The 60948-nt window shown below is 40.5% G+C and overlaps 3 protein-coding genes and 1 long non-coding RNA gene across 7 annotated transcripts; 1 reads left to right on the forward strand and 3 right to left on the reverse strand.

Moving 5' to 3' along the window:
• Window positions 1–29912: 29912 nt before the first annotated feature.
• On the forward strand, window positions 29913–31647 carry LOC306906307. 2 transcript variants are annotated; one of them, XR_013787822.1, is made up of 3 exons: window positions 29913–30385; window positions 30463–30527; window positions 30607–31647. It is a non-coding gene; the product is annotated as an uncharacterized lncRNA (long non-coding RNA). The 2 variants fall into 2 exon arrangements; XR_013787821.1 differs by having other exon boundaries at window positions 29913–30527.
• Window positions 31648–34658: 3011 nt separating this feature from the next.
• Window positions 34659–37267, reverse strand: LOC306906651 (cytochrome P450 2B4-like; the record flags this gene model as incomplete). The annotated part of the gene is made up of 9 exons (XM_079478250.1): window positions 34659–34849; window positions 34948–35089; window positions 35218–35405; window positions 35562–35703; window positions 35818–35991; window positions 36132–36272; window positions 36406–36578; window positions 36696–36855; window positions 37073–37267. 9 exons carry the CDS (start codon window positions 37265–37267, stop codon window positions 34659–34661), a joined length of 1506 nt encoding a protein of 501 aa, XP_079334376.1.
• Window positions 37268–38441: 1174 nt separating this feature from the next.
• LOC306906305 (cytochrome P450 2B15-like) lies at window positions 38442–43624 on the reverse strand. Its single transcript, XM_079477590.1, has 9 exons — window positions 43371–43624; window positions 42930–43089; window positions 40829–40978; window positions 40476–40636; window positions 40048–40221; window positions 39837–39978; window positions 39503–39690; window positions 39198–39339; window positions 38442–39113 (listed from the first exon to the last, which is right to left on the reverse strand). Exons 1-9 carry the CDS (start codon window positions 43560–43562, stop codon window positions 38923–38925), a joined length of 1500 nt encoding a protein of 499 aa, XP_079333716.1. The 5' UTR covers window positions 43563–43624; the 3' UTR covers window positions 38442–38922.
• Window positions 43625–49241: 5617 nt separating this feature from the next.
• On the reverse strand, window positions 49242–59840 carry LOC306906304 (cytochrome P450 2B4-like). 3 transcript variants are annotated; one of them, XM_079477588.1, is made up of 10 exons: window positions 59467–59798; window positions 59074–59333; window positions 57138–57297; window positions 53328–53480; window positions 52119–52279; window positions 51416–51589; window positions 51153–51285; window positions 50816–51003; window positions 50144–50285; window positions 49242–49680 (listed from the first exon to the last, which is right to left on the reverse strand). In XM_079477588.1, the coding sequence occupies exons 2-10, from the start codon at window positions 59266–59268 to the stop codon at window positions 49490–49492; spliced, it is 1497 nt and encodes a 498-aa protein (XP_079333714.1). In that variant the 5' UTR covers window positions 59269–59333; window positions 59467–59798; the 3' UTR covers window positions 49242–49489. The 3 variants fall into 3 exon arrangements, with proteins under 3 accessions (XP_079333714.1, XP_079333713.1, XP_079333715.1); XM_079477587.1 differs by having other exon boundaries at window positions 49274–49680; window positions 59074–59281; window positions 59467–59840; XM_079477589.1 differs by having other exon boundaries at window positions 49275–49680; window positions 59074–59176; window positions 59467–59804.
• Between the last annotated feature and the right edge of the window lie 1108 nt (window positions 59841–60948).

Genomic DNA, 60948 nt, shown 5'->3' on the forward strand with positions numbered 1-60948 from the left:
CTACTCTGGTGGTGAATGATGTTCCAGAACTGATCGTTGTTAATAAACTAGACGGTGAGTAAATAATGACATATTTTTCATTTTGGGGGAACTGTTCCTTTAACATTGCAGAATAATAATACAATCCCCCTTAGAGTGCTGAATCTCAACACATCCGGTCCTGATGAGAGAGAGCGGGCCAGTCCCGCTAACTCCGCCCCCGGCCGCGGCTCACATCAGACTCTACCAGTCCTTTCATGAACAGCGAATTCATCAGTTATCCGAGAAGTTTTTCACGCCTGAGGGGTTTCGGGGAATTAAAGTGCAGTACATAAACCAGAGGACAAAGATTTACAGGAAAGTGAGAGTAGTCACGACTGCAGTGAATAAGAGGACCGTAATGGGTCGAGGCATCGCTGTCTGATGTGATTTGTAGCGCTATCACAGAGGAGTTTGTAGGTGAAAATCTCTTTCGCGCACGCTCGCCCTCGCAGGAAATTAAAAATCAAAACTCTGACTCACGCAAAACATCAGAGCGCCTCGTGTAGAAAGCTTCACCTTATTTTCCACACACATGCACGCACGCACACAGCATTTGTTAAAGGAACAGTTCATGTAAAGTAAAAATTAGTTTGACGTATATTCACAAGCCGAACAGGTGTCTGCATCGTACAACATTCAATGTTATTTTCTGTCTCTGTACTCCCATGATGCATTTGCGCTCAGCATTCGTCTCCCGTCCTGGGTGCCATTTCAGAAAGGAGGTTTGGTGAAAACTCTGAGTATATTGACCCTGAAATGAGAGGAACTCTGGGTTTTCTGTTTCAGAATGCGAGGGATGTCAAACCCGAGAAAGTGGGTCAAGCCCGTTTCTAAAAGAGAGGTAACTAATACTCAGAATCACCATAGTAACTTACTCTGCGAACCGAATCTGGTCGGGAGCAGGTTTTCCTTCGTAAAACCCAGAGTTTCTTTCCATCTCCTTCTCCTTTTCAAAGCGCAAGTGGTGTATCTCATGCATTCATTCATCAATACAGTCCTTCATGGTCCACATTTTGATCACACAGAGACCATCTCAGTTACTAAAACGTCATTTGTGCTTTTATAGAGGATCCTGTTTGTGAAGTTTCATAGGGATGTCCCTGTGCCTTTTAATTAAACCTGTTTCATTTGTCTTTACAGTTATTTAGATATATCGAAATATATCTCATCCGTCCATATATCAATAACATCAGCCATCGTGGCCGTGAATTACATCAGAGCACATTCTTTTCCTTACATTTTCTCATAAATGGTAGTTTTCTATGGAGGATAAGAAATGACTTTATAAAGTGCTTGAAATAGAAAATTAATAAACACAGACATAAATGCTGAAATGAAGCGATAAAGGTAATAAACACTTAATTCAGACGTGTAGCCAAGGGTGTAACTTTGGTTTGAGAAGTGGGGGGGACACAAAATGAGGGAAATTTTTTCGTATTTGAATCCCATTTCCTTCATTTACATACATTTAGGCACTATGATGATACAAAATCAATGAAAGTGCAGATGGGGGGAAGCGACTGATTCTCTCCATAAGGAATTCACTATCACAAGCTAGAAAAAAACTATGTTTTGCATCGTTTTTGATTCTTTACATTGATTGAAGAACCACACAGTGTTTTTACTGTTTAGCAAAAGTTGAAGTTGCATAGACAACAACTACGCAAACCAAATTTCCATTAAACTTTAATTGTAAACACTAGCTACTGTTAAAAGAACAAGCTTATTCTGGGAATAACAATAGTCTCACGTTAAGCTTGTTCATTTTACAGACAACACATAACGTGGCTCTAGGCGGCGACAAACTGAGAACATTTCCATGTTTATGTTTGATATATGTATTGATATATTAACAAAATGTATTTAATTTGGTTGTTGTTATGGTACGTTAAGCGTCTCCTTATAATGGATTTTGGGAAAGAAACGCTTAGTGCGATCTTTTTTACATAATCTGCTTAATGAGGGCTCGTTCTTTCTAGAACGAGTGTGCACGCGACGCCTGCATCGAAACAGGCAGACTGCTTGGACCTACTTCTCTGTGGCGATGCCGTCGTGTGGTTAAAAATCATATCAAACATATTTGAAAGTGGGGGCGACACAAACAGGATTTTGAAAAGTGGGAGGGACATGTCCCCCTTGTCCCCAGTGGAAATTACCCCACAGCGTGTAGCCTGGTGATCACCCTAACAAGTGTACTATACACCATGACGTCTCACACTCATCACTATATGTACTGTATGTATGTACTGTAGTGTGCCTCACTCTCAAGCGCTTTCTACCGCCATGTTGCTTTTTAGTGGCCATTGCCATGGGCTATGTCTAGAAAAGCCACCTTATGGCTTCCATTTGTGGGGGACATCCATTTTTAGTGTGGTCCGAATTCATAGTAGACATTATTGAGTGCACTCATTCAATCCTATGATGCATCATAATAACTAGTAAACAACTGATGTACACTCACGGCTAGCTGCTAGACATCCCTTGTGAGGGGGAGGCGCTGCATGGATCCCCGCATCTCGGCAGAAGATGACGCTCGAAAGTGCTTCCAGCGCAGTGTGTGAAATTACTCACTCATTTTCACCCGCTCCTTAAAGTGGACTATATTACAGAACTAATGTAGGGAAATATGGGAGCTCCATTGATCATACCTTATCATAGTCGTGGTGGAGGCGCTTAACTCAAGGTAAGACTAACCAGAGTTTATAGAGCTAACTCAAAGCTGTTCTGACACCAAAATCTCAAAGTTTCGCATCTCGGTGTAGATCAAGTCAGAGTTCACATTTTAGCACGGTGTTGGTTGATCCTCCTTATTGAAGCGGGCCCTTGCTGTCCACCTGCAGAGATTCTGTCCTCGCATCAATCCCAAACACTAATAAACATTTCATCTAGAGCTCTCTTGAATATTGCAGTCCGCTCATGTAACAGCAGTGCTGTCATGGTCACTTACAACTGATGTGTGATTCCAGCCACCGGAATCTCAAGATGAAAACGAAAACATTGAACCAGACTTAACACGTATACTGCATTTACTTTTACATTGTCATTTCGCAGACGCTTTTATCCAAAGCGACTTACAAAGAGTTCTGGGAGCAATAAGCGATATGTCATAAAAGAGCAATAGTACGATAGCTGCTACTGCATGTGTGACCACTGCAGCACGGACAAGCAGTGAAAACAATTCACGCAAACACAAAAGAGAAATGTGAGAAAATGGCGCTGTCTGTTATTTGCACAAAGAATCAACATATTTTATTAAATATTGTTTGACTGTTAAACTAATAAACATTTGAACTGATATTTCCAAAATTGCCAGTCAGAATTGCGTAATTATAACAGTTGGTTTTTGTGTTGCATGTGAAAAATATAGATATTTATAGTTTTTAATCATGTAACATTTAATTTGCAACATTCGGGGAAGTGGATTTGGGCGAGGGTGCGTACAGACTTCCTTCCTTTTTTGTCCTCGGCTGATCACAAGCCTGTCTCTGTGACCAAATTGTTTTACGGAGAAAAGGTTACAACCACAAATGATGATTTGAGAAACGTCCAAGTCGAGCCACATGCCAAATTGAAATCTTGCGTAACACAACATTGACTTTATCCATCAAATGAATTTAAGTGATTTTAGTTGATTTCCTCATTCTTGTTTCATTTTCTGTGCATATAGAAACACAATTAAAGTAAAAATTCTTAGAGACACAGCAAGCGTTCAGACAAGATCTTGATCGATAGCGTGACAAACGCGAAGAGTAGAACGACACGGGCTGAGAAATTATCATTTAAAAATGAATATGAACAGCCTTTGATTTAGTCATTCCCCATCCACCCACGTCAAGAAACATGAATCACACAAGGTCAAAGAATATTGAAGTTGTGCCGCGGTAAATTGGAAGAGATGAGGACAGAAAAGAGTTTGTGCACACGGATTTGTTCAGTCCTGACAAAAAAGTAATTAATATGTTAATATAAATACATTAATAACTACAAATAATTTTAGTTTTATCCTTTTTTTCTTTACACATTTTAAAGCTGCAACCTGCAAGTTTCAGTTCTATATTGCCATAACGCCTCTTTGACTGCAGGTTGTACACACGTTAAAGTCAAAGGATGTCAAACTGACATTTCACGTGAAGTCATACCCAAAAGCTCAACTTATATATCATAAGCTTATTTTTGTAAATCAAAGTAAGGTAAAGAGACAGATTTTATTCCTTTTCTTCAAGGAATAAAGTAATGGATTGCCAGCTTTAAGTGATGTCCAGTGTTGCTTTAGATATCGAAGCACATATGCACGCATTTAATGACCGTTAGATGTAGTGAGATTTCAGGGTGAGAAACTCTCTCAAGTGGGCCGTGGTGTCAGTCCTTACTGTTGAGGCCTGGCGTGTCATCGGCGTGAAAGCAGATGCGCTCGCTGGGTTTTCACATACAGTTTGGACAGGTCATTTCACGGCCTTCCTCAGCCGGCCCGTATCTCAGCTGCAGTGATGATAAAAAGCAACTAGGGGAACAAAAAGGGGTTCTTTAGCATCGGTTGCGGCATGACTCAGGTCCCCTGATGAAACACATTTGTTTTTCTCTATCCGTTTGTCTGGAGATTGAGAGGTACTAGGTGATACTCCTATGTCACAGTGACACTAGTCATTCTGGGAAATTTAATTATCACTGTCGACAGTTAGACGGTCAACATGAATTGTGTTATTCTTGTGTATATCTACACACATCTAATGCGACACTGCGTGTGACAGAACATTTATTTGCCCAAAATATTTATTTAATCTGCACACGCTTATAAGAATCCTTCATTATATCAGTATAAAGGACATTTGTGAGCCAGTGTGCAAACCCGACCAATCACTTTTGTCATTTTTGTTGTTATCCTAAATAACATTATGTATACACATAACCTTGACATGTTCAATATCGACTAAATGACCTTGTGAAAGATCAAAAAACATTTTCAGGAAAATAGTTTTTTTTGCGCAAAACAACGAAACGTATTGTCAAAAGATCTTTAGTTGGACCAAAATCTGAATTCAGTTTGATAAGCATTCGCTTTGTAACCTGTAATGAGCAACACGTATAAGACATTGTAAATGTGAAAATAAAAGTCAAAATAAGAGTCTCTCTCGCGAGAACCGAAATCTGCACTTGGACAAACAAACTGTAAAACTTTCAAATGAAAATCGCATCCAGAATAAAAGTTTATGTTTACATAATATATGTCTGTATACTATGCATGTTCATTTTGTATTTATAAACACAAACACATAAATGTTAATGTATTACAAATCAATAAAAATGTGTATAAATGTTTCTTAATTTGTATATTTGATATTTTTCTTTTAGATATGAGTGTGAGTGTATGTTTTTATAAATACGGAATTAATATACACGGTACACAGACATATGTATACACAAACCTTAACTCTAGATGTGATTAATCGCGATTAATCGTTTGACAGCACTAGTAAAGACACCTTGATCCATCCAAGTGATGCCAACAATCATTCAAAATCTGTGAATCACAGCAGATCTGACAAACCATGAAGATATCAAATCCCCAATTCTCCGCTCACACACCGAGACGCTGGTCAGGCGTGAAGCCGACCCTCAGAGGAGCCGGTCTGCGTGACCGCCGTCCCCACTGGACTCTGGAACGCTGTTATTAATTAATTGTCAGGCGAGGTAATGCGCTTTGAAATGAGAAATCCTCGCTGAGCGGTGTGAAGAGAGTGAAATATGTGCCGGATGAAGTGAAGTGACTGTCAGCAATACTGAAGGGACGACGGTGGAGGACGATCAAAGCCGTACGCCCTCACGCAAGTGTTTTCCTTAACCTGAGGCCAATTTGTTCCAGGTACAGCGGCAATTTGTCTGTGTCTTGAGGTATAGACGGTCTGCGGGCGAGCACGTCTGTGACGTGTTGCACAGGTGACAGGGAAATGATACTAAGAAACAATAAAAAGAAGTTAAATGAAAACAGGTGTGATCTGTTTGTACAGGAAAATCTTAACAAATAAACCATTTTATTGTTCCAATACATTTAAGATGTTTACGTATATGACTTCTTACGATTGAGTGTAAATTGAGAAACAACAATGTCCAAGTTTTTGTCCATTTTTCAATATCAGCAAAACCTGCAACTAACACTAAACCAACCAATACGTACGTCTGTGCACTTTTTGCAGCGCCACAAAATACGTACCATCAATACTTGACAGACAAATGACAAAAACATTTTTTATGTACACTAACCATTTCTCTCAACAGGTAGTGGTCTGGCTTTTCTTGAAACTAGTAACTTTGTATTAACAACTATTGTACTATTGGTCTTGTTGCTCCCTAAACTCTTTTTAAGTTGCTTTGGATAAAAGCGTCTGCTAAATGACTAAATGTAAATGTAAACGTACACATTTCTACAGATTTGAGACACGAAAGTCCAGTGGGGGACGCTAAGGTGAAGATCTGTATTGGTCCGCTAGAGAATGTATGTCAGTGTCACGATTTGCCTCTGAAACGGTTTTTTAAAGCGGCCATAACTCAGTTTCTGTATATCTCATGTTAATCTTGAGTACATACAGAATAGTATCGCACCCTTGAAATATCCGCAGAGTCTTTAGTTTGGTCACAGATACAGCTGTACAACTTGTGCATCCGAAATAATTAACGTACACAAAACACGACGTCTGATTAAATTCAAAATCATTACACCCAAATATATTAACTTTGTATAAGCACCTATCGTACTATTGCTTTTTTTTCTCCCTGAATTCTTTGTAAGTCACTTTGGATAAAGCGTCTGCTAAATGACTAAATGTGAATGTTACTGTTTGTGAAACTGGATTGATGGTACATATCTTGTGGCGCTGCAAAATGGTGTACAGAGGTGCACTAAACACAATAAAACACTATTGGAACTGAAATGTGCCAACACAAACAGATTTGAACAGATTGTTTGATTGTAAAAGCTGTTGTAGATTCATATTAAATACGGCTTCAACATCTCAAAAGTACAAAGATGGAGGTGGGAAAACATAGGAAATGAAAAATATCATTTAAAATGTTTTCGTCTGCCAAGAATGTTTTGCATTGTTTCGCAAGAAAACTGTTTTAACCCAGAAATCTTTTGTGTACCCTTGAAAATATTTTGTGTATCACGGATAATACTTTACATTCTCTTGCAAACATTTTTGCATTACCCAGAGATATTTTGCATCATTTTGCAAACATATTTTGCAGCCCAGACGTACAGTAAATGCTTGGTAGGAGTAAACCCAGAATATTTTTGAAGGAACACAAAATATTTTTAGTTAAGAAACTAATTTCAAAAAACATATTATTTCTCTTGCTTCTTATATTTGTTAGACAAACATGTCCTTGAGGGGCTCAGTACAAAAGCACAGATTTCAAAACGTATTTCATCATAGTTTTAATAAATGATTTTAGATTGTGGAGCTTTGAGTTATGAAAGTTTGCCCACATGCATCAAACTCTCTTTTGTCACAAGAACCATTTTTTATGAAATCAGAACTTTAGATTTAGGTTGTAACTTCGCTCTATATTTCCATATAACTAAAAAAAGCCACGGTTCTGTGTCACGTGCCCATACATATCCATCTTATCCTGACTGAGTCCTTAACCCTCAGATTCCTCCTCATGCATCTCATAGCTAACAGCCTCGTGACACCTAACAACATAATTACAAATCAGGCCTTTCCAAGCCAACGACACACACTGATGGAGACGCCAGGACGCCGGCCAAACAGCTGACAGATTGTATAAACTCATGAATATTCAGCACATTAGGGCCAGACGCCTCATTCTGAAATCAGAACAAGTGATAAACAAGTACACGTGTGTAAAAGCATTTCTCTCTTGATAGTTCAGGAGAGCGTCTGAACAGATTGAGATGTGATTTGGTGCCGTTGGATTGGGTGTTGTGAAATGTGCGTTTGGGTTATAATGATTCTGGTTATCAGTCCGTCAGGCTCACGGTTACACAAACAGTGTTCTCTGTTCATTCACTGCTGCGTGATGATATTACACAAACACACGGGATGAGATTTGCAGTCAATGTGTTTAAATTACAGACGATGGCGATGAGTGCTTTCACACACCAACATTTGAGTTGAAACTAAACTTTTTAGAACAACCCACCTGCTAAATGTAAAGAAAACGTTGTCTGAAAACGAAACCTGATTATTTATATGAAAACGCAAATAGATATCACGATAATATTGTTACTGTGAATTGAATAACTATGCCAATGATAGAAAGGTTTAGGAACGGGGTTTCAGTGTTTTCCCAACCTGATCTCACGTGAATTTGTGACTATTTTACTATGTGGCTAATTCATACGTTATGAATCACACACAAGCGTACACCAATATGGAAGCCCCGCCCCTAACGTCACTGGCGCAAAAGCAAATTGTATTAAAATACGAATGAGATCGTTCGGATTCATACAATTAGCCAAAATTACCCACCTCGTGAAAATGGTTATGTTTTTGCCGTGAGATCGTGATAGTTCTTTTTACTGATCGTAAGTTCTTGTATCATTCACATTGTACGAATTTAAACAAACTTAAACTCGTAAAAAAGTTACGAAATAAATTTAGTTTACAATGTTGGACACTGACGTAACATACCATGTGTCAGAAAGTACTGTTGTGTTCATTAGTGAAGTTCATTTTCTTACTTTCACATCGTATTCATAACCGTTAGTTGTGTTTATTTACTATAATGTGAATTTATTAAATTTCATATTTATTTTATTTATAATAAAACACTACCTCACATGTAAGTATAGTGTATTAACATACATTTAAACATACTCAATAGGTCTACAGTAGGAGAGATAGAGAGTAGTTTGTGACACAGCAATGATTTTGCAATCCCGCCAGAGCCCAGATGCTTAATGGCAAACTTCACCCCAAATGACATTTCTGTCATTTTTTCACCCTGATGGCGTTACCAAACCCGTGAGCTGTACGTTTTTCTGTAGAACACAAAAGACTATATTTTGTAGTATCCAAAAAACAACAGTGCAAAACCTCCTACTTTCTTTACTGTATTTCAAATAAGACTGTAGACCCATAGGAAACACACCTCATATTCGTACATGCATATGAACTTTCATGGTGCAAAAGACCACAAGTGATAACGCAAGATAATGCTTTTGTTGTGCTCGGGTGGCTGTGTGGAAAACAGGATAGCGTGTGTGTGTTGAATACAGATGAGAGGTACTATCATTTGTGTGGTGTAGATTAAGCGCTCAGTGACTGTGGCATTTTAGCAGGTCAAGAGCGTTGACCTCAGTTGCCAAAGATGAGAGGAAGGGAAGAGAAAACACACACACGTCAGGAGACAAACAGAAATGACATCATGATAATTCAAAATGGTTGATGCCACCCAAACACACTTACTGTATCTCGAAGAAGCTAAAACTGACAGTCATGGGTTTCATTCATTGTTTGAACAAATGATCAAGGCATTGGGGAAAAGCACTTACCAAATGTTGATATAGACATCACAATTAAAGATCTATCAAATCTCAGCTCCTTTCTTTTTCTCTCAATCTGTGATCTTCATCTCACATGTGACAGTAGGAACAGGAGACATGTGCAGCTGATCTGATGCTTGAAACGTGACGTGTCGCGATACTCCCTCAGCGAGAGACATTTGAGCTGCATCTGGTGGTCTCACACCTCATTGGTTTGATAGAATACTAATAAAAGCCATATGACAACAGCATAGCAAGTATGCAATTAATATTCTGAAATATTCTGCCATGACCTGTTGGAGTCTGATCTGTCTTTGTAGGAGCGAAAATACGTTCATATTAACCTTTATTGCACACGGGCATGCAGACGTGCGCACTGTGCATAGTAGGCCATTTTTTATAATGTAATAAAAAATTTCAAATGGATGTTTTACACATTGTGCTATGATACTCCATATCTTTGCAAATGTAGTATGAGAACAATTCATGCATGTGTGTGCACTTCAAAACTTGAACACATCAAACTTCGATTTCAGTGTTTTAAAGTCCATTTTTATGAAACTAAACATGCCGCATGTATAGCCTATTGTGAGCAGTATGCTATTGAAAATATATCCATCCCACTGCAGTATGTTTTAGTATCAAACCCCAGTTAAATTCATAGATACTATAGTGTACCTAACTTACTACAGAAATCACGTTACTATAGATAATGCTACAGAATATTTAAATATTCTACAGTATACTACTGAAGTAAACGTGGGATTGCTTTATGTTTGCTTCATCAAACTTCTTTCACAAAAAAGACAAAGCATTTTATGGCACAACCCAGTCTCAAGGCAGCTCGTGGCATTGGGACGACATTTAGAATCTATTTGGTCGTGTTCATGGACACTCAGCACCATCGGATTGTGTTAATTTATATTTATACATATGAAAGATACCGCGTATTAAAATATGTTATGATAGCTTGCTGGGTGACACAAAAAAGGGGAAATTAGGATCTGTCACAAATTGTAATCCATTCATTGGTATCCATAATGTCATGCTGTGGCATTTTGATGTGAAGGTTGCAGCAATGTTTTGTTTGCCTCGAGTGTAATTTAAGTATCTTGGACCTTTCGCAGAGGCAGCATCCCATAATGCATTGCAAAGATGAGAAAGACGGCTAGACTATGAAACAGAGCTGTGTACATCATGTGTGACATTATTCGGTCTATGCAAATTTCTTGCCAAAGTCTTTGAGCTATAAAAAGATAAAAACGACTCGGAAAGCTCCAGATGGATTCCCTTATAAATATTGCATGAAAGAACACATCAGTTGTGTGGCAGTTGTTTCAAATGTCCAGTAACGTTCTTTTCAATCACATTGAGATGTGTGTCTGGAGAGCCGACCTACATATTAGTTCAATTGGTGTGGCTCTGTTTATTTGCATGTTTCATTTAGGGTACTGTCCTCAAAAATGTTTTAATACTCCACTCGTGTATTTGTCCAATCACGAAGAACAGTAGCATTTATTTACGCGTGGACCAAGCATTGCCGTCGGGTTAGCATACTCGGGTAAAACACAATGACCGCATAGAAAGTCCAAAACATGATACACCAGCCAGCCAACTTTTCATCAATCAAGTAAAAAATGTAAATTATGTAAAGAGAATCCTTGCCTCTGTTTTGAATGGCATTCATCGCCTGTCAGTGATGTTTGTGAGTTCTCTTCAGGTGGATCAAGTGGGAACGGACGTGTGGCGTCCCCAGCAAACCCTTGAGCTTTCCGGCCCTGAACTTCCATTATCCATCCTCGTCCCCTGAGATAAAGACCAGTACAGAAAAAAACATCAACTCTTCAGCCCATAAAAGCATTTTCCATTCTGAAGAGCAGCTGCCAAATAAAATATGTATCAAAGTTGATGTTGCGTTTTAATAATTTGGCATAATCGAGAGATAACAGTTTATTTGCATCGGTTTGCATTTACAGAAATGCATGAGAGCAAATGTAAGTAAGTTTGAAAGCCAATCAAAGGATAGTATTAACCAAACCGTCAGTCCCTTTGTCAGCTTTTTTATCACCGGCACATTCACACGCCGTCATGAGATGACACAGAGGAGAAGCAATCATTCACGGGTCACAGATCTCTGAAAATCCAACACCTTACTGTGGGATTTCAGGGACTCTATTCTATTCAACATCAAACTTAATTTTAATCACTGAATGGCTATTGCAGTCCGTGTGCTGATATATAGTGACAACTAACAACCATAAAAGTTATTGGATTTGAGCAAAAAAATGGAATTCGGCTTTTTGATTTGCAGTGCAAACAAAAAAAACAGTGATCTGATCTTTCTGTTCATTTTGCGCTGAGTATTTTAGAATTCGTTGTGTATCATCGGTGCCTTTCAACACCAACAGCATGGCTTAAAATAACTGGAACTTGTATTGCATTTCAGCGTAGCGTGTTTTCAGTGTGACACTTGTCTTTAATCCTCGGCTTCTCATCGTTCCACCCATTGTTTCTAGGTCAACTGCCTCTCTACTAGGACATCTGAGCATCTGAAATTATAAATCCAGACATGCGTTGGGGCACCTGTATTATTTATTGCCTTTTCAACTAAAAATATCTCAGCGATGTTCCAGAAACCACATGATACTTATTTATATTCCATATTTGGCCTTAGTTACATCAAGATGTTCATCTTTCTCTATAGCTTCATCTCTGATCTTACTTACATTTACGCATTTGGCAGACGCTTTTATCCAAAGCGACTTACATAGCATTATCCTTTACATTTGTTCCTTAGTATGTGCCACCTCGGTGTTGTTAGCGCCACACTCTTACCACTGAGCAAGTACACTAACCCTCTTCTCTCAACAGGTAACTTAGTATTAGTAACTTTGTATTACCACCTAATGTACTATCGTACTATTGCTCTTTTATGACATATCGCTTATTGCTCCCCGAACTCTTTGTAAATCGCTTTGGATTAATGCGTCTGCTAAATGACTAAATGTAAATGTACAAGTTGTTCTGAATAACATGACGAAATGATTTGCATTGAGCTGAAGAAAGGAAGTCAAACATCTGCCATGACATGCGAATGAGAGAAAAGTCATATTTTGGGTGAACTACTTCCTCAAGGAATTTTGCATGAGAAGAAACGACAGTGATGAATCTATACAGACGTGGAAAAAGCATGTACTTCCCGAAGGAAGGTGTAGGTCAGGTGACCTTCAGGAAGATGGAAGCGCTTCGTTGCCATCCGAGGTCCAAAAATGAACCCTGGTCCCGCTACATTTCCCACCCAAAGGCAAAGCCCCGAATGGATGAACGTCCCTATCTCTGAAGGTTAGACATGTTGAATATTTATGTCACAGTCCACCTGTTCTTCTTTTCCCAGAGCTGAAGTATTCCTTAAACCTTAAAAACACTCGAATTAGCTACTTAAAAAGACCTTGGGTAAGTATGCACGTACACTCACCGTAGGACGGGTATAATGATGGACACCCGGGAAGTTCTTGTGATGGATGACTGAAGCTCTCAGGGACTTCTACACAGTCACTGTGTCCTCACACCGTCACACTGACAGCAGATAGACAAATCTCAGCGTCAGACGACCCAATTGCTTAAACGGAGTGACGCGTCATTTGCGCAGCTCTAAAGGTTAATGACGAAAGAATCAGCCATCAAAATACGGATTCATCTCTAACCACGTTTTATTTTCTCACTTCTGTCCTCATTTACACAGATGTTTCTTCACACAGACATCTGGCAAAGATTATTTACTTGCGCACACTTTTGGACACTCGAGTCAGAAAATGAATGTTGTTCAACAAAATACGAATGATCCATTTCATGATGAGATTAAAAGGAGTGCAAAGGGACTTTTTCTTCCGTGTGTCAGATATTTCTCCAGAGAAAAAGAATCATAAATGTCACAAATGTCTCTGTCCTTAGAGTTTCAGAAGAGATGTCGACAATGAGCTCAGATTTGTCAAGTCTGCAATCAAAGGTCAATATTTTTGATCTCAATATGAACTCAAACATTATTTGATACATTATTACATTAATATAACATTATTCTATTAACAGTTACACTCTCATTTCTTTTTCTTCTAAATCTCATCAAGACCAGATGATTCCTCCCGGCTTTCCAAATTGGCAGACTGCATCGAAGATATAAAACATTGGATAACTAAATTCTAATAAAACTGAAATATTTCTTATCGGACTAAAGACATGTAAACCGAATATATTCGTATTATAAACTGCAAGTTGATGGGTGTACCGTTACTCCAACAAATACAGTAAAATATTTAGCCGTTATATAAGACAGCAACCTGTCATTTCGAAATCACATCTCAAATGACAAAAATGCCAGCCTTTTTCCACCTAAGAAATGTTTCCAAATTATGAAATATTCTATGTGTTGCTAATTTACTACTGTAATGCGCTTCTTATTGGTTGTCCTGCATCATCAATAAACAAACTACAGTTAGTTCAGAATGCAGCTGCCAGACTTCTTACCAGGTCCAGAAAATACCATCACATAACCCCAATGTTATCAACCCTTCACTGGCTACCCATTAAGTATCGTATTGACTTTAATGTTCTTTTAATCACTTATAAAGCCTTAAAGGGTTTAGCCCCTACCTACCTAACAGAGCTTCTAACACACTACAACCCATCACGCTCTCTAAGATTTCAAAACTCAGGACTTTTGATAACACCTAGAATAACTAAATCCATCAAAGGGGGTCGAGCTTTCTCATACATAGCACCTAAACTCTGGAATAGTCTTTTCAGACAAGCATTCACTTAATGCAAAATATGCTAAATAAACCACCAGGAGACTGCTGACATTAGTTATTATTTGCTAGAATAATTTAACTTGTTATATAAACACCATGTCCTTTTACCTTTTTTGTGTTTTTCGGTTTCTTATTTTCCCCTTTAAAGCCGCTTTGGAACAATGCACATTGTGAAAAAAAATTAAAAATCTGAGACTAAGTTGACACCTAAATGAAACATAACTATGAAAAGAGCAACATATGAGCAATAATGTTTTTCTCTGGGGTACATCCTTGCTGTCCTTTTTGGTTTCTCACAGCTCTCTCTCTCTCTCTCTCTCTCTCTCTCTCTCTCTCTCTCTCTCCATGAGCTGTGTTGTTTCAGAGGTTTTTTTGGCTGTGTAATTTGTGGACTTTATCTTGTTGGAGGGATTGAGCAGGCTTTAGGGAGCATGGCTACATCCATTATCAGTCTGCGGATAACCTGATTCCCAGCGCCGGCTGGCAAGCTTTGAATGAGAGAGAGAAACAGAGAGACAGGTGTTGTTCTGTCGGCTCCTGTGTGTTTAATTGTCGACCTGATTAATTAGAGACCTGAATGACTGATCGCAGTGACTCGTGTCTTTAACAAGAATGACAAACTCAAAGAGATTGAGGCTTTTGTGCTGAATACATCAAACTGATAAAGACATGAGTCAATAGTCTATTTTATTTGACTTATACAACGAACATTCATTTCAGATTCTGGAAGCTAATACACACACACGTCCAATGCAAGACACGTCAGCTCACCTCTGGGTTTTAAAGTGGAAGGACATGAAATGTTAGTCGAATAGTGCGAAGAGTCAAAGCGCTGACAGATCCTGTTACTTCAGTTCTTTGCCTTCAAGAAGAGAAAAATATCAGTATCATTTCTGTCTAATGTGCAGAATATTCAATATTTGACTCCTTTCGACAATAGTAAATCTGTCACAAAGGATCTGATTCTTTTGATTTATTTATTTATTATTTACTTAACGCCATTCAAGCATCTAAGGCTATATTCATGGCGAGAACTAGTCAATCTATACACAAGTCTGTTCTATATACAAGTCGATCCATACACAAGTTGGGGGACAATTTGGGATCTCAGATTTTTTGATAGAATTTAAAATTAAGAATGAAATAAATTATAATTTAATAAATAGCCATCCAAAAGGCTGACCTGCTTCCATTGCAGACAAAAATGAAATAAAAAAGTTGAAAGCTTTCCAGGCTGATCTCACAAAAAGACAAATTATATAATAATTTATTAAATATGCAACTTCTTTAATAAAGTTTTAAATGCACTTGAAAATGCACTTAGCTGTAGAAAGAAAAGCTCTTCAGTTCAGAATATGCTGAAATAGATCCATGATCCTTTAAACATCGCAAGACGTGGCACGTTTCTCAAACATCACCAATTCAACTCCATTCATCGTCATTAAAGAACATCATCAGGACAGCAAACGTGTCCACACACAACAGTAAAGGATGCTGTTGTAAACACACGAAAACACACAAACACAAACTGATTGATTTGCCCTTTGAGTGCATCAAATACAATATCATTTTATGTTCCTGCCACACAGAGATGCTACGATACAAACCTACACACAAATGTACAACACACAGTAAATGTTTCTCTGCTGCAACACTCACAACGTGTCATCAATCCGGAAGTGTCTCCAACATGGCCGACATCCAGATTGAGGACGCGTGGTCTTAACTGTGGGGGTTTGAAAGGTTACGTGACTAAAAAGATCAAATAAAAAGGAAAGTGGTGATTAATCACCTTTTCAAAGTATCACTTTTCAGTTTTTTTATATAATGTCTATCACACACGTAGCATAAGCATGTGACATTAATAGACTAGGAATTTTTTGACATATTCTTGTGTTTCGGTGTTTCTTTCAATAAAGATAAAATGAAATGTGATAGGAGGAGCAATGTCTGACTGGTGTCTTTTAATGCGGTTTGAATTTACAATCGTGCAGATCTGCCACGGCTAAACTTCACCCTCTTTCATCTTTCTGTTCACTTCCTCTGTAGGATCCTGTGATTCTCCTTTGAGGAGTCAGGTTGGGATCATTAGCCGTCTGACTTTCACACTTCAACCCGTTAAGCCATTTAGAAAGGCAGAGACACTGATATGTGCCTCGACTACCGATGTGTCCCAAAATGAGCCGTTTCCTCATCCATTAACAGCCACTTTCACGCCTTCATTTGCACAAATCAAACAAAATAGGAAACCTATTAGAGCTGTGTTATTTCTCCAGCACAGGCTGTGCTTTCGTTTGACCACCGGACGTCCAGAAACTCTTCTGCATTGAAGTCTTCTGTGGCCAATTAACCTAGTATCTGTCTCATCAAAAATTCAGCTCATTAATTGATTTTCTTTGATTGCATTGCAACATTCAACACAACCAGGAACATTTTCAAGTCCCTAAAAATTGCAATTGGCATTTACATGTTAGCCTTTGGGATTTTAAACTTTAGAAGATTTAAGCATTCAAAACACACAGTATCTCGCTCGCGCCAATACAGATCAACAATTTTACAACATCATTTTGCAATTAGGCTAGTCTGAAGCTTCTTGTCAGATTCCAGTTTGTGACGTAAACTAACCTTAACCCTATTGACTACTTTAATCAGGGGGAGGAGTATGGAGCTTTTTGTGTCTTTTTTATGCAATCAAAATTTCTGTGTTTGAGAGAAAAACTAATTATTTTGTAATAAAAAAATAAAAGATTGCAAAAATATACGGAGATTGATAACACATAATTTTGCATTGCGTTCAAAACTTAAATTTTTTGTGTATTTCAAAAACGTTTCATCACAAAACTACAAATATTGCTCTCTTTTCTGCTGTCTTTTTTGCGGGTTTAAAACTTTTGGTGGCTGGTTGAAAACTTTTGGTTTGCGAGATGAATTTTTTCTTTTGCTAGTGAAGCTGTATCTCAGTAGGCGGTCTCTACCCACCAAGATGAAAGGTCTTTTTCTTTTGGTCGTTCCTGATTGAAGTGACAATATGATCACCACTACGTTTTCCCCGCCAGTCTGACAGAACACTGAGTTTCCAGCAGAAATGGCGAACAACAGTTCGTTTACATATACTGGGTAAGATAACTAACTGTTGTTCGCCATTTCTGCTGGGAACTCGCTCACGTAGTGGCCGTGATCATATTATCAAATCAATTGGGAATGACCAATAGAAAAAGCCCTTTCACTCGCAAAAAATTCAACTCGCAAGCAAACGTTTTCAACCCGCAAAAAAGACAGCAGAAAAGAAAGCAAAATTATACGATTTGCATGCGACGCAATGCAAATATTTTTGTTATCAATCTCAGATTTTTTTGCGATCTTTTATTTTTTAATTACAAAATAATTAGTTTTACTCAAAGACAGAATTTTTGATTGAATAAAAAAGCCATAAAAAAACTCCATAGAGGAGCCACACGAAATGTCCCGCCCTAACGCTAGGTTTTAGTAATAATTGTCATCTCATCAAACAAAGGTGCACACTTAAAGGCACCTCAATTAAACTTTAACAATGAAATAAGAATTAGATGGAGCAGATAAATTTTCTCCATGCATATATACGGGGACTATTAATCATCAATACATCTTCAATTCAATACTAATTCAGCCTTCTGTGTTTACTGCAGCTAGAGATTAAATCAATTTGATGACTTTATTTCTCCTGGAAAACAATAAATACATCTTCAAGTGTGAGAAATAATAATGACTAATGAAGATTATATCCATTCTCTGTGTATGTTCGACACCTAGAGGTCAGTCGTGTCACAACAGCTGAAGCACATAGAGGACTACTTGACCTTCAGTTTTACTCACTGTGCACACGACTGCTTCATCTGACCTTGCTATAGTAGGCCAAGCCAAAGGGCTAAAATCCAAAAAGCATCAAGAAAAAATTACAAACAAGAACAATAAGAGCAGGTCATTACCTTTAAGGCACAGCATTTGTTCAGTAGTATGATGTTATCAGTGTTTGGTCAGACTGAACGAGTGTGTGTGAAATAAATCACTCTTATCTGTGTTTGTGCTGGAAGTGAGCTGGTGCAAAGGGCTCGGGCTGGAGTTATATCCATTGACGAGTTAAGATTACCCCTGAGAGTCTTGGAGAGAACAGAATGTGTGCTCTTATTTGTCAAGGTTTCTTCTGTAGATCCTGATGTCGTCTCTAGCTCATATCAGTTCAAGAGATGATCAGAAGTGTTTCTTTACAGTTGCTTCATTTACCTAAAAGAGAACACAGAGAACAGGGATTCAGTAAAAGTGGGTAAGTCTATGGTTTAGCAGTTTGTGTGTATCTGTATATGGATGATTGTGTATATTTGTGTTCAAATACTTTTTGGGGCCACAAGATTTATTAAGGACATATAATGTAATATTTTTTTATTATTTATACTTAGCATTCCAGCCGGCATTCCAGCTGGCGCCCAGCCTAGTCCCGCCGACACCTAGCCTTGCCCAGCCGGCTGCCCAGCCATGTCTTTCCCTTCCTGTCCTGCCAGTCCTCACCGCTCCAAGAAAGGCCCCATACCACGCCTAGCTCTTCCAGTCCCCACCCCTCCGCCCTGCTCTAGAAAGCAGGTTCCCCATCCCTCCTAGGTCCCTGTCTCCTGTCCCGCACAAGTCAAATATTCCTAAGTTTGCCCTGTCCATTAACAGCGGTCTTGTCATGTTAGTGTGCCCCCTTGGAGAACGCCTGGGGGGCGTTCTTTAAGAGGGGGGTCCTGCCATTATCCTACCTCTCCTTGTCTTGTTTTTCGAGTCTTGTGGCAGGATCATGTCAGACCCATGAGTTTTATGTGGAGAAAGGGTATGGCATTGTTGTGGTTTTGTCATGCCATGCTCGCTCTCCGGTGTCGCGTTCTTTAGCTCCGTCCCCTTGTTTCTCTGAAAGCACCCCATTAGTGTTTCCTCCCTCTCACCTGTCCTATTATCTTCCCACCAGTCTCCATAAGTGTTTAAGTCTTGTCAGCTGTCCGTCACTGTCCCTGTTCAATCCTCCCTAGTGTTTCCCTATATATTGTGTTAGTGTCCTTTGTTCCTTGGCGATTCATTGTATGTATTCTCCATTGTTGCGTGCCCGTTCGTGTCTCCTGAGAAATAATGTGTTCCTGTTGGACTTCCCCCTTCGTGTTTTGGACTTTTTATTTATAATTCTTTAACCTTGTTTACTTTGCCCCCTCGTGGGATGTTTTAATTTGAATTCCTGTTTAATTTATCGTGTTCCCCATCGTGGGTTTTGTTTTTTTTATTAAAAATGTTTACTCTGCCTTTCACTTGGGTTCTTCAACACATCGATCCTGACAGAAAAAAAAAGCTTTAAGAACAGAAGAACACACACAACCGCACATCTCAAATACAATATCGACACACACATCTTCATTATTCCACATTACTAATCTTTTTATGAAGCCAATGAATGAGAAAAGCTTCTTAGTGTCCTAAAGCCCAAATTGTTCTTTTTCAGACAGAGGCACTAATGAAATCAGAGAGTTGGCTTCTCTCGGCCGCCTCAGAGGAATTGCAGGGACTGGAATCACAGATAACACAGAACATCGAGGAGGAAGCGGTTGCACTTGACCCGTCACATTCGGGAATCATCCATCAGTCAGAACTTGCATATCTCCTTCTCAAACACAAGAAACTCCCAACACCTGCCTGTATTTTCAAATCCTTCAGAGATACCAACAACCCAGAGCAGGTAGACCCCTAGAGATCCACAGAACCTTGTTAAAGATATTACACAGCAATGATGTGATGTTGCAAATAATGGTATATGGATCCATGCACTATATTAGTATTATACAATTCTTTACAATAAAATTCTTTACTTTAATCATGTAGTTTCTAACTACAGTCCTTTTAATCAATATTAACACTATTCCACATCATCGTTATGAAGTGTTTTTACAATTTTCTTCCCGTACTACATTGCAGGTTCACTATAAAAAACTGCTGCAGTTTAGAGCATCTCACAACAAGAAACACCAGGGGGATCTGCAGGTCTGTCAAACAAATGCTTGTTTTAAATTATTACAATCGCTAGTTGTCAGGAAAAGATTGTTTTGATTTTAAATGTGACTCACTCAGGCAGAGATCTGGGACACGTCAGTCACCTGTACTGACCTGGAAACACTGAGAGAGAGAGAGAGAGAGAGAGAGAGAGAGAGAGAGAGAGAGAGAGAGAGAGAGAGAGAGAAGCAATATGACTGCAGACAAGGAATCGTGACTTCACAGGTTTCAGAAAATAGAAATGGCTATGCAAAAGTTTGACACAAAAAATACAGGGATAACACTAAATAAGTTATTTGTACTTTGTTTGAAAAGAAAATTAGGTTTCCGTTGTATTCAGAACACTGGCACTAACCACATGCTATCTTAACCGCGCACTAAACATTCAAACATTTTGATCCTGTGATTTTTTGCAGGTTACATAGAAAGAGATCAAACCAAACGTCTGCTACACAACTACGATCTTATCTTAAATCTGAATCTGAGTCCAATAAAGATGAATGCGATCACACCAAAATCTCAAGGAGACTGAAATGTTCTTCTCGTCTTAAAAAAAGACAAATCACATCCTTCTTAGGTAAAAGACAATATGTGAAATGACTATGAAGAACATATTAAAATGTTGTAATGTTCAAAGAAATAATCAAAATATTACTATTTTAATAGTTTTTAGGTTGATCTTCGATATGCAATACATGAAATGAATACAAGAGGCCAGCCAATTGCTTTCTCACAATTTCACCCAGGATGATTTATTACTGTAAATGACAATTCACAGTCCAACCTTCATACCCACTTTTTCACAATTTCTTACACTTGGTAGTTTTCTCATCTGAGCTACAAGATAAAACATATAATAAAAAACCTAAGGCACAAAACAAAACATATTTAACTTTTCATTAAACACAATTTTTCCTGAAAATCTACATCTAAAAGAAAGATCAGATCACCGAAACAAAGCTTAGTCAAAGGACGTCAAACAAGAGGCGGAGGGATATAAAATGTTTACCTACTATGTATACTATGTATACTAGATATAAACAGGAGCACCCCTTAATCGAGTCATACCGCTGTTAATACATCAGCGCGCCCAAGAGGATAAATGAGGGAAATACAGCTCATTCAATGAAGGCTGTTGTTCTTCAGCTGTGGCTCACAGACAGTCAGTCTTTGGCATCTCTGCTACTGCAGGTGACTTTCTAGGGGTGAGGGTATCTCAGTGCACCTATTATTCCATCCATGGCTGGACAATGTGAGTTCGGCGACCAGGAGCAATGAATCTGTGTAGTAGAGATGTCATGAAAAGGAAGAGCTCTCTCTTTGCCAGAGTCTCACCAGGACATGCAGAATGAATATAAACACACAAATCAGTATAACTTCTGCTTATGATCAAATCTGTCATAATCACAAGCACGTGACTCACCGACAGAGAAAGCGATAAACACCTCAGGTTTAAAGAAATGTCCGTTCTCATCTAAGAAATTCTCAGGTGGAAGTGTCCGGACTCTTCCAGTGCTCCTCGACACTGAAAATTCTTGTCAAGTTTGTCATGATAATAGTTCCCTAAAAACAGGTGGAATATGTGCAAAGGGCCTATGAGAAGCAAGATTAATCTCACAAATTCCAAATCACATTTAAGCTCAATGGGAGGCACTGTCCTGTTAACAAATGTTTCTCTTAGTCCACCATAACTACTGTATTTTATAATGAATATTTAAATTTTCACTTTTATATTACATACAGATGAACTTGGAAAGTGAAAGCAAACAGCGAATCATAATGCGCTCAGGTCGTGTGTGTGTAAACTATGTCAAAAAGTCAATGACAACCTGAACTGTTCGCGTTCGCTAAGGGCAGCGGTTTTGGCAATCCAATGGTGTCACAATTACGGTAAAGATCAAACGTGTTTATATCTGAACGCAGTTTTTGACGCAAAAATCCTGCAAAAAGCATTGCATAGTACCGGAAAGCGGCCCTTTTGTGCCACTGTTAAACATGTCAGCTTTCTTTTTAAAGGAACAACTTTTTATTTTTGTAAATGCAAAGTTTCTCAATTCAGTCAGCAATTATAGCATTCCAATCCCATTGCATGCATTCGTGCTTATTACATTTAGTGGGTCGAAATATTTGATTAGCTAATTTCCAATTATCATTCCTGGTATAAGGAAGGTCAGAATGCTTAACCTACACATGCACGCACGCACACACTTACTTATTATCTCATCGACATTCACATTCTGTTAGACGTGTGCGCACGCACACACACACACACACACACACACACACACACACACATATATACACACACACAAATGTTTTGGAATACCTGTGGCATGTACCATGAATATTGCTGAACAAACCTCTGGCATGCATAGGAACCCCTGTCTCCCACCAACAGGTTATCAAACAGCCCAGTCTTAGAACAAAGAAGCAAAGATCGTATTGAAGCGTTGGGCTTGTGATCAAAAGGTTGCCGGTTCTAATCTCAGTGCCAGCAGGTCATGACTGAAGGGCCCTTGAGCAAGGCACCTAACCCCTGATTGCTCTGCAGTAATGTGCCACTGTATAAAACTACTTGTAAGTCGCTTTGGATAAAAGCATCTGCCAAATGAATAAATGTAAGTTTGAAATTGAGTTTTGGTCACATATTTAAAACATTTAAAGTGTTTTGCTTAACACTTTACATTAAGGATGCCTTTATAAAGCATTTATAAATGTGTCCATTAATGATTAATAAGGCATTTATAAATGCATTATGAAGCAGTTATAGCTGCATGCATGAATAAAAAAGGGATGATCACAGCCACGGAGGCATATGTGAATATTTGATCTGTATGGTTGCATATTGTCACATTCACTAGCTGCATTCTCATCACTTGGACTGCCATATCACACTACATTTGCCCTACATACTCCACACACTACATACACACCCATAACCATTGATCGGACTCATTATATGTCATGTCAGATTTAATGCATGTGTAATGGGATTAGGTGATTGACAGCAGGGTTAGCCTATCAGCGAGTAGTACCTTCCATTTAAAGGCTGATTGGCTGTTACCTGGTATGCGTCACGTCCGATTTCCCCGTTGTTTTGATCGCGTTGACTCTGATTGTAGGTAAGCGTGCTATGTTTTTATGTGATAATTCTTGGAATTGTTGTTGTGCGTAGTTTTTAATTGTTTTTATTAATCAGTGATTCTTTGGTGCCGTGTTGCCCGGCATACTGCTTAGTTGGTTTGATGACTGTTCACCTCTCAGGTGTGATTCCCTGTATCCTATTGTGTTCGCGGTGGGCATGACTGACCAATCCGTGTCCGTTAAGTGTGCTATCTAGCTTGACAACCTGATGGATTCTCCCTCTCGTTCTATGCCGTGATTTTACGCTGCGATTAAAGTGCTGCAGTTTATACGGCCAGTGTATACGCGACCATCATCGCAAACAAAGGGGACTGCTCGCTTGGTTATAATCGGGGCGTTATATATACATATAATCCCGCTTCATACATCTCTGCCTTGTGTGGAAGGACTATTAAGCTCCTCCTGCTTGCAGCGGAGCTAGCTCCCTTCTGTTGTTTCTGTTATTTAACCTTTTTCTTTTGTTTTGTTACTTTTATTTTCATGAATTACGGTTTGTTTAGTTTTATTTATTTGCTTTTCTCTCTGCTCCTTATTGTAAGGGCAGTAAATTGCTCCTAGCTTGGGATATCTGTGATCAACTATCTGCTTGTGAAATCCTATTGGTGTGTGAGCATCTACTGAGTTAAAGTCTCGTAGTAGACCAACAATTGATCTTCCTAAACTGGATTGGTTTTTCTTTATGTTTGTTATTTCCATTTATTAATTTGGACTCTATTAATGTCAACACTGCCATCTTTATTGTTATAGTTTCTTATTATTTTGCAGGAGCTGAGGTCCCACGGGTGGATTGCTCTTTCTGGTGGTGGTCCTATCGTGTGCAGTGTACACTCGAGTGAGTGATAGTGTGATTAAACTGCACGGGTGTGAGTGTCGTGTGGAAGTGTGTCCCGTAGAATCGAACTCCCCAGTGCTTCCTGCCGTTGGGAGCTTCAGCCCTGCTGGTATTTAGATTTGTTTTACAGCTGCTCTATATCAAGTTGGTTTGTATGTGTTTCTGTTTGTTTTATTTGAAGTGGGGTTTCAATGTCCCATCTAACATTTTAAAGGATTTTCCTAGTAATAAACATTTGTATTTTTGTATTACTCGCGTCTCTTGTCTACTTCCATGAGGGAACTGAACCTGTGTGCTTTGCTCATAGTTTGAGTATTTTTCCCTGGGATTAATTCCTAGGGTGGCGTAGTCGGACTCTTTATTCGTGAATAGAACTTACTCTGTGTCTCAAATTTCACCACCTCGTCACATTCTGGCGTAGTCGGCAGGGTTCCCTCTGGTGTAGTACAGAGACGTGGGTATTTTGTGTTTGTTGTTTTTCTTTCTTTCTTTGTTCTCTGGTAGGAACCAGACAGTAACAGTTGCTCTGTGGTGGATCGGCACAAGTTAACTTTAATCTCTATTTGTGGTAAGTGCTTGTGCAGTTACAGAAATGGAGGATGAATTGAACGAGTTAAGGGATTTAGTAGCTCAATTAAAAGCTGATAACGAAAGGCTGCGGCAAGAGCCAGTGTCTGTTGCACAGCCGGGTCCATCTAGTGTTACTATTCCTGTCGGTGCAGATCCCCCACGTATTGGTGCTGGTGTTTCAACATCGGAGCGGTTTGTTTTCGTTACTCGCGATCGTAGGTGCCCAAAATTTAGTGGCCGGTCGGGTATTGGCATCAATGAGTGGGTGGAGGAGGCCCAGGCCTGTATGCGGCTTCGCCATCTGTCTACAGCTGATCAGGCATTTTTCTTGTTTGATCATCTGGAGGGTGAGGCGAGGGAAGAAATTCGTTATCGGTCGAGGAACGAGAGGGAGGATCCGGATCAAATTATTAAAGTATTATGTGAATTATATGGTTGCAATAAGTCTTATGTAGCACTTCAGGAGTCATTCTTTTCCAGAAGACAACTGGACGGGGAGACCTTGGTGGAGTTCTCCTTGGCCCTGATGAGTCTTCTGGATAAAGTTAAAAGTCAGTCACCCCATGGTATGCCTAACGCCGAAATTTTGCTAAGAGATCAGTTCGTTGAATATGTTAATGATTGCGCTCTTCGACGTGAACTTAAGCAATTGGTGCGTCGCCAGCCCACTGCCACTTTGTTCGACATTCGCAGTGAAGCTCTTCGTTGGGAAAGAGAAGGCATGCCGGGTGGGGTGCGTAGTCGAAGTCAGTCTGTTCCATCCGCTTATGGCATTCAATATGGGGTGCAGGGACATCAGCATGGAAATAGTGGTTCAGCAACATCAGAAATGAGTGAACTACGGGAAATGCTTAGAAAGCAGCAACAACAACTGAATCAGTTAACCCAAGGTATGGCTCAGCTGCAGAATCCCCAGCCACGTTCGCGACCATTTAGGGCTAATTTAATTTGCAGAAGGTGTCAGCAACCTGGCCATTTTGCCAGTGATTGCGATGGGGTGCGGATATCCGTTCCACCATCAGCCCGTGTGACTTCTGCTTTAATGAGAGGTGGACAGCCATTATCCGTGCAGCCGCCGGAAAACTAGTTCCCACCGAGTTGCAGGGCCAAAATTTGGTTGGGAAAAGGGTAGGCTCCAAAAATGTATCTGGTTCTGATTTTATGTCACGTTTTATGTCGTCTTGCCCACAGCTTGTTGTATTGATGGGCGGGGTTAAGGTACCCTGCCTGGTGGACACCGGTTCCATGGTGTCCACCATTACTGAAAGTTGGTTTGTGACTAATTTTGGGTTGTGGGGTCAGGAACAGCTTAGAGCATGCCATTGGTTACAGCTTCGAGCAGCCAATGGCCTTTCAATTCCCTATGTCGGCTATTTGGAATTAGACGTGGAGCTCTGTGGGCGAGTAGTTTTAAGTTGTGGTGTGCTGGTGGTCAGAGATCCCCCTGGTGGTATATGTGCAGATGTTCCTGGGGTTTTGGGCATGAACATCCTGGGACGCTGCTACCAGGAGCTCTTTGGCCAGCATGGCACAGCTCTCTTCGACCTACCAGTCGTGTCACAGGCCCCTCACTCTGTTTTTCAGGCTTTACAACATTGCCATCAGGTTGACGGCCAGTCTGTTTCAGATTGTGGGGGACGAGTCAAAGTGCGGGGACGTAGGGCGTGTCGCATCTCAGGGGGCACAATGACATTTGTTGCTGCAACCTGCTCGATGACATATTCGAGCGTTACAGTACTGTTTGAACCACCAGTTTCTGGTCTACCAGCGGGCTTGCTGGCATCTCCTTCTCTTTTAAGGGTAGACCGTGGTACAGTCTATGTGCCCATAGTTAACGTGGGCACGGTCGATGTAGTGCTGTACGCTAGCACTGTTATTGGCACAGTGAATAAAGTTGATGTGATAAGTTTGCCACCAGAGGTCACAGAAGTTAAGACCGTTAAGGCCAAGGTCAATACACAGGTTGTGCAGGCCCCCCCTACCATACAGGAGAAGATAGCGATGCTTGATTTATCTGTGTTATCTGAAGAAGAACAGGTTAAGGTCAGGGCATTACTGGAGAAGTATTTGCCTGTGTTCTCTATGAACGATGGGGATTTGGGATGTACTAATCGGATATCCCATGAAATCCCCTTGTTGGATGACATCCCTGTTAGGCAGCGGTTCCGGCGAATCCCTCCATCAGAGTATGAGGTGGTAAAGGCACATATCAATCAATTGTTGGAAACTCAGGTAATTCGAGAGAGCTGCAGTCCCTATGCTTCGCCTATTGTCCTTGTTAAAAAGAAGGATGGTAGTCTGCGCATGTGTGTGGACTACCGTCGCTTAAATTCAAAGACTAGGAAGGATGCGTTCCCTCTACCACGTATTGAGGAGACTTTGGACTCGCTGGCTGGGGCCCGTTGGTTTTCTACCATGGACCTGGCCAGCGGGTACAATCAGGTACCTGTAGCTGAGGTCGATAAATCTAAAACTGCTTTTTGCACACCTTTCGGCCTATTTGAGTGGAATAGGATGCCATTTGGGTTGTGCAATGCCCCAAGCACCTTCCAACGATTGATGGAGCGGTTATTTGGTGAGCAGCAGTGCCAGTCCCTCCTTTTATACCTCGATGATATTATTGTCTTTTCCTCCTCGGTGGATCAACATCTTGCTCGGATGGAGGTTGTCCTGAGCCGCTTGCAGACAGAAGGTTTGAAGGTCAAACTATCAAAGTGTGCTTTTTTCCAAAAGAGAGTGCATTATTTGGGGCATGTCATTTCTTCAGAGGGAGTGTCTACTGACCCCGGTAAGGTGGAGGTAGTTGCACAATGGCCTTGTCCCACCAGTGTTACAGAATTGCGCTCTTTCTTGGGATTTGCTAGCTATTATCGACGGTATGTAGAGGGGTTTGCCAAGCTGGCTGCCCCCCTTCACAGGTTGGTGGTACGGCTGTCAAGCCCAAAGCGCCCGAAACAGGGAGGTCGGGAGTTTACTGAAGCTTGGTCCTCGGAATGTCAGTGTGGCTTTGAGGAGTTGAAAGGTAAATTAACCACAGCCCCAGTGCTTGCCTACGCTGACTTTTCATTACCTTTCATTTTAGAGGTAGATGCCAGTCATGAAGGCCTCGGGGCAGTCCTTTCACAGGAGCAAGAAGGCAAGGTGCGCCCTATAGCGTATGGCAGCCGCAGTCTTAGGCCCACTGAGCGCAATACATCTAACTATAGCTCCATGAAACTGGAGTTCTTGGCTCTCAAGTGGGCCATGACTGAAAAGTTTAGAGAGTACTTGCTGGGCCAGAAATCTGTGGTGTTTACTGATAACAACCCCCTTAGTTACCTGACTTCTGCAAAACTGGGTGCCATGGAGCAACGCTGGGCTTCTCAATTGGCTTCATTTGATTTTGAGATCAAGTATAGGTCAGGGAGAAGCAACCGCAATGCTGACGCCTTGTCACGTCAAAACTTTTCAGGTACAGGTGAAGTGCCCCAGTTGTGTTCCGGTATGGCCGTTCCAGTGGCATTGCAGCGAGCTTCCCAAGGTGGATTTGTGGCCTTGGTCAATCAGGTGACCTCATTTCCTGATGCTTCAAATGGCGACATGGGTGCTCAGCAGGTAGCAGACCCAGTCATAGGAGAGTTGTTGGAGTTTTGGAGGCGTAAGTTGCCCCCGACTCCTGAAGAGCGCAAGAAACTCTCCAGGTCTGCCATTGTTCTGCTCCGGCAATGGGACCGCCTAGTGGAGACTGATGGTGTGCTCTACCGGCGTGTGTGTCGCTCAGATGGGGGAGAGGAAATCCTTCAGGTGTTATTGCCGGCAGATCTGAAACACTATGTCTTGACCCAGCTTCACCAACAGCATGGGCACCAGGGGGTCGAGCGTACATTCCAGCTAGTGCGCCAGCGATGCTACTGGCCTGGTATGTCTGCAGATATCGACCGCTGGTGTCATGAGTGTGAGCGGTGCCAGTGTGCTAAAGGTGTCCCCACGGCCCCTAGTAGTTTTATGGGGCACTTGTTGGCTGCACGGCCGAACGACATTGTGGCCTTGGATTTTACAGTGTTGGAGCTCTCGAGGTCTGGCCTTGAGAACGTGCTGGTCATGACCGATATTTTCACCAAATATACCTTGGCAATCCCCACTAAAGATCAACGAGCAGAGACTGTTGCTCAGGTTCTTGTAGTGGAGTGGTTTTGTAAATTCGGCGTGCCAGGGCGCATCCACTCCGACCAAGGCCGGAACTTTGAATCCGTCCTAATTCAACAGCTTTGTTCTCTGTATGGAGTCGAGAAATCACGTACCACCCCTTATCACCCCGCTGGAAATGGCCAGTGTGAGCGTTTTAACAGAACATTGCATAATCTATTGCGCACTTTGCCGCCCTCCCAAAAGGGTGATTGGCCACTTTGCCTTCCTCAGGTACTTTTTGCGTATAACACTACTCCTCATCAGGCAACCGGGGAATCTCCTTTTTTTCTAATGTTTGGACAGGAGCCCAGACTTCCTGTTGATTTCTTACTTGGCAGAGTCCAAGAGCCATTAGCTGGGGGGGTTAATAGGTGGATTCTAGAGCAGCAGGATCGGTTGCAGGTTGCGTTTGAGGGTGCTCGTGAACGGTTGGGTGATGCAGCCGATCGGCGAAAGGCCCGGCATGACCGGCGGGTGAAGGAAGCACCACTGAAGGAGGGTCAGCTGGTGTACCTCCGCAATCATAGTGTGAGGGGTAGATGTAAAATCCAGGACCTGTGGAACTCAGTGGTGTACAAGGTAATGAGAGCACCTAAGGACGGTGGGGCGGTATATACCATTGCTCCCATTACAGATCTGGGAAAAGTAAAGCATGTGCATCGATCTTTGCTCAAGGCTCAGATCCATCAGGATCTGCCGATTGGATTGTCTGATAGTCCAGTGGCTGAATCTGTGTCGTCTCTGGAAGAGGGATGTGATGAGGATTTATTTGTCTTTGTGTCAGAGACACCACAAGTCAGAGGTAGGTCGAGGCTACAGGACATTGTTCCTGGCCCACCTCAGATATCGGGTGACCGGCCAATTGTGGAGACCTTCAGGGTAACCGAGGGTACTGGGCTTGATGTGGGTTTACCCCCGGCAGAAGTACCTACAAATTCACTGGAGGTAGGCGAGGGGATGGCAAGAAGGACTGGTAGAAGAACTGCAGGTCAGCACTCTAATAGGTACCATCTCCCTCGAGCAGTGGGTACTGGTTCAGTTTCCCTTATAGTGAGTAGTGCAGTAGGTACCTTGTTTCGCCCTTGGAACTGAGAGTTCCTAGGTGGGATTCTGTGTGGTTCACCGTCGGGTCGACGTTGCAGAAACTGGTGGTGGAATGTAATGGGATTAGGTGATTGACAGCAGGGTTAGCCTATCAGCGAGTAGTACCTTCCATTTAAAGGCTGATTGGCTGTTACCTGGTATGCGTCACGTCCGATTTCCCCGTTGTTTTGATCGCGTTGACTCTGATTGTAGGTAAGCGTGCTATGTTTTTATGTGATAATTCTTGGAATTGTTGTTGTGCGTAGTTTTTAATTGTTTTTATTAATCAGTGCAGCTTTGGTGCCGTGTTGCCCGGCATACTGCTTAGTTGGTTTGATGACTGTTCACCTCTCAGGTACATAAATGGTTAAAAGCTTGTGATCTAGTGCGAAAATGGTTGCGTGGGTTTAACATGCTTTTCGGGTATCAAATAGGTGTGATTCCCTGTATCCTATTGTGTTCGCGGTGGGCATGACTGACCAATCCGTGTCCGTTAAGTGTGCTATCTAGCTTGACAACCTGATGGTAAGTGTTTTTAACGTAACTATGACTTAGAGTGGTCATAGTATTATAATGGATAACATCTCCGTTTGTTTGTTATAGGATTCTCCCTCTCGTTCTATGCCGTGATTTTACGCTGCGATTAAAGTGCTGCAGTTTATACGGCCAGTGTATACGCGACCATCATCGCAAACAAAGGGGACTGCTCGCTTGGTTATAATCGGGGCGTTATATATACATATAATCCCGCTTCATACATCTCTGCCTTGTGTGGAAGGACTATTAAGCTCCTCCTGCTTGCAGCGGAGCTAGCTCCCTTCTGTTGTTTCTGTTATTTAACCTTTTTCTTTTGTTTTGTTACTTTTATTTTCATGAATTACGGTTTGTTTAGTTTTATTTATTTGCTTTTCTCTCTGCTCCTTATTGTAAGGGCAGTAAATTGCTCCTAGCTTGGGATATCTGTGATCAACTATCTGCTTGTGAAATCCTATTGGTGTGTGAGCATCTACTGAGTTAAAGTCTCGTAGTAGACCAACAATTGATCTTCCTAAACTGGATTGGTTTTTCTTTATGTTTGTTATTTCCATTTATTAATTTGGACTCTATTAATGTCAACACTGCCATCTTTATTGTTATAGTTTCTTATTATTTTGCAGGAGCTGAGGTCCCACGGGTGGATTGCTCTTTCTGGTGGTGGTCCTATCGTGTGCAGTGTACACTCGAGTGTGTGATAGTGTGATTAAACTGCACGGGTGTGAGTGTCGTGTGGAAGTGTGTCCCGTAGAATCGAACTCCCCAGTGCTTCCTGCCGTTGGGAGCTTCAGCCCTGCTGGTATTTAGATTTGTTTTACAGCTGCTCTATATCAAGTTGGTTTGTATGTGTTTCTGTTTGTTTTATTTGAAGTGGGGTTTCAATGTCCCATCTAACATTTTAAAGGATTTTCCTAGTAATAAACATTTGTATTTTTGTATTACTCGCGTCTCTTGTCTACTTCCATGAGGGAACTGAACCTGTGTGCTTTGCTCATAGTTTGAGTATTTTTCCCTGGGATTAATTCCTAGGGTGGCGTAGTCGGACTCTTTATTCGTGAATAGAACTTACTCTGTGTCTCAAATTTCACCACCTCGTCACACATGACTTGGAAAGAGAAAAACTGTTGCTTTCCACAGAATCGGTGGATCAAATAGGCAAATGGATGGAGGGTTTGTGAAGAAATGTAATGCTACTGCATACAGTAGTTTATTTTGATACATGGTGTGGCTGCTGTGTTTTGTAGTTTATTTTGATACGCTTAAAACTGAGGTATCTGGTATTTTATTTTAAAATACATTTTGATGTATTTTTGCCCTGCCCTGAGAACAGGCATGTTACTTTGCTCTGTGTTGTCATAGACACTAACTCTTGTGTCTCTTCGGATCTTCTTCGTTTCAGATCATTTGCAGAGCATCTTTCAAAGGGCCTGAAGGACCCTCATGCTGCAGAGGAGCATCCCATGGCAGATGCATGAGTAGTTTGTTTGGGGCTAGCTCGCATACTGAAATGAATCAATAGAACTGGCTTGACAGTGGAATCTTGATTTTGGCCACTAGAAGCCCGAGGGTGCTGGCTTTCCCCGGCTCAACAAAAGCCTTGGCTCGCCCAGACTCGCCCTGGCCCAGCGGTCGAAAGGTGGCTATTCAGGTTCTGACAATGTGTGCAGAAAAACTTAATCCAATGCGCATGTGTCAAGGCATGTTTGCAGGTTTTGTGGCAGAAAGATACACTGGGAAAAAGATTGCAATTTGAGAAAAGGCACAAGCTGAAACCAGAGAGAGTTAGGAGTTTTACTTCTCCTTCCCTTTCTCTCAATGTTTCAGACCCAGTCTATCAGTTTGCTCAGCTTCTGTGTGAGACATATCAAAGGATGTTGGGTACTGTCTAACCAGGGCTGGCCCAAGCTATTATGGGGCCCTAAACAGAATTTTATTTGGGGGCCCTTTGGTGCCCCAAAACAATTGACTATTGTCAACACTTGATTATTCTCACACTATAAATTTATCACACTCAGTTCTATTAGTCGTAGCCGTGTCTGGAATGTAGGAATATCATAATATAGAGATGGAGATAAAAAAAATGTATGTGAATTGGCAATTATCTAAACATTTGTACTATATGTTGTGCATGATTTTAAGAATGTTGGAGAGGTGAGGAATATAAGGGCTCTGCAGATCCACAACACGTTGTGGTTTTTGGAGGTTTCTGCCACATGAACGGCTGATATTTCTTCTGCTCAGGGCATCACTGCACATCACTCACAAAAAATGTAAGAAAATTTAAAAGAGAAACCATTACCTGTCTACATTGATCATTACCAACATTAAGTAAATGTCAATAAATCCGGAACATGCCATCTCACAATCACTTTTAATTCAGATTATTGGAACCGGCGGGCAAGCGGGTCCTTTATAATGACGGACTCCTGAAGCAGAAACCAAGGATCTTTCCTCATCTAACTCAAAGAAACAAATAATTACAAATATATACAGTATAGCAACTAAATTGTGTGAACTCCAACCAGTTCACATGCACAATGGTGTAATAGTGTCTGAATGAAGGTAAACCAGTCTGGTGTCTTGTCTATACTGAAACTTAAACATATGAACCACTAAATAAATAAATAATACAAAACAAATAAACGTATGTATTTAAATTTGATATGTTAATATATGTGCATCACGGGCCATCACACTTGAACACAGCGTGAAATGTGAAAAAATACAATTGGGCACTCTTTTTATATCTGCGTTCCCTGGGCCGTTGAGTGAATTACAGTGTGATTTTATATCTCTTGCTAAATCTAAAGGCTATTGGGATGTTTTAGAGATAACAGATACGTTTTCATGATTGAAAGATTTGATTGCACGTTTTAAACTCGTTTACGAAATATGGAATAACAGGGATGACGAGTAATTTTATTGGTTAACCCCTCTGGTTAAAAATATTGGGCAAGACTAAATAGACATATGAATCACTGTAAATCAGCTCATACTGCCAAAAATCTAAATGAGGCCGACGAATCGCTGAAGAATGAAGTCATGAGAAGAACCTTGTCTTTTAGTGACTTGGGGTCAACCTCATGATGAAGATAGGGGATTTTCTATAAAGTTGCAGAAAGGTGAAATATAAGGTAGAACTCCGTCGAAGGTAAAGAATGTGAGCATTTTTAAATACTATACTTGATGCAACATCGTGCAATACATTCTATATGTTGTGGGGAATTCAGATTGTCCATGTGACTGAGTGTAATTTATGCTTTGTTCATGGGTCAAACAATCTTGCTAATGCTAATGCTAACTAAAATATGTGTATGAGATTTTTGGCTCTTTTTTGTTCTTCCGTTCTATGATAAAAAAAATTTGAAGTCATTTTGAGACAACCCTGCCAACATAAAACACAACAACTTTATTCAACAATGTTTCAATTTATATACTTTCATAAATTTAAACAACAAAAAATATTAGATTAGATATAACAGTTACTGCAGAATGACAACATATATAATGGCCCAAACATATTTTTTGACAAAGTTAATACAAATATATGACTTTGCTAAAAACGGGCATGTAGGACTTAAACCAATTTGTACCTGTAGATTGTGATCACCAGCTGAAATTGACTGTAGTTGCTTATGTTGCTGCACACAGTTCTTTGAATACCTGACAACAGTCTGTGTAAGCTTGGCAGGTCTTACTGATGCCATAATGTTTTTTTTGTTCAACTGTACTTGAGCTTACATTTATTCATTTGGCAGACGCTTTTATCCAAAGCGACTTACAAGTAGTTTTTTTTACAGTGGCACATTACTGCAGAGCAATCAGGGGTAAGGTGTCTTGCTCAAGGGCCCTTCAGTCATGACCTGCTGGCACTAAGATTCGAACCAGGAACCTTCTAATCACAAGCCCAACGCTCTAACCACTAGGCCACAGCTGACCCCTGAGCTGACGTTCAATCTTTGGCATCTCTGCTACGGCAGGTGATTTTGAAGGGATGAGGGAATCTCACTGCGCCCATGATTCCATCCATGTCTGGACGCTGTGAGTTCACCGGCCAGGAGAAATGAATCCGCTGTAGTAGAGAGACGATATAAAGGAAGAGCTCCGTCCTTGCCAGGGTCTCCCCGAGACAGGCCCTCGGACCTGAAGAATAAGCACAGACACCCAATCAATATCAGTCTAATAACTTCTGCTTATGATCAAATCTGTTGACTCGTCATAATCAATAGCACACAACTCACCCACTGAGAAAGCAATAAACGCCTCAGGTTTATAGAAATGTCCGTTCTCATCTAAGAAATTCTCAGGGTTGAAAGTGTCCGGACTCTTCCAGTGCTTCTCATCACTGAAAATCGCTGTTAAGTTTGTCATGATCATAGTTCCCTACAAAAGAAAGTACAGATCTGAAATGATTTAGGCTCACAAATTCTAGATCACATTGTGGCATACCACTGTTAATATATTATATTTATAATGTGTGTAATTCATTCTTTCATTAATTCGTTCATTACCTTAGGGATGTCGTATCCTCTTAGTTTGGTTGGTTGTGTGGTTGCATGAACAACACCAAAAGGTACAACATTAGCACAGCGCTGAATCTCGTGAACTGTGGCGTATGTGTATGGAAGTTTGTCACGATCATCCATGCTGGGCAGACGGTCATAACCCAACACCTGAACAATCTCCTCATGACATCGCTCTTCGACATAAGATGTTAAAGCATTACATAAACTACAGAAAAATTGTGGCATCTTAACCCGCACCCGCTACACTAAATGCGTGCAGGTTGACAGGTTTGACATTGAAAGAACATATGCAGAGGTCTTATCTACTGATAACAGTAAACATGTATCACCTTGTACTTCTGGATTTTCAGTCAAGAAGATGAGTCCCCATCTGATGGTGGTCGTTGTAGTGTTTGTTCCTGCCAAGAAGAGATCGGACGTCGACATCACCATATTCTCTTCATGAAATGTAGAGTCCTCATGAAAATGTTGCTAAAATAATTATGTTGGTTTACTAAAGGTTCATAGAAAAGATAGCATAACCTAGATCTCTCTAAATACGAGAATGGGTTTATGTAGGGTCTAGTTTGAGAAGTGTTTCCTCACTTTTTCTATCTCTAACAGGTAGGCATCAATGAAGTCTCGTGGGTTCTCTGGATCCAAAGTTTTTCTGTGTTCTTTAATTTTCTTCCGAATGAAACCCAGTAACTCTCTGGAGTTCTGAAGGATCTTCTGGTGCGGTCCAGGAAAATGCTTGATGAAGGGAACCAAGTTGAGGATCTAAAACAGAGACCGGTCCTCGGTGTTTGGTCATTTTCAGGTACAAGTTAACAAAACTCTTTTGTCATCCGTACTATTTAATTAACAGAACCATGATCCCAAGTCTGAGACTGAATTATTCTCACATCAATTAACTATACCTGTCCTACAGGTGACCCTGCCAGCGTGAAGTTCTCATAGAGGATTTTCAGCAGATGTGCAAAGTGTTTGTTGTCATATTCGAAGCGATCTCCAAACACGATGGAACAGATTATGTTTGAAACTGCATTCTCTATGACATGCTGGGGTCAAAGGCCGTTCCTTCAAAAAACATGTTAAATGTATGAACACAACAAAAAGTGCTCTTGATGATTTTTGACATTTAAAAGCCCAGAAAAGCAAGATTACAGCCAGACACGAAGAGACGAGTATGAATCGAGGAAACACATCCACACCTTCGTCTTTGAGCATCTCACCAACCAGGTAACGGCCTTCTTCTAAAACTCGTTCTTCCACAGATTTCCTCCCCAGGCCAAAATACCTGAACGTGTTGACAGCAAATCTTTTCTGCTGCCTCCAGGAGTCCCCAAATGTGACCATTATAATGCCTGAGAAAGACAGAAAACCTTTACTCACCTTGAAGGGGATTTAATTTTCCTCCCAATAGTTGTGTGCCATTGCTTTACATTCAGAAATGATTCACATCCAAACAATGTGTTACTGACCGAGTCCATTAGTTATCCAGTCTATAAGAGGTAACGTCGGTCTTCCAGAAAAGGTTGACGCCTCCTGGACCAGGGCTTCTTTGGTAATCTGGACTGTATTCAAGATTATTGCTGGTTGTCTTCCCAGGTACTCGGTGGCCATCTCTCCATACTGACGTATCTGACCAGAAAACAGCATACAATGCTTGAAGTGCTACCTTAAAGTTAATTCAAATCAAGTCAAAACTAAACTGATATTTGTGTAAAAACCTAGGTGCTAAGAACACATCTTCAACACTTTATTATTTGTTATGCATCCTGATCACACATCTGTTGAGGAATTTAACATCACATTTGGTAGGAGATTAAGATGTTGGAAGAGCAAAGTAAAGACTCACTGATCTGGCAGATCCCACTGGGTCCTTTATAAAATATGGTAAAGTTCCCAAAAAAGGAAAAGGTCTGGGTCCGGGTGGAGTTCTGCCTCTGGAAACATGAATCCTCGTGATCTCAAACAGAACCAGAAAGATCAAACCCAGAACTAAAGCCAGGAACACATAGTTCAGGTCCAAGTTTTTCAGAGCAGTACCCATTGCAGCACATAGAACAAATGCAAATGCTCACAACATCGATTCTTTTTGAAAAAGAGAGAGAGTGTGGAGAAAATGACAGAGTGGGAGTGTCAAACATAGGTCTACCCTGTTACAGGTATAAAGTGTTTACAAAATGAATAAAATGTATTTCACTACATATGACTAAATACATGCTTTAAAAAGTCATTTAATTAGACTACACACCTTTTGTAACTTAATCAAAATTTAGATTTTGGTTTAGTTTTTTTTTATTTAATCTATTTAAGAATACTAATAAGATACACAAAAACAAAGGGGTAGCCAAAAGGAGGACTTGGCTTTCTTCTGCGTATTATTTTAAACAACACCAGTTTTACAGTTTTCCCTCAATGGACATTTAAGTACACAATTGTAAATGTGTCACAGAATTCTAAGAAAAGAAGTCAGAGTTGTACATTTTATAATCACTAATGTGAGAAAAAAGTAAAAACTTGTGAGACAGAAGGTTGCAATTACCCAAAAAGAACTTAAACATTAAACACACAAACAACTATCACAAAACATTACACCAGTCGTTGATCATTCAGCCAGAGACCGGAGCCTGCTTCCGTCTGCCCAAGGGGGAGGATCAGGGGACGGGTGGCTATTACTGTCTCCCTCCTAGAGGAGCCACTGCCGCCTGCCAGGGGGCGCGAGGTCTAGCACTCAGGGCCACCGCAAGGCACCGTGAAGGAGAGTACCCCGGCTGGTTGCGGGCCGAGCTGCAGCATGTCGGGGAACCTTTTTTCATTGTATGTATGTAGAGGCCTTATGGTCTGATATTTATGACTGGCTTTATCCAAAGATACCTCACCTCGAAGACTTCACAACAAAGGACATTATATATGGATGTTTAATGGGAAATAACAATGACAACTTCCTGTTTAACAATATCCTCATGCTTGGGACATTTTTGTGCATAAATCTAAATACCTAAAGTTAATACCAAGGTTCTATGCATTTCATGGTGAATTTGTTTCATTTACAAAAGCCCTTACAGTGATTAAGAAGAAAAATGCAATTAATATTTTGTCTACCATATAAGAATATGATTTAAAAGAAAAACCCTAGCCCCTTATATATATATATATATATTGTTTTTAATTTTATTAATTTATATATTTATTGTTTTATGTATTTATTATTTTTTGTGTTTGTGTGTGTGTATTTTATGTGTCTCATATTCGGACTCCTATTGTGCATGTGACTGAATGGTTGTCGTTTATGCTTTGTTCATGGGTCGTGCAGTTTTAAAATGATAAACACGTTTATTTAGTTCTCTTTCCTTTTTTGTAAGAGATGTTTATTTTAGAAGCCATTTTTGTCAAAATACTGCAAGATCATAGACTACTTCAACATATATAAAAGCCCAAAACAATATGATTTTAAATTCTTATTCACAAAATGAACACAAGTATGGCTTGGCTAAAATGTCGTCTTCAGGTCTTTCAACAATATGTTTCTGTAGATTCTGAGCACCAGCTGAAATTCTTTAAACATTGCTGTAGACAGTTCTATGAATGACCCGACAGCAGCTTTACACCTTACACAACACATTTGTGTGAGCTAGACTCATCTTATTGAGTTTTACTGTAGTTGAGCTTTTCTCATAGATCTGTCTTTAGGCCCACTGACAGTCAGACTTTGGTATCTCTACTAAGGCAGATGGTTCTGAAGGGCTGAGGAAATCTCACCAAACCCACAATTCCATCCATGTCTGGACGCTGTGAGTTCGGTGGCCAGGAGAAATGAAGCCGTTGTAGTAGAGACGTGATGAAAACGAAGAGCTCCGTCTTTGCCAAGGTCTCGCCAAGACAGGCCCTTGACCCTGAAGAATAAGCACAGACACCCAATCAATATCAGTCTAATAACTTCTGTTTATGATCAAATCTGTCACAATCCCATGACTCACCGACTGAAAAAACAATAAACGCCTCAGGTTTATAGAAATGTCCGTTCTCATCTAAGAAATTCTCAGGGTTGAAAGTGTCCGGACTCTTCCAGTGCTTCTCATCACTCAAAATTCTTGTCAAGTTCGTTGCGATCATCATTCCCTACAAAGAAGAAGGTTTGAAGATGTGCCTATGAACATATGAGGGGCAATGTGTAGATGAATCTTAAAAAGCCTAGGTCACACTGTAGCTCATCAGAGTAACAGTCTTGTTAACAAATCATTCAATCAGTCTATCTGAATTACATAATTATTTCATTTATAACCTTAGGAATGTCGTATCCTCTTAGTTTGGTTGGTTGTGTGGTTGCATGAAGGACACTGAAAGGTACAATGTTAGCACAGCGCTGAATCTCGTGAACAGTGGCGCATGTGTATGGAAGTTTGTCACGATCATCCATGCTGGGCAGACGGTCATAACCCAACACCTGAACAATCTCCTCATGACATCGCTCTGTGATAAAAGATTTTAAAATACAACATAAACTTGACAGAAGAATCATGGCATCATAACAGTAGAGTTTATCTGCGCTGAACTTCTAAACAAACCAACATGTTACTTCTTTAAATTAGTCTTTCAGAATCTTAAAATCACATCACCTTGTACTTCTGGGTTTTCCATTAAGAAGATAAGTCCCCATCTGATGGTGGTGGCCGTTGTGTCCGTTCCAGCCAAGAAAAGATCAGCGGTCGACATTAACATGTTCTCCTCATGAAATGTTGAGTCCTCATTGGACTTTTGCTAAAGCAGGTAAAAAAACAAGATTTTTATGCTTTAAAAGATCTGGTATACAAGTTCAAAGATGCATACTTTTTCCATCTCCAAAAGGTAGGCATCAATGAAGTCTCGTGGGTTTTCTGGATCCAAAGTTTGTCTGTGTTCTTTGACTTCCCCACGAATGAAACCCAGTAACTCATTGGCGTTCTGAATGATCTTCTGGTGCGGTCCAGGAAAATGCTTGATGAAGGGAACCATGTTGAATATCTAAAAAATATGTTGGTCATTTTAGGCTTAGTGACAAATTACTGTGATTATTTCTTTAGTATGTTCGAGATAAAAATCCAAAGGAACTATTAATGAACCATATTGTCCAAACCAGTATTAAAAAAAATCTTAATTTTCTTTTCCTTTACAGTTTCTTCATATTTAGAGATTTTTGACAAATAGACCTTTGATTTTAAAACAGTAAAATAAGAAAATAATTCAGGAAAAAACACACCCAAAGAATCAGAAATTACCTGTCCTAACAGTGACCCTGCCAACATGAAGTTCTCATTGAGGATTTTCAGCAGATATGCAAAGTGTTTGTTGTCATATTCGAAGCGATCTCCAAACACGATGGAACAGATTATGTTGGAAACTGCATTCTGTATGACATGCTGGGGGTCAAAGGCCGTTCCTTCAAAAAAATATGAAAAAGTATGTGATGTGAATGACACGCTTGATACAGACATGAGAAAGTTATCAGTGCGTCAACGTGTTTTTTTGTTTGTCTTATATCATATGCAATGCCAACTTTAGAAAGTACATGGATATTCTTACGCCAAGACATTCAGAGAGGAGATTAAACAGAGAAAAAATATCTCCACACCTTCTTCTTTGAGCATCTCATCAACCAGGTAATGTCCTTCTTCTATAACGCGTTCTTGCAAAGATTTCTTCCCAAGGCCAAAGTTCCTGAGTGTGTGGAGAGCAAACCTTCTCTGCTGCTTCCACGAGTGACCACTTACCAATATTATACCTGAGAAGAACGTAGAACAAGATTCAAGCGCTGTTGAGTAGATGTCCAATGACTGTCCTTACTCACTATCTTTGAAAATACTACAGCATAAGCCCCATTGCATATTATGATAAAGTTTAGCTCACACAATATTGTCTTAACTTCAAATGCCGTTTGGCGTTTCTTGTACGTTGATATGGTGGATTTACTGACTGCTCTAAATTCAGGTATGTAAGCAAATTAGATGGTTAACCCCTTGAGGCCTGTCGTTGGCGGGGGGTTTAAATAATGTGTAGTCCCGGTACTCCAGTTTAGCGACGGGTCGAGTGAAGACTGTGTGTAGTTAATTTACCGAGGTTTGGTAAGTTTACCAGGGGATGCTTTGGGGGAAACTCTAGCGGGTAATGGTTATTTTTTATAACAATGTTTATTTTTGTTGTAGGATCCTCCCTTTTTCGCCTCTAGTTTGTCTCCCGCTTTCGTTGCCTGGGATTGCTATTTCTACTGCCTGGTAGGGATGGGCGGATCACTCCTAAAGTATCGATACTTTCGATACTAGCGTTGTATCAAAAAGATCGATTCTCAATTAGAAGTATCGATCCTATCTGGTTTTTTTTGGTGATTTTTTGATACTTTAATAACAGTAGTACGCTGTATATTATTGAAATATTTACTTAAATAGGAACTGCAATGGTAACTACTACTTCCGTTGTATCTCCGCTTGTCAAGACAGTGTTCTGTTCGCTCACTCTGTTTAAGGCAAGCAAGCACGTGTGAAGCGAAGTTAAAGAGTGCGTGGCTACGGTCATCATGACTGAAAGAAAAAGAAGCATAATCTGGAGATCATAATCATAATCTAACTCTTACCCTAACCCTAAACAGGATGAAGAGGAATGTCAACATTTACTTGTTTCATCTCAAAAACCTTTAAAGGGTAGAAAAAAGTTTGTGTGACGTGAATTTGTTATATAGCCTACAGTGTTATCTTTGTTTATTTAATTAATAATGTTCAGTATTTTTTAATAAATGTAAAAAAAATGTCCATTGCAGTTTATTTAATATGAATGATGATGGCTATAAAATAACTATATAAAATCACTCACATAAAAAAAATTCCATTCTAGTATCGGTATCGATATCGACGATACTTGTCTTGAAAGTACTTGGTATCGGATCGGAAAGAAAATAATTGGTATCGCCCATCCCTACTGCCTGGTCGCAACGCAGCCGCTAAAGCTACATTAACGATACTGCTATTGAACACTCAGCGCTTCCTGCCGCTAAAGCTACATTAATGCTAATGCTATTGAACACTCGGCGCTTCCAGCCGTTAGAGCCACATTCAAGCTACTGCTCTTGAACATTGTGTGCTGCGGTCATCGCCTCTGCCGCTAAAATTATATTAACACTACTGCTATTGAATACTCTGCGCTTTCTGTCGCTTAAGCTATTGCTATCTGTTTGGTATTCTGGGTTTGGAAGGCTGTCGGTGCCCACTTTGTTTGTTTGAGCGGCAAAGAGAGGCTTTACAGTTGCTTCCATCCGGAGCCAGGCCGTCTTGGTCTACGTACTTTTGTGTTAGTTTATTCTGTTTGATTATTTCTTCTCTCTTTCTTTTGTTTTATTTTTACTTTGTACCATTTCTGATCATCTTTTTCTTTTTTAAGTTGAGTATTGGTTTGTTTTGTGATTTCGATTCTGTTATATATTTATGGAATGTGTCGTGTTTGTTATTTATTTTTTTATTTGTCTTTCATGTGACTTATTTAATAAAAACTATTTTTGTACTGGATACCCATGCTCTCGGCTACCTTAATTTATGTGAAGAGAACGAATCTGTGTGATCTTAACTCGTGGGGTTTACTTTTGGTTCCTGGGTCTAACCCTCCCAGGTGGCGTAGTCGGATATCAACTGGAGTAAATTAACTGGTTCATTCGTAAACCTTTCTCATTAGCGCCCCGCCACACTTACCGAGTCCATTAGTTATCCAGTCTATAACAGGTAATGTTGGTCTTCCAGAAAAAGCTGAAGCGTCCTGGACAAGAGCTTCTCTGGTGATCTGGAGTGTATTTAAGACTATCACCGGTTGTCTTCCGATGTACACGGTGGTCATCTCTCCATACTGATGCATCTGAAAGAGACCATACTTGGTGTTTAGGTGTAGCTGCTCATCAACCACTACAGGGGGCACTACTGCATCATCCTACACACTGCCTTTTTTTCAGATGTCCACTCAAAGTGGAAAAGTTGAGTTAAGAGCTTACATAATGTTTCTCGTGCCCAACATGAGTGTACATAAACGTTTTAAAAAACACATTTAATTTTACAGCATCTTAAACACAAATCTGTTGTGAAATGAATTGACAAATTTCAGGACAAAAACTAAATGTAGGAAGAAAAGTTAAGACTCACCGATCTGGCAGATCCTAATGGGTCCTTAATTGAATCTATAGTGCCCAGAAATGGTAAAGGTCTGGGTCCAGGTGGAGTTCTGCCTTTGGAGACATGAAGTCTCATGATCTCAAACAGAACCAGAAAGGTCAAACCCAGAACTAAAGCCAGAACCACAGAGTTCAGGTCTAAAATGGTCAGAGCAGTCCCCATTGCAGCACATTCAACAAACACAAACACACCATATGAACTCTTGCTTGTGCTTTCTGGAACCAAAGGGGAAGTGGGTGGAGACAAAGACAGAGAGGGAGTGTCAAACTGGTCCTGTTGCGTTAACTCTTTCTTGGCATCAATGTAAAAGGCCATGTGTCATGGTGATTCTTCCTTCCATACATCATGTATACACTTGTGCCCTTCTGGAGCATGAAAACACTCCCTTCCGTGAATTTCTATATAATTATTTTATATATTTTGAAGAAACAAGTCTTACATTTTCCAAAGTCTGAGACAATATAATTAAATTTTGAATGATTCACATAACTTAACTTTTCCGACAATACCTGTCCTGCAGGTGCCCCTGTCAGCATTAAGTTTTCATTGAGGGTTTTCAGCAGGTAAGAGATGCGTTTGTTATCATAGTCAAAGCAATCTCCAAACACGACTGAACAGATTACATTGGAAATTGCATTCTGTATGACATGTTCGGGGTCAAACGTTGTTCCTTCAAGAAAAAAGTGCACAAGTATGTGAAAGCACTATTATAACCAATGCAAGTGGAACATGACACATTTGATAGTGTCGTATTGATGCTTTGTGACATTTTGAATCCAAAAAAGACATGCTTCCACCCATACGTTCAAGAGAAAACACATCTCCACCTTCTTCTTTGAGCATCTCAGCAACCAGGTAACGGCCTTCTTCTAAAACTCGTTCTTCCACATGTTTCTTCCCAAGGCCAAAGTTTCTGGGCGTGTGGAGAGCAAACCTTCTCTGCTTCCCCCAGGAGTGGCCAAATGCGGCCAGAAACCCGAAAAAGACAAAGAACGTTTAAGTGCCTGAAGGGGATTACATTTTCTTCACCATATTTCTTGTGTCATTTCTTTTAACTCAGATCGTATGCAACGGTATCAATACCACATGTCCAAAACAACATGTTAGTGACCACGTCCATTAGTTAACCAGTCTATAACAGGTAATGTTGGTCTTCCAGAAAAAGCTGAAGTGTCCTGGACAAGAGCTGCTTTGGTAATCTGGAGTGTATTCAAGATTATCGCCGGTTGTCTTCCAATGTACACGGTGGCCATCTCTCCATTATCTATTTTTTCTCCTCCAATGGAGTTTTGGGTTCCTCGCCACCGTTTGCACACCGTTTGCCTGGCCAGGGGGGCTGCTAGAATTTTATAGTTTTATTTAATTAACACTGCGTTTATGAATTTATAGTGTGTCTGATATTTGACCTGTGTTTTGACTTGCGTAACCTTGTATGTTTTGCTTATAGTCAATGTTTTCTTGTACAGCTGCTTTGTAACAATGAAAATGTCATGATTCTGCCTAATCTTGTCTTGGTTTTCTGGTCTAGGGGCAGAATCATGACAGACCCGCGTGTTTTATGTGGAGAGAAACATATTATGGTCAATCAGGACATAATATGTGTTCTCTCCAGTCTCGTCATTGGCCCCGCCCCTCTCGTTCCTAGTATTGCTTTCCTCCTGTGTCTCATTACCCACACCTGCCCATGGTTATCTCCTTTGTTAGTTTTCCTATAAGATGCCCTCATGTCTATTGTCTTGTGTTTGTTCGTTGTACTTGTTACCCTGTCCTAAGCCTTGTTGTGTCAAATACTGTAAAGTCTAGTCTTTGAGTGTCAGGTTAGTCTTAGTGTGTTATAGTTGAGCTCTTGAGTCTTTAGTTTTCAATTTATCGTGTTTTTCTATTATGTACTCCTTTGTTACCCCCTCGTGGGTTTTTGTTTTTCTGTTTACATATATATATTAAAGTCCCTTCTGTTAACCCCTTCATCCTCGCTGCCTGCACTTGGGTTCTGCCACCTCGATCATGACAGAAATTTTTTATTAATAAATAAAGCTGACTTGACTTGACATACTGATGGATCTAAAAGAAGATTTCAAGTCTAAACTTTGCTGATATTTGTGCACATTCTGAACACATTTCTGTTGTGAAATTTAACATCAAATTTCAGAAGGTGAATTTGATGTAAGAAACCAACCACGAAGAGGGAAAACATGCTACAGAAACCTGAACAACCGTTGAATTAGCATCTCACTACACTAGAGCAGCCATGAGTTCTACTATTTATTAGTCACATGACCTGCACAGGTGTGACAAGGTGAGACATCAGGTACAACTAAGCCAAAGGTAAAGAAAGGTGTTTAGTCGTGCCAGCTACTTGATGAAATCCCATGCAATGCATGTATTATATAACATTTTGTTGCAACAGTTCGCCATGTGACTGACTGGGTGTAATCACGCTTTGTTCATAAGACATGCAGTTTTATAATAATACATTTCAACAAACCTTAACCGAACACATATTGTATGTAAGACATAAATATAATCAAAACCCAAATAGCACAGGTACGTCTGTAAGATGTCTGCTAAAGATCTGCTGGGTAAAATCTTCTGATAATCTTCTTGGAAAGAGCAGTTTACATACATTCTTAATCATAAAGATTTTACGGACATCCTTTAGATGTCTATATTACATCTGACAGCAGACGTCTTAGAGACGTATTGGAGATGAGCAAACAGTAAAAAAATGTCTTGCTTTCTAGATGTCTGCCAGATGTACGTGTGCTATAATAAAGGAACGTTTATGTCCTAATGTGATTTAATTGAAACATTTACATTTAGGTTTTTAGCAGTTGCCTTTATCCAATTGAACACACACATATGTACCAGAAATACATAGAATTTGAATTAAAAATTTGAATTGCAAAGAACAAGTAAAATTATCATTTTAATAAACATTTTTAAATCATTAACATCTTGCAAACATCTTCTAGATGTGTATGACAGCTGGCTGCAGACGTACGTGTCAGGGACGTTTTGCAAATGAGCAAACAATAAAAAAAAACGCCTTTCAGATGTAAATAAAGACATCTACTAGATGTCCGCCAGATGTTTGTGTGCTATCAGGGAACATTTATGTCTTGATGTGATCTAAAGAAAACATTTACATCTATATTTAGACATTTCTAGTTCAATAGTAGATTAATAAAAAATAGTTGCTATAGAAAAAATAAAATGTTTTTTTAATTCTCGAGAACATTTAGTGAAGTTTTCAGATTGAAATGTAAATGTAAATGTGAGTCAGGGGTTGGGCTATATATAGGTCAAATTCATTAAAATCTTGACTTAATTAATCTATAAACGAACACAAAATAGGGCTGTAAAGTCTTCACGGTTCACTTCAACGAAAGGAAACTGAAATAATACAGAACAACAAAACACTTGCATACTTCCTAGAAAACGAAAGAGTGACGAAAGAATCGTTCTTGTGCCTCGAATCTTTCGAATGAATCGATTGGACCGCCAATTAAACCGAGTAGAGCACGATGCTTTGACCGCAAAATTCATTTTGCCAAACAATTCTTTACAAAACGACATCTTTGAATTAATTTCGGCGATGTGTCAAGTCTTAAAGCAACGTCTGACAAAAGCATACCAACTGAATAGGGTAAAATGTTAACTTTTCAACCCGAAAACGAATCAACCTTCGCTGAACACTTCCAAACGGCTCACTGAATCAAAAGAGCCGACGACGTTTGAACGAGTGTACTTGATCAAGCGAGTCGGATTCGTGGCGCTTTACGTTTCGAAAAGTTCAAATGACGGAAGAGTTGTTTGTCTACAAACGTCACACATTTTGTTTATATTCTAATCTTCTTTATATTCGTGGGGTTCATCGAGAAGATTCACTTTATACTCGTCAAGATGACGCTAAACGCCACCGGAAGAGCGGATAACGTGAGATCGTACAGTACAGCAGCATCTGTCGGACTACGATATACACCAGACAGACGTGAGTGAGCATAACTTTACGTTATAAAGTTTCTAATGATTATAATGGGGATCGTCTTGGTTGTAATAGACACTATATTGAGTTGTTCTGGCTTCCAAAACACACCTCAACCTTTGTCCACCATTATCACCTGTGTTGTCGTTTGGTTGGTAATTGAATGACTTGTAAAGTGATTTTTGGAAACGTCACACGCCCTTCTCTCTATCTCGTTCAGCAGGAAACTCTGACCTGTCGAGGCTGAAGAAAGACCTCAGGGATCTGTTGGCCGGGCATCCTGATGGCATCCCTTTGAGCAAAGTCAGAAGATCATGTCCGCTCATCCTCAATCAGCAGGTGCTGAATGGTCACGCTTCCATCCTGCAGCTGTTGCGGTCCATGCCGGATGTGGTGAGACTCGATGGATATGGGGTCCAAACCCTCCTCTTTCCCACTTCCACACAGAATGGGTCAAGGCAGTAGCTTTGGTTTACAATATCCCACAATGCTTTTTGGAGGTGACCAAAGATATGAACCCTTCTGTACCTGGAATTCTCACCTGGATGACACATATCGCATGCATCTACAAAATATTTTATAGGTTTTGAATATCAGATATTTTCTAATCCATACATTCCTAATATCAAAGTATGTTGTTTGTAAATCTTTAGAGGTGCTTGTTCTTTAGCCAAATACAGAAGGGAAATTATCTTATTTATTGATCAAAGAACATATTTTTGTAAAAACTATTTCTTTGCTTTCATTTTACTTTACAAATGACCTTCACCGTTTATCTACAATACTTCGAGTAATTTTCAGGTTTTGCCACTAAACTTTTAGACTGTGATACATGAGCTTGTATGACTTAACATAGATAAAATGTATTTAAATTTGAGAATACACAAAAAAAATAAACAAAACCTTTTTCTATACAACACTTGTTTCTAATTGGGGGGTGAAACGGGTCATAGTTGTCATTACACAAATTCCTTTTTCAGGGTAAAATAAAATATATTGACCCAAATGTATTTATTTAGCATCTGCTAAATGACTAAACTTATATTAAAACGTAATATATGCTTTACAACATGTACAATATATATGTAGCCTACTTGTAGAATTGAACGAGCATGCAGAATATCAGAATAGTTCAAATGAAGCAACTATTCTCCTCCATCATCAGGGTGTGTTCGCACTGACCGCCATGTTAAGACATATATAGACATGTTAGTAGGTAGAGTGATAAAAACCTTCAGTGTTACACTTGTGTATTACAGCACTTGTCTCTTACAATGGTGAAAAACATACAGTTTAACAAACAGGTATAGAGTATCGTTGACACATTTTATCCTTCTTTGAGTCTTTTATAGTCTTTTTCAAGTCAAGGTTTCAAGGAAGTGTAGGAGAAATTCACGATCCGCGACATTCCAGATATGGTTTTAAAGATCCCCTTTAAAGATTTAAAGATCAAGTTTTTAATGTTGTTAATATGCTTTAAGACAAATGGGCAAATGTATCTATCATTTTAAACCATTGTCCAGCATTTCCACCATGAAACTGAAGTTGACTAAAGACCGTTCAATAATTGCGGTTTGAGTTACATTCAAACTATTTTAAGGGAGGAAAATTAATTTTCACAGCAACAAAAAAAGAAATAAGACTTTAAAGTTACCATGAAACGGAAGTTGCGATTGACTTATTTTCTGTATCGAGACGTGTATGTGAAATTTGAATAACAATGTAGGGTGGGGCTGTATTTTGCCCTTCCCTTTTTGATTGGTTGTTGCAAGTTGAGCCTGGAGGGGAGGGCTTAAAATGCCTGGCCATTGGAGTGTAAATTGCGAATGAATAAAAAATAATAATAGTGTGCACGGATAAATCATTTATAATAATCACTTCAACACTGTGTTTGATTACATGTTGACTTTAATATAGTAGAAAAGCACAACGATTTTTGTTCTATTGCTTGGCATTGTTGCTCTTACTTCACGTTGTCCCCTCAAGGGGGCCTCCTGGTGGTGCAGGGGCCCTACGCAACCTTTGTGAACTGCGTATAGGAATAATCAGATCTGGTTTTAAGGAATCAAATTATTAACCAAAGTAGGACTTTAAATAAGGATGATCAATCATCAGCTCCTCTGCTGCAGCAGATGATGTTGAACGGCTGGGGAGAGCGGACCATTCCAAAATTCCCATCCATGTGTGGACTCTGTGCATCTGCCGGCCATGAGAAACGAAGCTGCTGTAGAAGATAAGTGATGAAGAGAAAGAGCTCGGTCTTTGCTAGGGTCTCACCAGGACAAACCCTTGGACCTGAGGAATGAAGATTAGAACAATGAAGAATGAAAAATGGAGCAGCATTTTGGCCGTGCTGCTTCGGCTCTTGTCCAGCGTCATTATTCTTCACTAAAACTAAGTTGAATGAAGTAAAACTAATGTTTATTAACTGGAAATAAACTGAAATAAATGCTTATGCTATTAAAGAATTTAAATGCACAATGTGGAGGCCCGAAGTGGATTAAAATCCTTTAATGCAAGGCTAGCCGTGGATTATTTCTCTTATACCACAGTCATCTGCCAAGGTAAAGCTGTTATTGATGTTAACAATGTATTTTTTGATCAGAGAGGTAAAAAATTATTATTTTGTTATTTTCGTCAGATCATTTTAAACATTGATCAAACTGACTGGAACTACCCGTGCGTTAAAGAGTTTAAATGCACACCTTCCAGCCAATCAGAATCAAGTATGAGCAGAAAAAAGGAGATGGAGACTTACCCAAGGAGAAAACTAGAAATGACTCTGGTTTGTTGAAACATCTATTATCATCCAAGAAATTCTCTGGATTAAAAGTGTCTGGATATTTCCAGTGGTCCTTATCACTTAAAATTGCTGTTAAATTTACCATTATCGGAGTTTCCTAGAAAGACACAATGTTTGTTAGAGGAACAACTGTTTTAAACAGTCCCTTGCATTATGACATTTATTACACAGCTACTTAGTTGTTAAAGGGGCAGTGTGGAATATGTGCAATTCGCAACCTCATCTCCTAAGTGGAGCTGAAATCTTCCCATTGCTTCTTTAAACATAATATATTGATATTAAATATTTTATTGGCTGTAAACCAGTTTTACTAGCTTTCAGTTTTAAGGCAAAACACAGACAAGGCAAACACACAATCTGGTTTAATCATTTTCCAAATATAATCTCATATATGTTATTCAAAATGTTTTTAATATGTAATATATGTTTAACTGTAACTAAAAGGATCATGATGGCATTATTCTTTTAAAGCGGTCATTATGGGGGAATATTTGACATTGGCATGTCACGACTGGCCAATAAGAATAAAGCATTCCAGAGAGCCATGTTATAAAGTCAAATTAAAGCCAAATGCTTTAAATCATGAAAGCATAAGCACATACTGTACATCCACCTGTGTGTTATTACCTTTGCAATGTCGTATCCTCGTAGTTTTGAGGGCTGAGTGGTTTCGTGAACTCCACCAAACGGTGCGATGTTAGCACAGCGCTGAATCTCGTGAACAGTGGCGTATGTGTATGGAAGCTTGTCACGGTCATCCATGCTGGCCAGACGGTCATACCCCAACACCTGAACAATCTCCTCATGACATCGCTCTGTCAAAACAGAACATTTGAACACAAAAACTGAATTAATCCAAACATATCTTTTGTGTACACAACTCTCGTCGATCCAATGGAGTGAACAATGTTCATCTCAATTCACTTCATTGATGGTCTGCTACACATGGCAATCTTATGTGTACCTTGTATATCTGGGTGTTGAGTCAAGAATATAAGCCCCCATCTGATGGTGGTCGCCGTCGTGTCGGTTCCAGCCAAGAAGAGATCGCACACAGTCATAACCATGTTCATCTCATGAAACGTGGAGTCCTCGTGCTCCATTGAAAATAAAGACATACGGATTAAAAGTTGCTCATGTATTTTGAATTAGTCCTGAAGACCTAAGCTCCCTCTGGAAGCAAAACTGCATACCTAGCAAAGACGATATAGTAAATAAAGAACTCACTTTCTCCATCTCCACCAGGTAGGCATCGATGAAGTCCCGCTGGTTTTCTGGGTCTAAAGTTTTTCTGTGTTCTTCAACTGCTTCCTTGATAAAACCTTTCAGCTCTTCGGCATTCTGATGTATTTTCTGGTGAGGCCCTGGGAGGTGTTTGATGAAGGGCACCAAGTTAAAAATCTAAAAAGAAAAACAGACAATTTACCACCAGTTTTCCAGCAGAATTAGGCTTCTTTAAAATTGCCGCTGCTGGTTTGTATTGCACAGGTTAAAGGTGAATAGATTTTGTTAATATTAACACAATAAGGCAATGCCGTCACAATGATTGTCGAGGAATGCAACGCTCAATATGGCCGCTCTTGTGAAGGAAATCCTGCCTTCCAGTAAAACGAGCCAATCGGCAATCACTAAAGACTGACGATTTTCTGGGGCGGGGCTCTCATAAGGCGCTTGCCAGCTTGTGTGCAGATGCAATAGATGAGGCGGCCTCGAAAATGTTTATTTTTAGCTCATTTTATGCTTAGTAAACCAGAATTTATACAGTTATGATACAGATCTGCCTTCCCCCATTTAATTAGATAGACTTGTTATGATATAAATAGCTGCCCAGAGACGTTGTTAACATGGCGGCAGAGTGGCACGACTTCCGTAAAATGGATTTTGCTACAAGTAGCCCATATAATATAAAACATTTGGTACCTATTCATACCTGTCCAATGAGTGACCCTGCCAGCATGATGTTCTCATTGAGGATTTTCAGAAAATATGCGAAGAGCTTGTTATCATATTCAAAGCGATCTCCAAACACGATAGAACAGATAATGTTTGAAACTGCATTCTGTATGACATGCTGAGGGTCAAATGCCGTTCCTTCAACAAACAAACAAAAGCATGTGTTAGTCTCTTCAGATTTGTGTTACACCAAAGACATTTTGATTATGAATACTTTTGGAGAATGTTTCCAAATTTAAGCAAATCTTGAACAACAGTTAATCCCAACAGAAGTGTTTATATTGAGTCATTTAGCAGACGCTTTTATCCAAAGCGGCTTACAAAGAATTCAGGAAGCAATATGTCATAAAACAACAATAGTACGATAGCTGCTAATACAAAGTTACTAGTTTCAACAAAAGCTAGACCACTACCTGTTGAGAGAAAGAGAGAGGGTTAGAGTTTTTTTTTAATTTGTCTGTCAAGTATTCACAGAAGAGATGGGTTTTAAGTACTTCCACCAGGAAGATGTTGTGAAGGAGAATGAGCGGGAAAGTGATTTAATGCCCACATGAGAACTCAATACAGGTTGCCAATCTTAATGGGGTGTAAGAGTGTACAAGGGTGTGAAAGTATGCCGGTGCAGATACAGTGATAGTCCTATAGGCAAGCATTAGTGACTTGAATCTGATACAGGCTTCAACCGGTACCATTGGAGAGAGATGGAAAGGGGTGTCACATGAGCCCTTCTGGAAGACGAGGCGTACTGCTGCATTATGAACCAGCTGAAGTGGTTTGATAGCCTTTGCAGGAAGACCAGCAAGGAGAGCATTGCAGTAGTCCAACTTTGAGATTACCAGGGCCTGGACAAGGAGTTGTACCGCATGCTCAGGGAGATAGGGTCTAACCTTTCGAATGTTGAATAAGGCATATCAGCGGTATCGTCTTGGTGAAACAAGCTGTAGATCCGTCAGCACAACAGTGATACGAGAAGCCGTGTGCCCATATAATGGGTCCCAAAGATGTCATGTAGATGGAAAAAAGCAGCGGTCCAAGCACCGATCCCTGAGGGACCCCAGTGATCATGTGTTGTATATAAGCAGTACATTAAAATGTTTAAGACTGGATGTGGTGTAACCTGATTGAGATGCATTAGTAGATGAACATTGAGGAATGTATTTAAGGAAAGACAAAAATTCTCAGAAACCTTTTGTTTTGCACATTTCAGCAATCAGGTAACGTCCTTCTTCTGTAATACGTTCTTCCACAGATTTCTTCCCCAGGCCGAAGTTTCTGAGCGTGTGGAGGGCAAACCTTCTCTGCTGCCTCCACGAGTGACCAAACTGAGCCATCACTATACCTGAACCAGAGAACGTATGAAAACATAAACAGGACATAAACAGATGCATTTTAATCTTGCTGCTATTGTTGTTTTTGAATGATAAAGCCTTTACTCGTCAATCGGCTTATAAAGTCGACAGCAGCTTTCTGTCTTCTAGTAAAAGAGATACTGTCTTCTTAGGTTACTCAAAGTGTCTTATGTCTGTCACGGTGTGTGGACAGAACCCAAACGCAGGCAGCAGAGTTAAATAACAAAAACTTTATTTAAACAAAAGACCCTCGATGAGGAAAACACGATCTAAAACAAGACAAAAAGTGTAAACTAAAACTTTCCACAAGGGGAACAAAACAAACAAAGTCCTTTGAATAATAAATCAACGAAATCCACAAACTTAGAACAGGAACAAACACGATAATCCATAGAGAGGAATAGTCCAACAAGGTGACGTGAGGAGGTACGATAATGACGAAATGACAATGAACCGACAAGGGACAGAGGGAAAACTGGGGCTTGATAAAGGGAAACACTAACAAGGACAGATGACACAGGGAGAGTGGCCACAGGTGACATGGATAAAACACTAAGGGAAAGCTAACAGGAGGATTGCACGAGGCAGGTGAGGGGACTGAAACACTAAGGGAAAGATGGATCAGGGCTGGAGACAAGACTAACACTAATGGGCTGCAAACAGGGAAACAAGGGGGCGGGGCTAAAGGACGTGACACCAGAGAGAGAGCATGGCTTCTCAAACCAAAACAATGCTCTTTCTCCACACAAAACACATGGGACTGACATGATCCTGCCACAAGACTCGAAAACCAAGACAAGGAGAGGCAGGATCATGACAGAGCGCCCGCCTTAAAGAACTCCTCCAGGAGTTCTTCAAGATCATACTAAACATGACAAGACTGACAGACAGGAGGACAGACACCACAAACACAGAACAGAACACACTAGGGGCAGGGCTGACATGACTAGAAAGGGATTGGGGTTGGACAATAAAATAAACATCAATGGGAAGGGGGGAGGCGGAATTGGTGGGAAAAACTTGGGAACATTACTGGGTGGAGACTTAGGAGGGACAGGACCCTGCTTCCTAGAGCTGGGCGGAGGGGTGGGGTAGGAAGGTCTGGGCATGGAAGGGATACCTCTCTTGGAGTGGGAGGAACTAGAAGGGGTAGGGCATGACAGGACGGCCGTAGTAGGGAACGGCTGGGGCAAGGCTGACTGGTTTGTAGGTTGGAGGGCCGGCTGGGCAGGACTTGACGCCGGCTGGAAGGCCGGCTGGGCAGGACTTGACGCCGGCTGGAAGGCCGGCTGGGCAGGACTTGACGCCGGCTGGAAGGCCGGCAGGGCAGGACTTGACGCCGGACTTGGGACCACCGGACTTGACGGGACCACCGGACTTGACGGGACCACCGGACTTGACGGGACCACCGGACTTGACGGGACCACCGGACTTGACGGGACCACCGGACTTGACGGGACCACCGGACTTGACGGGACCACCGGACTTGACGGGACCACCGGACTTGACGCCTGGGCAGGGCTGAATACCGGCTGCTGGGCAGGACAGGATGGTGCCACTCTCCTCTGCCTCTTCCTCTTTGACCGGCTCACAGGACGTGTGGCCGGCTGCAGAGTAGCGGTGGGGGACCCCACTATCTCCGTGCTGGAAGAGTCGGACGGGGAGTCCCACGACTCCCTCCGTCCACGCCTACCACGGAGGCTAGCTGGTGGTGGAGCAGAGGCTGGTGGCGCGGCGGTTGTCAACACCCCGAGCTTCAGGGCAAGACCCTCAGGGATGGGGCCCAACGGAGATGCAAAACATGGAGCAGTTGAGACCCTGGGCTCCGGTCGGCTCATGACAAACCTGAGCACACCCTCGAAGTCCAGCGGTCTCAGCCTCCTCGTCTCCGCTGGAGATAGGGGAACCCTGAGGCCGTGGATGAATGCTGCGGTCACCTCCTCCTCTCCGAGGACCACCTCTCCTGCAGCTTCCAGAAACCTATCAAGGTAGTCCGCCAGGTCGGAGTTATCCTGGCGAACGCTGCAGAGGGGACGAGGCTGGCAGGACCTTGCAGCAAACACTGCTGCCTGCTGGGTTCTTCTTGGTCGGTTCATTCTGTCACGGTGTGTGGACAGAACCCAAACGCAGGCAGCAGAGTTAAATAACAAAAACTTTATTTAAACAAAAGACCCTCGATGAGGAAAACACGATCTAAAACAAGACAAAAAGTGTAAACTAAAACTTTCCACAAGGGGAACAAAACAAACAAAGTCCTTTGAATAATAAATCAACGAAATCCACAAACTTAGAACAGGAACAAACACGATAATCCATAGAGAGGAATAGTCCAACAAGGTGACGTGAGGAGGTACGATAATGACAAAATGACAATGAACCGACAAGGGACAGAGGGAAAACTGGGGCTTGATAAAGGGAAACACTAACAAGGACAGATGACACAGGGAGAGTGGCCACAGGTGACATGGATAAAACACTAAGGGAAAGCTAACAGGAGGATTGCACGAGGCAGGTGAGGGGACTGAAACACTAAGGGAAAGATGGACCAGGGCTGGAGACAAGACTAACACTAATGGGCTGCAAACAGGGAAACAAGGGGGCGGGGCTAAAGGACGTGACACCAGAGAGAGAGCATGGCTTCTCAAACCAAAACAATGCTCTTTCTCCACACAAAACACATGGGACTGACATGATCCTGCCACAAGACTCGAAAACCAAGACAAGGAGAGGCAGGATCATGACAATGTCACTGTCTCCCTTGACCCTGCTGGGAAAGGCAGGTTGTACCAGCATGTAGTATTTAAACACATTCATGCTCCTTTACCAAGCCTGAACAAAATGTAATCAATCTGATTTTAAGACTTTGCCTTACAGATTGATAACTGCTTTCTAGATTTTCACAATCTATACCAAATTATACAAACATCATTAATAAACAAACTCAGTGATGTCACAAAACCTGGTAGACATTGTATAAGTTTTAAGTTGTCTGCAGGGCATCTGACAGCATCACCTATACATGTCAGAAAATGATGGATCTGCTCTGAGCTTTCTGATGTTTTGACCTGAACTCGTGAACCTATCTGTCAGTTCTGCTGGACAGAGGCAAAATACCATAACTCTGTAGAGTGTGGAACTGAGAAAAATTACTTTAAAGAGTTTTGTGGGCTGTTCCAAGTTCCTGTTAACACATGTTAAGATCTTGAATGTTCCAAAAATATCAAGAACTCATTTTAAACACTATTAAAATAATTTCTATCTATGCCGGACTCTTTTTGTCTGCTTTTTATTCATTGTTTTTTGTAACATTGGCTGTAAACAAGGGCTGTCAAACGATTAATCACATCCCGAATACATTTTTTGTTTACATAATATATGTCTGTGCACGGTGCATAATATTTTGTATTTATAAACACATATACAGTACACTACATAAATGTAAACATGTATGCATGCATGTGTAAATGTTCATAAATACAAAATGAATATGCACAGTACACAGACACGATTAATTTGATAAACCGTTTAATATTCCAAAACACCTTCACATTAACATTTTAAAGATCATAAGACACATTGTTGTTATGTGATTATAAACTTTTGACCGGTCGTGTACATAAATATGATTGATACAAAGTGCTACATACCGTATCCACCAGTAACCCAATCTAGAATCGGGACATTCGGTCTTCCAGAAAAAGATGAAGCATTCTGGACCAGAGCTTCCTTTGTGATCTGGAGCGTATTCAAGATTATTGATGGTTTCCTTCCTATGAACACCGTGGCCATCTCTCCATACTGAGGCATCTGTCCAACAACATTTTACAAGTTAGAGATTGACTCACTTATCAATGAATTTAACAGTATGCACAGGGACGTGCACAGGAATTTTGAGGGGCAGTTGCTCTGACCTGAAAAAAGGCCAACCCCCTGCCCCCCAAAAAAACCTCACAGGCTATATGAAGGACTGAGAATAACAGGATCTTTATTCATATATATATATAAAGAAGTAAAACACTGAAATACAGCACTCAATCACCTTAACTAGTACTAATAATAACACAGAAAAACATAACTCCCTGAAATATCTCTCCCTCTCCTGAATCAGCCTCTTTTCAGTGGGCATCTTGGCTTCAAACAATACCCAAAATAGTGAAAGGATTTAGGCATTTAACCATTTAGAATAAAATAATTAATGTGATGCATTGCTTCCATCATTCATTCTTCTTGCTCAAACGAAATGTGAGAAAGTAACTATCAGCAGAGACGTAGCTTAGTTTGCCTAATGCCTACCTACCAAAAAAAATAGTAGACTAGGCTGCTTGTCTGCAAGCTATCTGTCTTATCATTTAGGCTAAACGTGGCAAACTCAGCCTGGATTTATGAAGATTTTAATTCATTTCATAAAACTTGATGATGATGATCATTCGTTTGATGTACATCACAATCTCACCTTTTCTGACAACGTTATGGTGGCTATTTCCATAACACCAAAAAGATGGACACTTTGCAGCATTAAGTGAGGCAAGAATAATGGACTCTGGTGTACTCGCAACTACAATACAATTTTGTGCATCATATCGATGGTCTCATGATACAGTGATTCTGAAACAGTCTACTCTGTTTTTTCAAAAGTTGTCTGGCAATGAATATTTGACCTAAGCTTAAGGGAAGATGTACCTGCAGCTCGTCGGTTACTTTTGTTTTTCTGTGCTGGCATGTCGCATGTCCCTTGACTACAAACGTCCACTTCACAACGACATCCATGAAAAGTGTCTCTACAGCCTTTTTAAAGTTGTGCTCTTTTGTCCATTACGGACTAAATGATGTCTGACCTTTCAGCAAGTTACCGTTATGTTGTGACGAAGCCGGCACGTGGACTCCACTTCCACGTCGTGGAGGCTTGTTTACGTTATTAACCAATGATATATCAGATATTTATTTGACACCTCATTCAGCCAATCATTTGTTTGACCGGAGATCTTACGGCGTCAGACGCAATGCTGCTGCGTCCCAATAAATGTTCTAAAGCGGGTTTTGTTTAGGCCGATTCAGGACAACTCCAAAAACGAGTACAAATGAGTGTCTGGTTTGAGGCTTAAAATCCTGACTGTCCGGACGAAATCCAGAAGTATGGCCACCCTAGACAACGTTGATTCGTATCACCTGAGAACAGCGACAATCTCCTTCTAGGGCCGCTCATGCAGGATCAGCTCAGGTGCCGGTCGCGTGCAGCGCTGCACCCACTTAAACAGAGTTTGCCCTTCCCCTTCGGACTTTCACTTTAGTTGCCCGAATACGGAAGTGAATGAGTCTTATGAGTTTTTTTCTCTAGACGTATGTGAAAATCTGCATCCATTGTATGATTTATTTATTTTCCACCTCGGAAGGGCAACGTGAGTCGAGAAGGGCTTATGGGCAGTTGCCCGGGCAACCTGAGCAACCCCCCTGTGCACGTCCCTGAGTATGCAGACAACTACTCGTGGTTGGGTTAAACGTGGACATTTTCTAGTTCAATTTTTGTCCCTATTTTACTCAACCACGGGTTAAAACAAGCCATGTGTGTAAACAACAAAGACTCGCCTCCTTAATGAACTTTATCGGGTCCTTCAAAGCGTTTGGCAGGTTTCCCACAAAAGGCAATGGTCCGGGTCCGGGTGGGGTTCGAGCTCTGAAGGAATTCATCCTGAACATTTCATATAGAACCAGAAACACCAAACCCAGAATCAAAGCCAGGCCCACAGAGCTCGCGTCTAAACTCTTCACAGCGGTCCACATGGTGACACATTCACTTCAAGACAAACACAAAAGAGTGGTGGAACACCCTGAGTGCGTTATAAAGCCTCAGAGGAAGAGAGGGAGGAGACCGGGAACAAAACAAGAGCGAGTTTGACAAGCCCATTCATGTCACGCAAAGACTTCTCTGCCAATGTGACAGTGATACTATAAATGAAGAAAACAGCTATCTGATCTTACCTTGAATAATGACACGATGCAAAAGGTGTATAAGGGTAAAGTGGAAGTATGACAGCATTCCAAGAATCCAAATACAAAACAAGCTGCTGGAAGGCAGATGGAAAAGTGATAAGAACTGAGTTAGTTTGTGGTGTTGGGTCATGAAAACAATATAACCACATTCTTTGCTATATTCAGAGGAATGATCTCCTGCCCTCTCCCCGGGGCTTAGCGATACCCAGAAACTGAACCCCCTCTTCTGGGGCCTCATTTATAAAACTTTGCGTCAGAAGTGGCGTACGGATGAAACATAGGATGTGCGTACGCACAGAAATATTCGGATTTATAAAACCGTGCGCACGCACATCCTACGCAGTTTTCCCTTACTAAACAACAATCAATTGTAAATGTAGCGCAGCTTTTGCGGGCTTCATGTCACGCCCATAGTTGCCCATAAATAGTCTGTGAAACGCCCACAAGTTAATATTCATCGATTGTGAAATCATGGCAAACAGAGGGGAAATCAAAAAAACTTGACTTCATTCGATGTGAGGTAGAAGTTGTCGTTGGCGAGGTGGAAAAGAGGAGAAAAATGTTGTTTGGAGGGCACAGTGTGGGCATTACTGATGCCAAAAAGGCACTTGAATGGCAAAAGGTTGCAGACGCCCAATCCCAGGGGATTGCAGATACCTATGTATAAATGTATAGGATAATGCATAATGCAAAGTAAGTCACTTTGGATAAAAGCGTCTGCCAAATGCATAAATGTAAATGGTCACCAAAATGTGAATCTGAATTTATTAGTGCAACAGATAAATCATATTTATGATAGGTGTATAATTAAATTAACCTACTATATAAAAAAAAGAAAACAACCAAAATCTGAAGATGAAATCTTTTACAAGCAATTTTTACTGCTGCAGTCACTGGGAAACGGAAATGACATCAGCCAGGGAGGTGAATTTAAATAATAAAACCTAAACTATTTTACTAAATTTGGATAAGAGCACCTTTGAAAGACAGATGGGTGGCGCTTTACACGCATGTAGAGGAAATCAGTCGAATATTAAACCAAAAAGGTTTTCTAGGTCAGGTTTTTTTTAACTGGGGTCCGGGGAACAAGGGGGCTCTAGGGGGTTGTAAGGGGCCCCAGAAAATTTCAGATAAATAAAATACAGCAAATCGCCTACTGAACATTATTATTATTTCATTTCGAAGTGTTTATCTGCTTTTTTTCTACATGTATTTAGTTTCCAGAACTGTTGAAGTTTCATACCCCTCAGACAAGTGGAAGTGTAGCCAAAAGTTCTGAAACGATATGTTGTCTTTACAGTATCATATTTTCGACTTACCTTACAAAACGTTACTTTACACAAACAAACGATAGACGTCATGGATAAGTGTTTTAGAAAAGGGTCCCTCGGAAGGTTTGTCTTATTCGGGGGTCCATGGCATCACAAAGTCAGAAAACCCCTGTTCTAAGTAATTCAGCTAATTTAAACA

The sequence above is a fragment of the Barbatula barbatula genome (assembly GCF_947034865.1).
Source record: "Barbatula barbatula genome assembly, chromosome: 17".
NCBI lineage: Eukaryota > Metazoa > Chordata > Actinopteri > Cypriniformes > Nemacheilidae > Barbatula > Barbatula barbatula.

What these genes read in the sequence shown, in the direction of transcription:
- LOC306906305 (XM_079477590.1), bottom strand. Translation starts at nt 43,562, where the DNA reads ATGGGGACTGCTCTGACCATTTTAGACCTGAACTCTGTGGTTCTGGCT. An exon ending in CATTAGGATCTGCCAGATCG is followed by an intron (nt 43,090 to 43,370) that starts GTGAGTCTTAAC and finishes GGTCTCTTTCAG; the next exon opens with ATGCATCAGTATGGAGAGAT. An exon ending in GAGGATACGACATTCCTAAG is followed by an intron (nt 39,340 to 39,502) that starts GTTATAAATGAA and finishes TCTTCTTTGTAG; the next exon opens with GGAATGATGATCGCAACGAA.
- LOC306906304 (XM_079477587.1), bottom strand. Translation starts at nt 59,627, where the DNA reads ATGTGGTTATATTGTTTTCATGACCCAACACCACAAACTAACTCAGTT. An exon ending in TTGGGTTACTGGTGGATACG is followed by an intron (nt 53,481 to 57,137) that starts GTATGTAGCACT and finishes TCTCTGGTTCAG; the next exon opens with GTATAGTGATGGCTCAGTTT. An exon ending in CAGGGTCACTCATTGGACAG is followed by an intron (nt 51,590 to 52,118) that starts GTATGAATAGGT and finishes TTTTCTTTTTAG; the next exon opens with ATTTTTAACTTGGTGCCCTT.